This window comes from Hyla sarda, chromosome 1, assembly GCF_029499605.1.
Source record: "Hyla sarda isolate aHylSar1 chromosome 1, aHylSar1.hap1, whole genome shotgun sequence".
NCBI lineage: Eukaryota > Metazoa > Chordata > Amphibia > Anura > Hylidae > Hyla > Hyla sarda.
This window is the reverse complement of record NC_079189.1, coordinates 141,192,430-141,264,518: the sequence shown is the minus strand read 5'-3', so window position 1 is coordinate 141,264,518 and position 72,089 is coordinate 141,192,430. Positions and strand designations below refer to the sequence as shown.

Below are 72,089 nucleotides of genomic sequence, written 5' to 3'. Positions count from 1 at the left end.
AGTTTCCAAAATGGGGTCACATGTGGGGGAAGTCCACTGTTCTGGCACCACGGGGGGCTTTGTAAACGCACATGGCCCCTGACTACCATTCCAAACAAATTCTCTTTCCAAAAGCTCAATGGCGCTCCTCCTCTTCTGAGCATTGTAGTTCGCCAGCAGAGCATTTTACGTCCTAACATGGGGTATTTCCATACTCAGAAGAAATGGGGTTACAAATTTTGGGGGTCATTTTCTCCTATTACCCCTTGTAAAAATGTAAAATTTTGGGGGAAAACTGCATTTTTGTAAATAAATAAATAAATGTTTTCATTTACACATCCAACTTTAACGAAAAGTCGTCAAACACCTGTGGGGTGTTAAGCCTCAGCGGACCCCTCATTACGTTCCTTGAGGGGTGTAGTTTCCAAAATAGTATGCCATGTGGGTATTTTTTGCTGTTCTGACACCACAGGGGCTTCCTAAATGCGACATGCCACCAAAAAAAACATTTCAGCAAAAGTTGCTTTCAAAAAGCCAAATGTGACTCCTTCTCTTCTGAGCATTGTAGTTCGCCCGCAAAGCATTTTACGTCCTAACATGGGGTATTTCCATACTTAGAAGAGGTGGGGTTACAAATTTGGGGGGGGGGCATTTTCTCCCATTACCCTTTGTAAAAATGGTAAATTTGGGGGAAAAACTGCACTTTAGTGTGAATTTTTTTTTTCCATTTACACATCCGATTTTAACGAAAAGTTGTCAAACACCTGTGGGGTGTTAAGGCTAACTGGACCCCTTGTTACGTGCCTTGAGGGGTGTAGTTTCCAAAATGGTATGCCATGTGGTGTTTTCTGCTGTTCTTGCACCATAGGGGCTTTCTAAATGTGACATGCCCCCCAAAAAACATTTCAGAAAAATTCACTCTCCAAAATCCCATTGTCGTCCTTCCCTTCTGTGCCCTCTATTGCGCCCGCCGAACACTTGACATACACATATGAAGTATTTCCTTACTCGAGAGAAATTGGGTCACAAATTTTGGGGGGCTTTTTCTCCTATTACCACTTGTAAAAATTCAAAAACTGGGTCTACAAGAACATGCGAGTGTAAAAAATGAAGATTTTGAATTTTCTCCTTCACTTTGCTGCTATTCCTGTGAAACACCTAAAGGGTTAACACACTCACTGAATGTCATTTTGAATATTTTGATGGGTGCAGTTTTTATAATGGGGTCATTTGTGGGGTATTTCTAATATGAAGGCCCTTCAAATCCACTTCAAAACTGAACTGGTCCCTGAAAAATTCCGATTTAGAAAATGTTGTGAAAAATTAGAAAATTGATGCTGAACTTTGAAGCCCTCTAATGTCTTCCAAAAGTAAAAACATGTAAACTTTATGATGCAAACATAAAGTAGACATATTGTATATGTGAATCAACGTATAATTTATTTGGAATATCCATTTTCCTTATAAGCAGAGAGCTTCAAAGTTAAAAAAAAATGCAAAATTTTCCTATTTTTTCATAAAATTATCGACAACATTTTACCACTAACATAGAGTAGAATATGTCACGAAAAAACAATCTCGGAATCAGAATGAAAGGTAAAAGCATCCCAGAGTTATTAATGCTTGAAGTGACAGTGGGCAGATGTTCAAAAAATGGCCGGGTCCTTAAGGTATATTTGGGCTGGGTCCTTAAGGGGTTAAAGAGAATGTTATTACTTTAATGCTGCAGGCAGCATCAACAATAACATGTTCCCCAATTACAGTTATCTATGTTTTGCTTTACAATACTGTAGAATTTCATACAGATCATAATTTCAAAGCCAGCCGTGGGCAGAGCGTCAAGTCACTGGTGTGGTCCCCGCTTGCTTCTATCTACTCCACTTTGCTTAATTGATATGTATTCCACGTCATTTTCGAGCCAATCATAGCTGTGATACGGGAGCCTGTTGTCTATGACGTCTATGGTTAAGTTAGCAAAAAAAAAAAATGCTGAAATTTTGTCCAACATGTTTATTCTTTTAGCGGAGTCCTGCATTGGAATTTCCGCAGAAGAATTTTTCACCACGGAAATTTTTCTGTGTGCACTGTGCAATGAAATACTATTGAGGACAATGGAAGGCTGCTGCATTAACCCCTTAAGGACTTAGCGTTTTTCCGTTTTTGCATTTTCACTTTTTCCTCATCTCCTTCAAAAAATCATAACGCTTGCAATTTTGCACATAAAATTCCATATGATGGCTTATTTTTTGCGCCACCAATTCTACTTTGCAGTGACATTAGTCATTTTACCAAAAAATCCACGGCGAAATGGAAAAAAATATCATTGTGCAATAAAAATTTTTAATTTTGTAACTTTTGGGGGCTTCCGTTTCTACTCGTTTCTATACCTTCTCTTTATTCTGTAGGTCCATATGGTTAAAATGATACCCTACTTATATAGGTTTGATTTTGTCGTACTTCTGAAAAAATCATAACTACATGCAGGAAAATGTATATGTTTAAAATTGTCATCTTCTGACCCCTATAACTTTTATTTTTCTGCGTACGGGCCGGTATGAGGGCTCATTTTTTGCGCCGTGTTCTAAAGTTTTTAACGGTACCATTTTTGCATTGATCGGACTTTTTGATCGCTTTTTATTCCATTTTTTTATGATATAAAAAGTGACCAAAAATATGCTATTTTTGAATTTTGAATTTTTTTGCGCATACGCCATTGACTGTGCAGTTTAATTAACAATATATTTTTATAGTTCGGACATTTACGCACACGGCGATACCACATATGTTTATTTTTACGGGCACTGTTACGGGCCGGGCGCTCTCAGCGCCGGCTTGCTTTCACTTTGCCAGCAGCGCCTTATACACTTCAGCGCCGGCTTACTTTCACTTTCTCCGGCAGTCTCTGCCGACGTTTAGGCCGCCCGCTCGATTCCCCCGAGCGCATATGCGGCTGACGTGCGCTCGGGACAAGGAGCGGGCGCCATGACAGTTCTTCCCGGCCGGGCTGTAGCTCTGCCCACAGGGCTGGGAGCTCTCAGAGGCGTGAAGCAGCCTCCAATCAGCGCCGTGGGCACGATTTTCAGTGAGGAGTCAGTTAGTTAGTGCCTTGCTTCAGGCACGCGCCTCTCTTCCTATTGGCTGGCCTGTTCCTTCACTCTAGCTGCACGGAGAGAGTTCTCCTAACAGCAGCTGACAGGGGACACAGACTAGGGTGAGAAAGTTCCTGTCTCTTTCCACATTATGTCCGTACCCAGAGCTGTTCCTCCCTCTAAACAGAAACATGGAACTTCAGTGACTTATTATATCTATAAGCACTGTAATACCAAGATGTCTGGCTCTGCTGAGCCCACTTGCCCTGCCAGCTCCACTGCCCCCCCAGACCCCCTGGTACCCCCTGATGCCCCTTCGGTCCCGGTGAGTTCAGGCGCTCCACCAGCCTGGGTTTCTTCCCTGACCCAGTATATGGCTGACTTGACCCAAGTCTCCCGTTCGGTGGCTGAGGCCTCTCGGGAAGTGGTGTCCGCCTTGAAGGGGTCTTCCCTGCGCAGGACCTCTGAGAGGGCCCGCTCCTCGTCTCCACATACTTCACGCTCTCACAAGCGCACTAGGGGTTCCTCGTCTGACTCTTCCATTGAGTCTTCAGGTAGACGTGGGCGTTCCCCTGGTGGGTCCCGCCCCCTGTCATCTGGGCATAAACGTCGCTCCTCCAGAGGATGTTCTCGGAGTCGCCGCTCTGCCACACCAGAGCCACGTACCCGGTCATGGTCTCCCCTCCTCCAGGACTGCCTCTACTCATTTTCGGTCCCCTGGTGAACTGGTGGACGAGGCTTCCAAGCCAGCATCTGACTCAGAGGACCGCTTGGACTCTATTGCAACGGTGAACTCATTGGTGACAGCCATAAGAGACACTTTTCACTTAGAGGACCCAGGATCTTCGGATGTCACTCCAGGAGTGTCCTTTCATCGTGCTAAGCCAGCACCTCAAAGGTTCAGCTCTCACGCTGACTTTGATGACATTCTGGAATCTGCATGGAAACATCCAGACTAGAGGTTCCCGGGAATCAAGACAATTCAAGAACATTATCCATTTGACAAGGACTTTGTCGCTAAGGTGGTTTCCCCTCCCTCAGTGGATCCACCAATCTCCCGGATCTCTAAGGCGACTACACTGCCTCTGGCAGATGCCGCTGCCTTCAAGGATCCCACGGACAAGAAGGTAGAATCTTTAGCGAAGTTTGCTTCTGAAGCAGCTGGCTCTTCTCTTCTTCCCATCTTCGCCTCGACATGCTTCTCCAGGGGGTTATCGTTCTCGAAGGATCCATTGGGGGACACAGCTCTCGCCCTTTTTGGGATTTTCCTTTGGTTCTCTGTCCGAGGGTGTGTTCAGTTATGGTTTTTTTCTGGTTTTCGTTTTGGTCTCCTCCTATTGCTCTGGAACTTAAACTGATTAGCTCAGAGCCTGAAGGCGGGTATATCCTGCTGGGAGGAGCCGACTTTTTTTACTACCATAGTGTCACACCTCTTAGAGAGAGCAGCATACACCCCACGGTCTGTGTCCCCAATGGATCCTTCGAGAAAGAGATTTTACGGTAAGTGTTAAAAAAGTCTCCTTTTTATCGCGATAGTCCCGATCAGCCCGACTGAGCTGCCGGGAAGCTTTTACTTTCATTTTCGACACGGCGATCAACTTTGATCGCCGCGTCAGAAGGGTTAATAGCGCGTGGCACAACGATCTGTGCCGCGCGCTATTAGCCCAGGGTCCCAGCTATCAATAGCAGCTGGGACTGACCCGGTGTGATGCGGGGTCACTTTTTAAACACCGGGACCGGGCGCAGGGTGTACAGGTACACCCTTCGTCCTTAAGAGGTTAAAATTTCCTGAATTTTTCCACTCAGAAATTACAGCACCATGTTAATGGGCACCTTTAGAGGACATGTATATTGAGCTGAAGTACAACCTAGTCATTAGGGATGTAAGAAAAAATCGATTCTCGCGATAATCGCGATTTTTTCATTTGCCGATACAGAATCGATTCAAAATATTTTTGAATCGATTCTTTTAGGGATGTGGAATTTTTATCTGCGGACGCCTGGAACAGCATGTCCTGTCTTGGGCATCAGGAGATAAAAGTTCCACATTTGTGGAGCCGGGCAGGCCGGATCTGACACGGCGTCGCTCTGGGTGTATGGAGCGGGCTCCGACTCGTGCCCGCTCCGTACTATGCGACCCCCGGCTGATTTCAGTAGCCGGGGGCCGCCGCTAATAGCCAGCATGCGGCGATCGCCGCGGCTGGCTATTAAAGGAGTATCCGGTGCACACTTTTCTCATGTTATCCCGTCCGGGCTGCAAAATAAAATAAAACGCACTTTATCTTACCTGCCAACGAGCCCCCGGAGCTCCGGTACAGGTGTTGGGTCCCCGGGCTGTATTCTTCTTACTTCCTGTTAGTCCGGCACGTCACATGGAGCTTCAGCCTATCACTGGCCGCAGCGATGTCCCGCCTCCGCTGGTGATAGGCTGAAGCTCTGTGTGACGTGCCGGACTAACAGGAAGTAAGAAGAATACAGCCCGGGGACCGAACACCTGTACCGGAGCTCCGCGGGCTCGTTGGCAGGTAAGATAAAGTGCGTTTTATTTTATTTTGCAGCCCGGACGGGATAACATGAGAAAAGTGAGCACCGGAGTACTAGATCGCCGCTGTCAAAGCTGACAGCGGCGTCTATTGGGATCTATGAATGCTCCCAGGTGGGTGATGTATCGGGATATATCGCGATGTATCGTCACCTAGACGGTATCGCGATATATCGGGATATATCGAATCGCCACACTGGTATCGCGATTCGAATCGAATCGCCAAATTCTTGGCGATTCACACCCCTACTAGTCATCCAGGTAAATAGACTGATTGTTGGCTGGACTTAGCACTATGTCTATGGTGGCATGGTGCCTTGTTAAACTCATTCGAAAGCCATGATGTACTTTGGAATCAGGTGTTTGTGGGTACAATCATAGGAGGCTCACTTAGCCGATATTCTTTGTACCATAGGCTTGCATTAAATAAACTTTTGTCTGCTCATCACAAGCAGCAGCCAGTAGGGTGATGCTTATGATGCTCAACAGAGAGCGGGCCAGGCAGCTATCTACATGGTGAGGATCTGTGCCAGACCTTAAAAGATGTGCCTGGATCCAGTTTAGGTCTCACAAACAGCATTGCCAGAATTATGCAATATGCCACAACGGAGGAATTATTGTCTGCGGTCTTGGAGTGATGCAAAAGGGAGTGATTTACAGTTAGATGCTCTAGAAAGGGTGCTGCAAAGACTTTAGTCAATTGTTTATAAGCTTCTTCCTTCTTCTCGCCCAACTACCTGCATTAGTAATCCTTTTCTCTTACACCTTGTCCAGTCTCTCCTCGGCCATCATAACTAAACTAAAGTAACCATACTAAAATATTCTGGCATCATTCTTTTCTATTTAAAACAGGCTGTGATACCCTCATTACTGAAAGATCTATCTCTAGACCAGTTGTTCGCAGCAAACTACCGACCTGTCTATAAAATCCACTTCATCTTTAAACTCCTTGAGTACTTGGTCTACTGTCATCTAATCCACAATCTCTCTTTTAATTCTTCTTCTCGGCCCCTTACTATCTGATTTCTGTACTTTTTGGTATTCTTTTTACTTAACTAACCGCTTATTTCAGTGTTTCATCTTCTTAATTTTGGAATTTTTCAGGGATCAGTCCTGTCATCTCCCCTTCTTTCTCCACTCATTCTCTATTGGTCAAACACTCGGTATAGTTGGCTTACAGAGCAATCTCTATGCTAATGACACCCAGTGATATACCTCTTCCTGCAAAATCATTGCTCAAAATCTTCTCCATATTGGTGGGGATAAATGTGTGAACTCAATGACAAGAGACTAGTTTTTCTTTCTGGCAATATGGGTGTGGTTCACATGGTAAACAATCTATTTGTCAGGATCTGATTTGGTGGCTCAGCTCCTAAGAGAACTAGTTAGTTTTGGGAGGCTTCTGTTTTAAGCTTTACTATAATTATTGGCAGCAGGAAATGGGTATAACTAATAGCGCTATCCTCTTGCATGACTAGCGCTGATACATTATCAGATGGACTTCCTGATGTCACATAGTTAGTATGGTTGAAAAACAACATATATCCATCAAGTTCAACCAAGGAATTGAAGGGAAGTTATTTTATATTTCTGCATAAGCATTAATGTTATTTTGTTCTAGGAATGTATCTAACCCTGTTTTGAAGCCCACAACTGTTCCTGCTGTGACCAGTTCCTGAGGTAGACTGTTCTATAAATTCACAGTTCTTATGGGTAAAGAAGGCGGGTTGCCCCTTGAGACTAAACCTTTTCTTCTCTAGATGGAGGGAGTGCATCCTTGTCCTTTGAGGGGGGGTTTAATCTGGAACAGTTTTTCCCCATATTTTTGGTATGGGCTAAGATGTTTCATGCCCCTTATTAGTTTAGTTGCGAATCTCTGCACCTTCTCCAGCTCCACAGTGTCCCTTTTATGGACTTGTGAACAAACTGAACAGCATATTCCAGGTGAGGCCATACCAATGCTATATAAAGGGGTCATTTTACATCCCTGTCCCTTGAGTCCATGCCTCTTCTGATACAGGACAATATCCTGCTGGCCTTAGATGTGGCTGCCTGACATACTATTCTGTAGTCTATGATCTACAAGTACACCCAGATCCTTTTCTACCAGTGACTCTCCCAGTTTAAAACCCCACAAGACATATGTTGTATGCAGATTTTTAGAACCCAGATGCATAACTTTACATTTATCCACATTGAACCTCATTTGCCAAGTGGATGCCCAGACACTTAGTCTATCCAAGTCATCTTGTAACTTATGCACATCCTCTATAGACTGTACCGTACTACAAAGCTTGGTGTCCTCTGCAAAAATAGAAACAGAGCTGTTAATACCATCCTCTATATCATTGATAAATAAATTAAACAGGAGTGAGCCCAGTACTGAACCTTGGGGTACCCCACTAATAACCCAGGACCAATCAGAGTATGAATCATTGACCACCACTCTCTGGGTACGATCTTTAAGCCAGTTTTCAATCCAGTTACAAACTAAAATTTCATAACCCAAAGACCTTAACTTACCTATCAGACATCTATGAGGGACAGTATCAAACACTTTTGCAAAAACACTATGGGGGAGATTTATCAAAACCTGTCCAAAGGAAAAGTTGCCCAGTTGCCCACAGTAACCAATCAGATGGCTTCTTTCATTTTTATCAAGGCCTCTGCAAAATGAAAGAAGCGATCTGGTTGCTATGGGCAACTTGGCAACTTTTCCTCTGGACAGGTTTTGATAAATCTCCCCCTATATCCACAGCCATCCCCCTGTCAAGGCTTCTGCTCACCTCTTCCATCCCAGAAGCCCCTGTCAAGTCCAGTATCTGTTCTGTTCACTAGTATTGGTGCTGGCTTTGGGCAATAGTGTAGCGCCTTTAGTTTCACTCGTATCCTGCCGACCGGCCGACAAGATAATAGCTCTTTAAATTTAACATTCAGGGCTGAGTGCCCTATAGTATAAGTTTACATTGCCTTTTGTTTCCATTTAATATGTTTTTTATACACTTGAAAAAAAGAAAAAGTATAATGTTAACAGTTGCTAAAAACAGATACTCCTGCATGCTTTACCGCAGATTCCCTTTTCCAATTACTTGTTTTTTTTCTGTCATACACCATAGCGTAGTTGACTACTTATTTATATACATCAAAATTAAACGTACTATAGTGGAAACAGGGACCCAGAGGAAAAAAAACTGTGTAAAACCACCCTTAACCATCGGTGGTCCATGGACCCTCCATCATGTCAAAGCTGCTTCAGAAATAGTTTGTGCCTGCTACATGGCTAGCTTACAAGAGAGTTTCATGAAGCTAAAACCATTTGCTTGATTGAAGACAGCTGGGCTCCAATGTGGCCTTTTGGCTGATGTGGTAAGAGATGGTCCCAACATGGCATGAATGTATGCCTGGGACCCTACCATAGTGAGCCACTTCTGTGGTAAAGTGAAAAATAAGAGATGTTTTGCTTACCTCTGTAGTACGTGGCAGTATTGCACCATATTCAGGAAGGTGATGCTGTTGAGCTATTTAGGGAAGTTGAGGTGCAACTGACCAAAAAAGGTTGGGGTATTTTCATTGCTGGCCTTCAAACTGGCTTTGGATACTGTTGTTCATGCACAGCCGGCATGGAGAGTAATTGCTGCTTTGGTAGTTTAGCCAGTTTAGGAACTGTAAAATGGACAAAAGTGGGGTAGTCTGACCAGATTGATAACAGATGGGGCCTGATGTGGGGGGGGGGGGTGTTTACATTGTGGGGTTACCACTGTTTAAATAAATGGTTATTCATATCATTCTTACAGGCTGACAATTAGGGCACAAAATATTTATTTTTAACCTTAATTGCAATAATGAAATTCCTTGGTCTTACACATCCAACAAGTTGTGTTGTCTAAGTTTCTGGTGTCACGAAGACATGTCAAAAGTTTTGATCGGTTGGGGTCTTTGTGTTGAGATCCCATTAATCATTAGAATAAGTAAGGAGATGTCCGCGGTTGTGGGTTGTGTACTTCACTCCCCGGCTTCCTGAAATCTTCATCCAGTTGCAGTAGATGGGATCCATAATGTCAAAAGTTTTTCCAAAAGACAGGGACACTTTAAAGGGAAACTGACATTAAAATGAGATATAACCTACTCCTATCTGTGCTGCTTTTCTGAAGGGTCTCTTGCTAATATGTGAATGTCGTCCTTTGCAGCGGGTGGCAGTAGCTGGCATACAGTTTCCCTGCTCCCATATGCTTGCCCACAGTGCGCTCATGTGGGTGAAGAGTCTTCCATAAATATTTATGAGGTGGGCGGACATATGGAAGCAGAGGGGAAGGAGGCAGGGAAGCTCCTGCCTCCATTGCGAATGGCAGCTCCTGAAAAGCGGCCCTGATCGGAGTAAGTTATATCTCATTTTAATTCAGTTTATCTATACTATAACCCTGTGTAGGAAACACCTGTAAAGGAAACAAAGATGAATGCAACACTTGGCACTGCAAGCACACGATTTCCTTCAGCAAAATGCTAGGTACATGTAGTATAAGATATGTGCTGGTGCTTTAATAAATACTATAGGGAAGCAAGGTTTCTATATTCACTAGTTCTCAATATAAGATATCACTTAATTACAAAGGACTACAACTTTGTGACCTACTTTCTACCTGAAGGTGAAGAGTAGGATTACTGGTCTGTTTTGTTATGAGAACAAAGGATGGCTGCAAAGACACTGGCCTGTTGCCTGGTATTCAGTGCTGGCAGGTTTCCTGGTACTTGTTTTTGAACACCAGTATTTGTATTGCTGCATTTATAAAATTGAAGCTTGAATGCATGTCAAAGGTTAAGGATGTTTCCTTTTTGCTTCCTTACAAACAAGACTAAATAAGTAATATCTTAATTGGTAGATTTTATTTAATTGTGACTATCCTTTAGCTCTATAAGAAAAATTACCTTAGTAGTGCAATGAAGGAAAACAACACTGCACTTATTTAACTAGAATAAAACCATTTTTTAAATTATAAGTAAATTTTGGATATAATCATAAAGAATGATTCCACATATGATGATTCTGTAAATGAATTGTAGAACGGGGTCATATATCTGATCATTGATGTGGTTAATAGGTGAAGGATTGTACTCCTAATTAGTTGACGCATGCAGGAAGTCTTGAAGTTTTACATAACCTGGGTTTGAAGCATATAGCACTGTATAAAGATTTGTAGATTACTATTGCTCTATTGGAACATGATGAGCAGTGTTTGTGATCAAGAAAGCCCAGGCCGGACTGGTTATCGGGCACACTGGGCATCTGTCGGGTGGGCTGTGCCATCCAGTGGGACGCCCGCCTGTCTACCTTGACGCTTTTTTTCTTTTTTAAGTTTTTGGCTCCAGCCTCTCTGCCCCCTCTCCGGCCACGTGATGCCAGAGGGAGCATCGCTCTGGGCCGGTGATGTGAAGAAAACTGTGACCTTTACATCACCAGCCCCAGTCTAATGAGCCTGGGCAGGGACACTTCCACTATATATTTTCTATTGTGTACTGTAATATGCCCAATTATGATCTACATTTTGTCCTTCCCTTTGTGGCTCCACCTTCACATAGCCACACCCATGACCGAAATGGGCTGCTTAGTCTCAAATGCCTGGGCCTCTTTTTGGTCCCAGTCCCGCCCTGATGGAGACTTACATAGGCCATGAAATACTCTATTGGAAAAGAGTTTGCAAAGAAGCTCTGATAAAAGGAATGTAGCCATATATGTATTTAGTCCCTTTATTCTGCTCCTAGTCTGGTACCTTTGCTTCCACATACATCCCACTTATTTTGTATTATATATGATATAAACATATCCCAGTCCTTCATACACCACTGATCGCAGATATACATACACATATACACTGATACCACAGAGATGACAAAGCACTAAAGAACATGTCCACATACAGCTCGCTCCTTTCCTACCTCCCCTGGATGCCGAGCACATTGCCAATAATGTACATATACATACAGTATAATATAAATCCAGAAATTGATGTTACACTGTCTCCTCGATCTACACTTAAAGGGTTTATCCATCTGGGTCCAAAACTAGCTCTCTGAGCCCCACATATGCCCGGCAGTACTGGATATAAGACACCAAGCCAGCGAATTACGTTGGATGGTAATTGAAGAAGTGGAAGGGAGTTAAGAAGAGAGTATAAAAAGGAGATTGCTACAAAGAGAAGTCTTTTGGATTGAAACACTGAATTCATTGACCCCAGATGGGCTGAATGAAATCTGTAACTTTTCTGTATTCCTATTGCTGCGAAAGCAATTCATATAATATATGTTTTTAATTGTTAAGCGCTATGTGCTTTGGTTTTAATACGTAATCTCTCGTTTCAGAATTTAGTTCACGCGAGATGTGAAGTACTATGTAAATGGTGGTGGGAGGACGATAGGGTCACTTGAGAAAGGGGATGTGTCCTCCGAAACGTCGGAAGTGTCTGGCAACTACTCACCTGTCTACCCCTTCATGAGAGGAAGGAATGTCAGCAACAGGATGCCCGACGAAGGGCAAAGCTACTCTGGCTGCTGAATGAGGACTGTCGAGCATGTCTAGTGAGCACTTTGGGTGATGTTACTTTTGTATTCATTTATAAACGAGACTATGGAGGTCTGTGGATCTATTTTTGTATCATGAAAATTCTGAAGAAAGCGCATTAAGAAATCTGCCCTATGGTCAAGTGTGATTTTTTACTATTTGTGGTTGCCATTACATTCATTTCTGGACACCCGAACATTAAAGATGTCCTGATGTAGACTCGATTCTGAAGGGTACAATTGACTCCTATTGAGCCAATCAGCAGCACCCCAGCCTACACTGGACATATCAATGGTTAGGAGGAGTTATGGAAGACAAGCAAGATCTCTCCCCAGTTGTAATGTGTTTGGGATTAACCACCATTGGAGGTACATTAACCTGTCCAGACTCCAGGGATGATGGTTCCAGGACTGAAGAATATCGGCCTAGAGAGGCCTTATGTGGACTCTGGTCTACAGCCCTGCATCCAGAGAGAAGGTCATAAGGCCCAGAACGGACATTGATGATCTGATGGCGACTGTGTGACAATCCTGTATGGCAGATATCTCATTCTGGATCTTTTGGATTTTTCTCTTCTAAAAGGAAGATTCTCATCTGGAGTGAATCTATTGTGAGCCCTAGGAATCGGCATTGTGTTGCTGGAATCAGATGAGATTCTTGTGGTTGATGGATGAAACTGTGCATCTCCAGTACTGCAATAGTTAAAGGGGTACTCAGGTGGTCAACGTGTTTTTCCGTCTTTGACCTACCCTATTTGTTTTGTTTCATCTCTATTCTTGTTGTTTAGGTGACTCTATTTCCGTTCTTTGTTGTCTTTTTATCCCCCACTTTGTTTTCCTATCTTTGCTTCTATTACCTGTTTCTTTCTGTGCTGAAAACTACAAATCCCAGCATGCCATATGTCTTGCTGGTTTGGGGCGGCTCCTTTTTTTTTTTTTTTTGTTCTGCCCTTTACCCATCCTACTATTTCCCAGGTCGGCCCCCTTATACACAGCACACTAATAAAATCAGCCCTGGTTGGGATACACTGGCATACACACACAAAAGGGACTACAACTCCCAGCATGTGTCATTCAGGAGTCTTCAGTCTGTGGTATAACACCAGCATTCTGCCTCTGTAGTCTCCTGGGGGTTGTAGCTAACCACACCTCTATAGGGCATACACCAGTGGTGCCTCCAGGTGTTGCAAAACTACTGCCACCAGCATGCCCGGACAGTCAGAAGCTGTCTGGGCATGCTGGGAGTTGTAGTTTTGAAGACAGCTGAAGACACCCTGGTTGGGAAACAATGTACTTTGTTTGTAATATACTGAATTGGCTAGAACAGTGTTTCCCAACCAGTGTGCCTCCAGCTGTTGCAAAACTACAACTCCCAGCATGCCCAAAGGCTGTCAGGGCATGCTGGGAGTTGTAGTTTTACAACAGCTGGAGGCACACTGGTTTGGAAACACTGATGTAACATGATGTGTATGCTAAATAGTCTTGGATAGTGTTCCCAACCAGTGTGTCTCCAGCTGTTGCAAAACTACAACTCCCAGCATGCCCAAAGGCACTGGTTTGTAAACACTAGCATACACACACATAACAGGGACTACAACTCCCAGCATGTGTCATTCAGGAGTCCCCCCCCCCTTACACACAGAAATCATCCCCAGTCCAAGATTTATTCCCCTGCAGTCTATACATCCCCAGCCCGTGCACTTTGTTATCCTCCCCTTCCGATAACACTCTTAATCTTCTCTGTCTTCTTTCAGTGCAGACCTGCATCCTCAGAAGACAGAGCAGGGGGAGGGGAGATGAGGAGCTGTGTATGTCCTCTCTCTCGCCCTGCTCTGGCTTCTTTCTCTCATGCAGACCACTGTCCTCCGGGAGGGGGAGATGAGGGGCGTGGCTTCTTTCTCATGCAGACCTCCGTCCTCTGGGAGTGGGAGATGAGGGGGCGTGGCTTCCTTCTCTCATGCAGACCTGCATCCTCCGGGCTCTGAAAGAACAGAGAAAAAAAAAAGCCCTGACGCGTTGTCCACATCCTAATCCTAACATGGCTGACGCTGTGGACCACAGTAAGAGATCCAACACAGAGCTACATAACTTCCTGGCACTCAAACAGGTAAGAAAAAAAAGACACATGCTACACAAACATATAATACATGTCAATTGCAAAAAACATAAACATTAAAAGAAGATGAAATATAGCCAAAAATCTTAACCACCGGAGTACCCCTTTAAGGCTAGATGTTGATGAAGAATGTGGCTGGATACTGCCTTAATCAGGCAATCTTTCAAGTAAGTGATTAAGAAGACGTCTTGGGTTCTGAGATGGGCTGCCAAGGTTACCAGAACTTTTGTAAAAACATGAGGTGCAGAGGATAGTCCGAACAGCAGACCGTCGAACTGGAAGTGTTGTTGTTTCATTTCTGATCGGTTGGCTAGAAACCTGAAATGGGATAGCAGAACCGTAACATGAAGGTGAAGGTAAGCATCCTTCAAATTAACTGATGCCATCTAACCCCTTTACTGTAAAATAGTGATGACGGACCTGATTGTTTCCATCTTGAATGTCTTCTTTAACATGTACTGGTTCATGAGTGTGAGGTCGATAACCGTCCGTCAGTGATTGTCTTTTGTGGACACTTCAAAGATAAGTGAATACACTCCTCTACCTCTCTGATGATGAGGGACCAATTCTAGTGCCCCAGTCGCCACAAATTCTTTAATCAGCTCTATTAAGTAAAGCTTGCCTATGTTGAGATAGAAGTTGCTCGGAGGAATCTATGTCAGCTCCAGTGCAAAGCCTTTCTGATTTATCGACCGCACCCAAAAGTCTCATGTAGTTTTTAGCCAAGCTGACAAGAAGCGGCCCACTCTTTTGCCTACTAGGGACGCACTTTTGGCATCATTGGTTAGTATCTTTGGGCAACTTGAAGGGCTTCTTCATAAAGGACTAGGATGTAGCTCTATCTTTATTTCTTGATCTTTGTTGCTGTGCTCTACCTGTTTCCCAAACAGTCTTACCGTAGTCGATCTTCTTAAAGGGATGAAACCCGGGCTTTTTCTGAACATCCGGAAAACCTATTCTCTTTTTCACATTTAAAGATTCCATTATGGGACCCAGCTGAGAGCCTGTCTGGCTGAATAGGCTGATAAAATAATTTTTATAAGGAATGTCACCACCGCATTCCTTAATCCTTTGGGCCCTCCTGGCAGTGGTATTTAATGCCACACTCTTAGAATTAAGTCTAAGGATGTCCAATGGGAAATCTGAAAGAAATTCTGCTGCCAATTTTATTTCCTGAGGGGCCTTTAGTATTTCTTCCCTTGAGACACCCTTCTGCAGGTCATGCATTTGGCGATTAAAGGGGTGCTCCGGTGGAAATGTCTGGAACTGTCCAGAGCAGGAGAGGTTTGCTATGGGGATTTGCTCCAACTCTGGACAGTTCCTGACATGTACAGAGGTGTCAGCAGAGAGCACTGTGGTCAGACTGAAAAGAACAACTCAAATTCCTGTGGAGCATAAAATAGCTGATAAGTACTTGAAGAATTAAGATTATTATATAGAAGTCATTTACAAATCTGTTTAACTTTCTGGAACCAGTTCATTTGAAAAAAATAGATTTTCACTGGAGTACCTCTTTAACCTGTTGGGGACGGAGGACCTACTTAAGTACCTGGTACTTAAGGACGGAGGGCGTACCTGTACGCATGTGGGAATTCCGGTCCACGCCCAGCGGGGACCGGACCGGGATGTCTGCTGATATCTATCAGCAGGTATCCCGTGGCAATGCCTAGGGGGGTCCCCCCCCCCCCATGTCGGTGATCGCTGCAAATCGCCAGTCAATTCAGACCGGCGATTTGCAGCGATTCCAGGCTAATCGGGTCACTGGTGACCCGATCGCCCGGAATATAACAGTGAAAGTGCGGCGGAGGAGGCTGCAGTGAAGATCGCCGGTAAGTGATCTTCACTGTGGCCTTCTAAAAGTTGGCTGTCTGGGCATGCTAGGAGTTGTAGTTTTGAAACATCTGAAGTTGCATAGTTTGGAGACCACTATACAGTGGTCTCCAAACTGTAGCCCTCCAGATGTTGCAAAACTACCCCTCCCAGCATGCTCAGATAGTCAGGGATGCTGGGCGCTGTAGTTCTGCAATATCTGGCCATTCAGATGTTGCAGAACTACAACTCCCAGCCTGCCTGGAAAGTCTGGGCATGCTTGGAGTTGTAGTTTTGCAACATCTGGAGGGCAACAGTTTGGGGACCACTACTAAGTGGTCTCAAAACTGTTCTTCTCCAGTTTAAGCATAACTACAACTCCTAGCATGCCTTTCGGCTGTTAATGCATGCTGGAAGTTGTAGTTTTGCAACAGCTGTAGGCACACTGGTTGGGAAACACTGAGCTAGAGTCTCTATCCTAACTCAGTGATTCCAATCTGTGTGCCTCCAGCTGTTGCAAAACTACAACTCCCAGAATGCACAGTCTGTCAGTACATTCTGGGAGTTGTAAATTTTGCAACAGCTGAAGGTTTTGGGCACCCCCCCATGTGATTGTATATGTATACAAAATAAAAAGTAAAACACTGCATATACATATACCCCTACACAGTTACCCCCCCCCCCCAATAAAAATGAAAAATGTCCCATACGGCAGTGTTTCTAAAAACGGAGCCTTCAGCTGTTGCAAAACAACAACTCCCAGTATTGCTGGCAGCCATTGACTGTCCTGGCAGGCTGGGAGTTCTGCAACAGCTGGAGGCACCCTGTTTGGGAAACACTGCCGTAGGGTTTTGGTGGAGACCAGCCCCATCCTTGTATCCGGGTCCGCCCCTATTACAAAGTCCTAATTTAGTCCTCAAATGCAACAGTTTAGGGCCACATATGGGGTATTTCGGGAGAAATTGTGTTACAAATTTTGGGGGAATTTTTCTCCTTTTACCCCTTATGAAAAGGAAAAGTATGGGGCTACACCAGCATGTTAGTGTAAAAAATAAAAAAAAATTACACTAACATGCTGGTGTTGCCCCATACTTTTCATTTTCACAAGAGGTAAAAGGAGGAAAAGACCCCCAAAATCTGAAATGCAATTTCTCCTTAGTACGAAAATACCCCATATGTGGACGTAAAATGCTCTGCGGACGCACAAGGCTCAGGAGTGAGAGCGCACTATGTACATTTGACACCTAAATTGGTGATTTGCACGGGGGTAGTTGATAGTTACAGCATTTCTGAGATGAATGCAAAAAAAAAAACACCCATGTGTGACCCCATTTTGGAAACTACACCCCTCAAGGAATGTAACAAGGGATATAGTGAGCCTTAACACCCCACAGGTCTTTGACGAACTTTCGTTAAATTTGGACGTGAAAAGAAAAAAGAAAAAAAATTCCCTTGAAATGCTGGTTTTACCCAAAATTTTTCATTTTCACAAGGGGTAATAGGAAAAAAACTACCAAAATTTGTAACCCCATTTCTTCTGAGTATGGAAATACCCCATATGTGGAGGTAAAGTGCTCTGCTGGTGAACTACACGGTTCAGAAGAGAAGGAGCGCCATTGGGCTTTTGGAGAGAGAATTAGGCTGGAATTGAAGGCCCCCATGCTGCCAGAACAGTGGAACCCCCCCCCCATATGTGACCCCATTCTGGAAACTACACCCCTCACAGAATGTAATAAGGGGTACAGTGAGCATTTATACCCCACAGATGTCTAACAGATTTTTGGAACAGTGGTCCATGGAAATGAAAAATGTTATTTTTCATTTGCACAGCCCACTGTTCCAAAGATCTGTAGATCATGGAGATTTAGATTTTTTCCTCTATTTTGCTGCTATTCCTGTGAAACACCTAAAGGGTTAACAAACTTTCTGAATGTCATTTTGAATACTGTGAGGGGTGCAGTTTTCTTAATGGGGTCCATCATAGGGGATTTCCAACATAAAGAATTAAAAAAAATTCTGACTTTTTAATTTTCGTGAAAAATTTGAAAATTGCTGCTGAACTTTGAAGCCCTCTGATGTCTTCAAAAAGTAAAAACATGTCAACTTTATGGTGCAAACATAAAGTTAACTAATTAATTAACTGTAATTATTTTGTATGAAAACCCCATATAAATACATTTTTCACATCCTGGCAGCTCAGTCTGCCGGGCTGACTTCTGCCCTTCCTCCTCAATGCTGTGATCCCTCTGGGGAGCGTATAGAGCCTGTGAACACAGCACGGCCAGCAGCTCTGAGTCTCCTCCTCTCTGTTTACTACAGCACATGTCATACAGAGAGGAGGAAGATCGGGGTACAGAGCTGCCGTGCCACTGCTGGACATAAAGACAATGGTGGGATCATAAATATAACTATAGTTTTATATATATATATATATATATATATATATATATATATGTATGGATGTTACGAGCACAGTGCTCGCTCCCGCCTGTTTTAGGGGTACAGTGAGCATTTACACACCACAGGTGTCTGACAGATTTTTGGAACAGTGGTCCATGAAAATGAAAAATTTTATTTAATCATTTAACCCCTTCCCTAATAAAAGTCTGAATCACCCCCCTTTTCCATTAAAAAAAAAAAAAAAACTGTGTAAATAAAAATAAACATATGTGGTATCTCCGCATGCGGAAATGTCCATATTATAAAAAATATATCGTTAACCCCTTAAGGACTCAGGGTTTTTCCGTTTTTGCACTTTCGTTTTTTCCTCCTTACATTTTAAAAATCATAACCCTTTCAATTTTCCACCTAAAAATCCATATTATGGCTTATTTTTTGCGTCGCCAATTCTACTTTGCAGTGACATTAGTCATTTTACCCAAAAATGCACGGTGAAACGGAAAAAAAATCATTGTGCGACAAAATCGAAGAAACAACGCCATTTTGTAACTTTTGGGGGCTTCCGTTTCTACGCAGTGCATATTTCGGTAAAAATTACACCTTATCATTATTCTGTAGGTCCATACAGTTAAAATGATACCCTACTTATATAGGTTTGATTTTGTCGCACTTCTGGAAAAAATCATAACTACATGCAGGAAAATTTATACGTTTAAAAATGTCATCTTCTGACCCCTATAACTTTTTAATTTTTCCACGTACAGGGCATTATGAGGACTCATTTTTTGCGCCGTGATCTGAAGTTTTTATCGGTATGATTTTTGTTTTGACCGGACTTTTTGATCACTTTTTATTCATTTTTTAATGGTATAAAAAGTGACCAAAAATGCGCTTTTTTGACTTTGGATTTTTTTTGCGCATACGCCATTGACCGTGCGGTTTAATTAATGATATATTTTTACGCATGCGGTGATACCACATATGTTTATTTTAATTTTTTTTTACACTGATTTATTTTTTTTTATGGGAAAAGGGGGGTGATTCAAACTTTTATTAGGGAATGGGTTAATTGACCTTTATTAACCCTTTTTTTAAACTTTTTTTTGCAGTGTTCTAGGTCCCATAGGGACCTATAACACTGCACACACTGATCTTTTACACAGATCACAGGCGTGTATTAACACGCCTGTGATCAGTGTTATCGGCGCTTGACTGCTCCTTCCTGGATCTCAGGCACGTAGCAGTCATTCGCCGATCGAACACCGAGGAGGCAGGTAAGGGCCCTCCCGGTGTCCTGTAAGCTGTTCGGGATGCCGCGATTTCACCGTGGCGGTCCCGAACAGCCCGACAGAGCCGGGTCACTTTCACTTTCACTTTAGAAGCGGGCTCAGCTTTGACCGCCGCTTCTAAAGGGTTAATACCGCACATCGCCGCGATCGGCGATGTGTGGTATTAACCCCGGGTCCCGGCCGTTGATGAGCGCCGGGACCAACGCGATATGATGCGGAATCGCGGCGCAAAATATATGTCCTACGTCGTTAAGGGGTTAATTAAACCGCACGGTCAATGGTGCATGCAAAAAAAAAATTCCAATGTCCAAAATAGCGTATTTTTGGTCACTTTTAATATCATGAAAAAATTAATAAAAAGCGATCAAAAAGTCCAATCAATACAAAAATTTTACCGCTAAAAACTTCAGATCACGGATACAAAAATGTTACTGCTAAAAATTTCAGATCACGGCGCAAAAACTGAGCCCTCATACTGCCACCTACATGGAAAAATAAAAAAGTTATAGGAGTCAGAATATGACAGTTTTAAACATATAAATTTTCCTGCATGTAGTTATGATTTTTTCCAGAAGTACGACAAAATCAAACCTAAATAATTAGGGTATCATTTTCATTGTATGGACCTACAGAATAAATATAAGGTGTCATTTTTACCGAAAAATTTACTGCATAGAAACGGAAGCCTCCAAAATTACAAAATGGTATTTTTTCTTCAATTTTGTCACACAATGATTTTTTTTTTCCATTTCGTCGTAGATTTTTGGGTAAAATGACTGATGTCATTACAAGGTAGAATTGGTGTGCAAAAAATAAGTAATCATATGGATTTTTAGGTGCAAAATTGAAAGAGTTATGATTTTTTAAAGGTAAGGAGGAAAAAACGAAAGTGCAAAAATGGAAAAACCCCGGGTCGTGAAGGGGTTAAGTGTCTAATTATACTGATTAGCTAATCAGGCATTGGATGATGATCCTTTCGTGTTCTGCTATAGGGACAACATGGAAAGTTGGCTTTTTACAGTGGTTTAACTGTGACTATTTTAACCCCTTAACGGCGCAGGACGTAAATGTACGTCCTGGTGACGTGGTACTTAGCGCACCAAGACGTACATTTACGTCCTGAGCATAACCGCGGGCATCAGAGCGATGCCGGCATCATGCGCGGAAGGTCCCAGCTGTGGATCGCAGCCAGGGACCCGCCGGTAATGGCGGACACCCGCGATCCCGCAGATGTCCGCCATTAACCCCTCAGATGCCGTGATCAATACCGATCACGGCATCTGCAGCATCGCGGTCACTTAACAGGATGATCGGATCGCCCTCAGCGCTGCCGCGGCGATCCGATCATCCTGCACGGCAGACGGAGGTCCCCTCACCTACCTCCGCTGTCTTTCGGGAGTCTTCTGCTCTGATCTGCCTTCCCACAGACCAGAGCAGAAGATCACCAATAACCCTGAACAGTGCGATGTCCTATACATAGCACTGAACAGGATTAGCAATCGAGTGATTGCTTTAAATAAAATTTTAATAAAATAAAAATAAAAGTAAAAATAAAAAAAACCCTGGTATCGCTGCGTGCGTAAATATCCGAACTATTAAAATAAAATGTAAATGATCCCGTACGGTGAACGGCGTGAACGTAAAAAAAAAAAAGTCCAAAATAGCTGCTTTTTTTATAACATTTTATTCCAAAAAAAATTTATAAAAAATGTAATAAAAGTTTTGTATAAGCAAATATGGTATTAATAAAAATTAAAGATCACGGAGCAAAAAATGAGCCCTCATACCACCACTTATACGGAAAAATGAAAAAGTTATAGGTCTTCAAAATAGGGGGTTTTTAAACGTACTAATTTGGTTTAAAAGTTTGCAATTTTTTTTAAGCGCAACAGTAATAGAAAAGTGTATAATCATGGGTATCATTTTAATCGTATTGGCCCAGAGAATAAAAAACACATGTCATTTGTACCATAAATTGTACGGCGTGAAAACAAAACCTTGCAAAATTTGCAAAATTGCGGTTTTCTTTTTAATTTCCCCACACAAATAGTATTTTTTTTGGTTACGCCATACATTTTATGATAAAGTGAGTGATGGCATTATAACAGACAACTGGTGGTGCAAAAAACAAGCCCTAATACTAGTCTGTGGATGAAAATATAAAAGAGTTATGATTTTTTGAAGGGGAGGAGGCAAAAAACGAAAACGTAAAAATAAAATTGTCTGAGTCCTTAAGGGGTTAAGTCTTTGAAAAAATTTTGGGCAATCTCATGTTAGCCTGTACAACATGTACACAATTGTCTATATCTAAGCTATTTTGCTATTTTTGAGTAGAGATGCTGTATGAATTACTGCTCACACACAATTACTACTGGTCCAGTCAATCTGAGTGGTGAGAGTCCTCTTTTCCTTGCTCCTGTACACACTTTTTATGGCATGCTGGGCCAATAGCTCAGCAGGCCACAGAAATAGTGTTGATGTGGGGGGCGTGGCCGGAATGGAGAGCTTCTGTGCTCCCGCTAGCCCAGCTCCAAACATCCTGTAACCCTTACCCTGTTTGGGACCCGACTCACCTGGAGGCCTGTGGGGAGTTGCTGTGACCCTGCTGAATCCTCCGATGCTGCTCTCGGGCGCCGGAGGTGAAGGTGAGCAGAGTGAAGTACGGAGGGGTGCCAACGCTGTGGGAGTTAAGGCGGTCGTCGGGAACTGCGGGACGGGAAGCTTTGAGGAGCTGCGAGACCCTGTAAGTGAGAGCGGAGACGGGCGGAGGGCTGCAGCCGAGGTGGCCATCGGGTCTCATGTAAGGGAAGATCAGCAGGAGCAGCCGCCATTGTAGAGACGTTCGTGGGCTGGGCTTCTGGTTGCCCCCCTTCCTCCGGCTCTCCTGGAACTGCTGCTGCTGCACTGTGACTGGGGTGAAATTTGAAATTGTGTTACCCTTGCTCTTAGGGATATTCCTTATCCCCACCCCCCTCCCCTGACCCCCTTCACATTGCTATCCTGCTATAACATTGCTATCCTGATATCCTGCTGGTGCTTACAGCATTGCTAAATATGGGGAGTCCGAAGGGATGCAACAAGAAATCTATACCTGCGGCTGAGGCTGCGAGACAATATACAGAGGATGAGGCCAGTTGGTGCTCAAGCTAGACGTGACTCCTGTGCACCTAACCCGCTGGCCTCTAAATTCTCAGCGCAGGCCGCTAAGGCTCTCAGCCGATTTGCTAGGCCTGTGGAAGCTATGGATGGATCATCTCCGGTTCCTTCCCCTCCAATGTTCTCTGGATCTCCGGGTTCTGAGGGATGTGGCTCTCTTCATTCCTCCTGTCCAACGGACTCGGTGGATCAGAAGTTTACTCAGCTGCTGGCGGCGTTCACCTCTTGCCAAACCCTGCTGGTTTCCAAAGTTGATGAACTCAGACAAGACTTTGTTATACTTCGCCATGAGACTCAAAAACTCAAAAAAAGTGAATGCACTGGAGAGGTGGAACACCAGGTCTCTACTATTGAGGATACTCTACAACCTATTCCTGCACAGTTGTCCTCTATGCAACAGCAAATTAAGACGGTGCTGGATAGAATTGATGATCTTGAAAATTCTTTTCTTTTTGAAACACAGAACTGTCTGCTGACATCACGAGCACAGTGCTCTCTGATGACATCTCTGCCCATTTTATGAACTGTCCAAAACAGCATATGTTTGCTATGGGGATTTCCTTTTACCCTGGACAGTTCCTAAAAATGCACATATTACTCGGCAGTACATAAGTTGTTCTCCAGGATAGATTTGGCTTTTGCCTCTTCTGATCTTCCACTAATGGTAAGCAACACTAGTGATGAGCGGCATTGCCCATATTCGAATTCGCGATATTTCACGAATACCGTATTTATCGGGGTATACCACGCACCGGCCTATAACACGCACCCTCATTTTACCAAGCATATTTGGGTAAAAAAAAGTTTTTTACCCAAATATCCATGGTAAAATGAGGGTGCGTGTGTGCGCGTGTATACCCCGATACACCCCCAGGAAAGGCAGGGGGAGAGAGGCCGTCGCTGCCCGCTTCTCTCCCCCTGCCTTTCCTGGGGTCTAGAGCGCTGCTGTCGGCCCTTCTCACCCCCTGGCTATCGGCGCCGCTGCCCATTCTGTCCCCCTGACTATCGGTGCCGGCGCCGATAGCCAGGGGGAGAGAAGCGGCGCCGACAGCCAGGGGGAGAGAAGGGGCAGCGGCACCCATTGCCGGCGCCGCTGCCCCGTTGCCTCCCCCCATCCCCGGTGGCATAACTACCTGAGTCGGGTCCGCGCTGCTGCAGGCCTCCGGCGTGCATCCCCTGACGTCATGCGCCGCGCCGTTCAGCGCATAGCAACGACGCCGGGGACGCACGCCGGAGGCCTGCAGCAGCGCGGACCCGACTCAGGTAATTATGCCACCGGGGATGGGGGGAGGCAACGGGGCAGCGGCACCGATAGTCAGGGGGACAGAACGGGCAGCGGCGCCGATAGCCAGGGGGTGAGAAGGGCCGACAGCAGCGCTCTAGACCCCAGGAAAGGCAGGGGGAGAGAAGCGGGCAGCGACGGCCTCTCTCCCCCTACCTTTCCTGGGGGTGTATTGGCGTATTTGTCCTATATTTTCGTGAATTTCGCGTATTTGTTATATTCGCATGTTCGAGGAAGAAAACAGTGAGGGGATGGGCAACTTCACTATTGGTTGCTAGGGATCTTGTTGATAATCTCTGACAAGTGTATTTGCATCATTCTAATTGGCCCACAAGTGAAAAGAAGGAATATGCGAATATTCACATATGCAAATATTCGCATATGCGCATATGTGGAAAAAGTTAATATTCGTAATTTCGAATATATAGCTAAATTTGCGATAAAAATTCTAAATGCGAATATTCGCGCCCAACAATATACACCACTAGGGGATCTCTGACCACTCAGCGCTCATAATTTCCCTGTGCCTGGGCCCTCATCCCTCCTCCAAGGTAGGGCAGATACACACCGGCTGGTTACAGGAGGAGGTGGTGACGGCTTCCTTGCTAGAAGCCCATAACTGTTTCTGGGAACATTATAGGTCACACCCTGACATATTGGTGCAATGGGATGCATATAAAGCTCACGTTCGAGGAGCCTTTGTGGTGGAGGTGGCTGGTCAGAGACGAGCGTATGCAATTAGAGAGAGGGCATTGCAGGTTGAGATTGGGGTATTGGAGGCGGAGGTGGTGAGGGACCCGTCCCCTGCTGTTGAACGTGAATGGTTGAAGGCCCAGAGAGCTCTCATGATCCTTCAGAAGGAGAGGGTTCAGAAGCGATTGGTGGATAGGGAGGCGGCCATATTTGAATTTGGGGATAAGAATGGTAGATTGTTGTTGTATCTGGCTAGAGAGAGTAGGCCAGTAGCTGCTATTCCATGTATTAGAGGGGTTAATGGGGGTACTTGAAACTGACCCGGCTGCCACTAATAAAGTGTTTCGGGACTTTTATAGCGACCTCTATACCTTCCATTTACCAGCTATTCCTGAAGGCCTAGTTTCTTTTCTGAGGAATCTGCCCCTTACGCCCTTGACTGTGGCCCAGGCAGACGCTCTTGATGAAGAGATCTCTGTGGCTATTGCTTCCCTGCAGCCGGGAAAGACCCCTGGGTTAGATGGCATGATTGAGGACTGGTACAGGATAAATGAGGAGAGGCTGATTCCTATTTTACATAACCTCTTTCATGCGGTCTTGGAGACTGGGACACTCCCTGACTCAATGAGGGAAGCCCTGATTGTGGTCCTTCCCAAGCCGGGCAAGGATTTTTATAGACCGATTTCCCTCATTAATGTTGATATTAAACTGTTGGCTAAAGTGTTGGCTAATCATCTTGGTTAGGTTATAGCCGCTGTCATTCATCCTGACCAGGCGGGCTTTATGCCGGGGAGAGCTACAGATATTATTGTCCAGAGATTACATCTAAATATAGCTGCAGCGGACGGGGAGGCCTCCGGGGGGTAAGTGGTTAGCTTATAAAGCCTTTGATTCCGTGGAATGGCTGTATCTGAGGGGTGTTTTGGGAGTCCTTAGGTTCGTCCCCCGGTTCCAGGCGTGGGTGAGGCTGTTGTATGATAGCCCTAGGGCCCGGGTGAGAACAAATCTGGAGGTTTATGAGTCCTTTAGGTGGGGTAGGGGAGCGAAGCAGGGTTGTCCTCTGTCTCCTTTTCTGTTTGCCCTAGCGGTAGAGCCCCTAGCTGCGGCCATCCAAGCATCCACTGTTATTCATGGAGTCTGTAGTGGTTCCTTGGAGGAAGAAGTGTCTATGTATGCGGATGACACGTTGGTTTATTTGGCAGATGTTCAGGGTTCCCTTGGGGCCTCCATTTTATCTGACTTTGGTTATTTCTCAGGCCTCAGGTTTAATTGAGGAAAGTCTTCCTTGATGGCCCTGTCTAGGATGGCGGACCCTGTACCGCCTCTTCCCCATGGGCTGCAAGTTGTCACTCAGTTCAGATACTTGGGAGTAGAGGTTTCTCCCTGTGAGTATGTACGGTTAAATTTGGCACCGGTGTCGTCGTCGGTGACTGATAAATTGCAGGCTTGGTCTTCCTTACCCCTCTCTCTGGCTGGCAGGATTAATATTTTTTAAGATGATTTACTTATCTAAGTTTCTGTATCTCTTTCATATTTCTCTGGTGATTCCCCCTAAAAAGTTTTTCAACCCCTTAAGGACCAGACCCATTTTGGCCTTAAAGGGGTACTCCACCCCTAGACATCTTATCCCCTATCCAAAGGATAGGGGATAAGATGTCTGATCGCGGGCGTCCCGCCGCTGGGGACCCCTGCAGTATAGCATCCGGAAGCGCTGAAGGGTCTGGGTCACGACCACGGGAACAGAAGTCCGTGACATAATGACTCCGCCCCCGTGTGACGTCACGCCCCGTCCCCTCAATGCAAGTCTATGGGAGGGGCGTGCATAGACTTGCGTTGAGGGGACGGGGCGTGACGCCGTTCACTGTACGGGATAATTAACAATATATTTAAATAGTTCAAACTTTAATGCACGTGGCGATACCAGATATGTGTATTCATTTTTTTTTAACGCTTTTTTGGGGGTAAAATGGGAAAAACTGACGTTTTACTTTTTTATTGGGGAGGGGATTTTTCAAATTTTTTCACACTGTTTATGTCCCCATAGGGGACTATTCATAGCAATCATTTCATTGCTAATACTGTTCAGTGCTATGTATAGGACATAGCACTGATCAGTATTATCGGTGATCTTCTGCTCTGGTCTGCTCGATCTTGGACCAGAGCAGAAGACCCGGGAGATGGCCGGAGCCATGCTGGATTATCAGATGAGCGCAGCAGTGCTGCGGGCGATCCGATCTTCCATTCAAAGTACCGCACTGCCGCGGATGCCGTGATCTGTATTGATCACGGCATCTGAGGGGTTAATGGCGGACATCCGAGAGATCGCTGATGTCCGCCATTGCCGGCGGGTCCCTGGCTGCTGATAGCAGCCTTGACCTGCCGCGCATGACATTTACGTCCATTGTGGTTAAGGGATTAAAAGGCTGAGTGGCGTTTTGAGTTTCTGGAGCGATCATGGAGTCAAGTTCGCCATGCATCTGTTTGGGGAGTTTTCCTCCTTCCCCTCCTTCCAGGAGATGTGTGACCGCTTTCATCTCCCTTGGAGTGCCCAGTTTCGGTCCTTTCAGCTGAGACATGCAGTGATGGCGCAATTTGGCTCTCTTGATGTGACCCAGCCTTTTCTGATGTGGAGCTGCTTCTGGGTGCCAAAGACCTCGCTAAGCCTCTGACTCGGGCATATGCTTTGCTGCAATTGGTGGGTCCTGATCCGTTTGGGTTGGCTTTTGTGAAGTAGGTAGAGGTTATCCCTGAAGATAATTGGCGAGAAGTCACTAAGACATTTTACTCTACGCAATGCGGATGTGGGTTCTCTTCTACATGCAATGTGGAGTTGCCCTTGTGTGGAACCCTTCTGGAGAGAGGTGATTCAGTTTATGGCTGATCACTTTGACTTCCCCTATGTGTTTTCCCCTGTTGTTTGTCTATTGGGTGTTATTAATGATCTGGCCACAGGCTCCCATAGGCACCTTTTTATTAGGTTCTTATTGTTTTGTGCTAGGAAAGTAGTGATAATGGCCTGGAAGAATACCTCTCCTCCCCCTATAACAAGATGGTTCAATTTGGTTAATAAATATTTACTGTTATATAGGACGCTGTACACTTGTCGTAAATGCCCCAAGAAATTTGATAGGGTCTGGCTGTTCATAGGTGAGTTGGTGGTCCCCCCTGAGAGGGTCGATTCTCCAGGATAGTCTGGTTGTCTAGGTTTGGGCGTGGGAATTGGAGGAGTTCTCCAGGAGTGTGATCATTTTTATGTTTGTCACGCTCCTGCTGTCTCTTCTCCACACAACAGCTCACACTGAGGTCTGCACTCCACACACACTGAACTCTCTACTTAATCTACACACTCTATTCTGGATAACTTCCCCCCCCTTATACTATATATGGCCTAGCTAGGGGGCCTCCCATTGGGCAACCAGAGTCACATGGGTACTCTGCATGATGCCTCCTAACAGATAGCCTGTACATTTCTTAAAGGTACATTGCAAAACAACAAAAATTAACAGGCAAAGATCATAACATCGCCTGAGCAGCAGGGCCTATGGTGGCATCTGAAGCAATGTTTACGTGATAGGACGCACTCCGGTACTGGGATACCACACACATTTAATACCTCCATGGGAAAAGCTGAACAGCCCCATAGATTGACATTAGCACTGTATTATGATACACAAAATATGAATGTAATATAGATGCAGCATACACTTGGAAACACATATGCAGTTTTTCATGTATTTTTTTTTTTACTTCTTCTCAATCCATTTCTGTACCAAATACAGTTATTTAGATCAAATTAACAGCACTTTGTTCTCATCCATATGAAGTACTACTATTGTTCTGATATGAAAGTGCAAATGTGAACCTCTGGGTTGTCCGAAATACAGATTATAGACAAACTAAAAAAATGCATGTAAATCTAGATTTATTTGGCTAAGTTTCCACTTGTTTATTTTTTGGGAAAACCGCTAATTCTGCCGCATGGCGTTTTTTCGGCCAAAAAATGCTGTGGCCAGATGTTAGCTGTAAATCAATGAGAAATCGCTAAGTTCTTTTTCCACTTTGCGTTTTTCAGTTTGGCGTCTTTTTAATCCTTTTGGCGGTTTTCCCCCCTTTTTTTTTAGCGTTTTTCAGCTCCTTGGCGGTCTTGCAAAGTTGCAGATGAGCCTATGGCATTTTTTTCCCTGAAATCATGGCGTTTTTCTCCCATAGAGGTCTATGGGAGTAAAAAAAATGGCAAGAAAAACCACATGTGGGTTTTAACTTTTGCAGGAGTTTTTTTTTTTTTTTTATTCTTTTTCCAAAAAAAGTGATGGAGATACCTTTTTTAATAAAATTTAATAGGGTACCATTAAAAAAAATATTAAAAAAGATACTGTAGTGATGGAAAAAATTGTATTTAACAAAATCTCTCTTTATTATAACAACATTTTTTATTAATTTTTAAACAGGGATCAATTTATGTGGGCAGGCAGGGCAATAAAAATGTAGCCAACAATAATAAAAATGAAGTGTGTGTTTGTTTTTCACGTACCTGTACTAATTGACAGATCGCCCGTGTCACTTCTGACACCCATTGCGATCCTTCTGTATAATATATAGATACGGCGGCCGCTCTTCTATGGTCCCCTGCGCTGCCGTATATATACACCTATTCATATTTCCCGCAGAGAGCTGTGATTGGCTAGATGGTTCCAGCCAATCACAACTCTTTGTGGGAATTATGAATAGGTGTATATATACGTCAGTGCAGAGGACAGAGAAGAGCAGCCGGCCACATCTATAAATTATACAGGAGGATCACAGCAGACACTCGCTGCGATCTGTCTATTAATGCAGGTACTACAGCTCCCAGTATGGAGCAGAGTGTGCTCCATGTTGGGAGTAGTAGTCCTGCAGTTAAGGACAGATCACAGCAGGTGTCACTCCTGACACCCGCTGCTATCATCCTTCATCCCTGAGATGCGGAGTGGCTTTCTCCTGCGCTCGCATTTCTGCTCTGTACTCCGGCTGGCTTGCATCTCACCATCATATTTCCCGTTGAGAACGGGGATTGATTGCCACCATCCGGCCAATCCCCACTCTGGGCGGAACATATGAATGAGTGATGTGAATTTCTATTCACATCACTGGCTGGCCCGCGCTTTATAGAGCCGCTCCACATCTCTGCTATATTATGGATGATCGCATCGGCTGTCAGGAGTAACACCCGGGGCAATCTATTAGTACAGGAACTATTATTCCCATTATGGAACAATGTGATCGATGCGGGGAGTAGTAGTACTAACTAAAAAATGTAGAAAAAAAAGTGAAAACACACACACTACATTTTTATTATTGCCCGACCTGCCCACATAAATTGATCCCTGTTTAAAAAGTAATTAACATTTCGTTATAAAAAAATATAAATTTTGACAAATAAATTTTTTTTCCATCACTACTGCATCCTTTATTTATTTATTTTTTGGTACCCAACAAATTTTGAAAAAAACGCCTAAGGGGCCAAAAATGCAATTTCCACTCAAATGCAAAAACACCAGAAAAAATGTGAGATGTAAGAAATTGCACTGGTGTTTTTTCTGGCATTTTGTCACACAAATAAACACAGGAGAAAAAAAACTCGTGGAAACTTAGCCTTGGAGATATTTATCAAGCACTGGAAGACAATTTAAACATTTCTCAGAGATGGCTCAGCATTGAAACCAAGAGCCTGTGTCACTGAGCGTTACACCCTTCTTCCTCCTGTAACAGAGCAGCACTCTGTGAGACTGGGATTTCCCAGCAATATGTAGAAATCAGTGCAGCTTCCTCCCCCTCTATAGTATGGGCTGTGCCTTTCTGCTACTCCACACAAAGCAAAACACTGACACAATGTGTAGCTGCTGCCACAGAGACATGGGACACATCCGGGCAAAACTCTGCACCTGACACTGGTCTGCAGGTAAGTGAAATGTTACTATATTGTTATCAATGTGAAGGGAGACCTGGATCTGTCCTCTATACGTACAGTGTCTCAGTATTTTGTGTAGGTGGCAGATCATGTCAACACATCTCGCATAGTTTACATCACAAGATTTGAGTCTTCGCATGACTCTAGTGAGCCTCCTGTTCCTGCACAACATCCACTTCATTTAGGAGAGATAGCTCTGTTCTCAGTAGACTCTGTTCTCAGTAGAGACTCTGTTCTCAGTAGACTTTGTTCTCAGTAGAGACTCTGTTCTCAGTAGACTCTGTTCTCAGTAGACTCTGTTCTCAGTAGACTCTGTTCTCAGTAGAGACTCTGTTCTCAGTAGACTTTGTTCTCAGTAGAGACTCTGTTCTCAGTAGAGACTCTGTTCTCAGTAGACTCTGTTCTCAACTAGACTCTGTTTTCAGTAGACTCTGTTCTCAGTAGAGACTGTTCTCAGTAGACTCTGTTCTCAGTAGACTCTGTTCTCAGTAGAGACTCTGTTCTCAGTAGACTCTGTTCTCAGTAGACTCTGTTCTCAGTAGAGACTCTGTTCTCAGTAGACTCTGTTCTCAGTAGAGACTCTGTTCTCAGTAGACTCTGTTCTCAGTAGAGACTCTGTTCTCAGTTCCCTGTTCTGGAGATGGCAGGGATTCCCAGCAGTCTGACCCCCTATGATCAGATAGTTATCCCCTATCCTGAGGATTTCATCCTGTCCTAAAGGATCCCTCTCCCCCTCACAAAGTAGATAAAAATAAATAAACTATGTGCACCAGTATGAAAAGAATGCTGAATTAAAACTGGTGTATAATAGTTCAGAAAAAAGTTCTTGTTTTGAGCACAGAACTGCAATATAGTGAGGACTTTCACAAGACCAGAAGACTGTACAGACTTGAGAAGTAGGAACTGTCGCACTCACCATTGCTGAGAAACTTCTTCTTTATTTACATAGACATACAGCGGGGTATACAAGTGCAGAGAGAACCAGTTATAAGAAGTAAAAGTGATAGCAGCAGATTTTAGCTTCTGTGCCTTGTTAAAAGACCAGAAAATGTTACTGCATGCAGGAACATTAACAATTTGTAACATTATTTTATTTAATTGTCTATTTTCTCTATAGGACCCTGCAGTAAATATAACTGGATATACTGAAATAATCCTGACCATTTACTAACTAGACTTGTATCTCCATGGGATTGGAGACTTGTACTGCATGTGTACTTTACAAGGTAAGGCACCTAAAATACATTATTATTCCTTTGCTTTTGGCTGAACGTTTGTTACAAGTTGTTTTTTTTTATTGTACATTTTTGTTTAAAGGGAACTAATCAGCAGATTTGAGCATATATAACACTTGATTTATATATACTAAAATATTTATCCTCACCATCCCTGGGGGACTTTTTTGCCCCCAAAGATGTGGAAGATATGAAGTTATAAATTCCCCCTCCCCGGCCGCCCCATAATAGTCCCCTGGGTGGGGACTTAAACTTACTCAGTCCCGTCGCTGTAGCCGTGGTCCCGCCTCCTTTCAACACCCACATGGGGCTTATGGGCCATATGGGGCTCGTTTTTTTTTTTTGTTTTTTTTTGCAACCAATAGTTTTTTGTAATGAGATCTTTCGTTTTACCATAACATCTATGGTTCAACTAAAAAATATTGTTTCTGGGGCGAAAAAAAAGGACCTTTTTGCCCCCCCCCCCCACCCCAAAAAAAAGGTCAATTTTTTTTAAAATTTCTCCCCAGGAATAATATTTTTACACAGTGCACTTTTACGCTGTAAAAATGACATGTTATCTTTATTTTGTAGGTCAGAGTTTCCCAACCAGTGTGCCTCCAGCTTTTGCAAAACTAGAACTCCCTGCATGCCCAGACAGCCTGGGGGTTGTAGTTCTGCAAATACTGGAGGCACACTGGTTGGGAAACAATGCTGTAGGTGAATATGATTACAACAATACCCACTTTATATAGGTTTTGTTTCATTTTTTCCAGCAAATAAGTATGCTTGAAATTTCCCTATTCTGACCCCTACAACTTTCTTATTTTTCTGTATATGGGGCTTTATAAGCCCCTCATAGCCCCTCAGACTCTTGACAAGGCCGCAGCAATGGTGAAATGTAGAGGTGGGCTGAGGTGTGCAGTAGCATTATATCCCCACACATCCAATGTAGACTACTAGCCCTCTGTTGCTCAATATACAGCTACAGTTCTCACTTTTACCAAATGTGTCAGTGCAATAGGGGATTTTAGTGCTCTGTGTTTTTAAAGGAAATCTGTCATCAGAATCACCTGCACTAAACCTGTTACACAGGCTTGTAGTGCGGGTGATCCTGATTAAAACGCTTCTCACCTGGTTAAAAATGGTTCAGCGGTTCTTCAGATATCTATATTTTTAGTTTTCTGTTATTCCCTGGCTTGGGACTCAGTGGGAGGTGTTATCATCTGGGACTCGGCCACACGTCATTCTAGCTGGGCGGAGCTGCAGCCCGGCTCATGAATATTCATGAACTTATCCTCCTGGTCTAATTCTTCTTTCTCGGTCTGTTTGTGAATAAATACACCCTCCGTCCCTCCCTTCCTCCCACCCCCAGCTTTTCACTTATGCAGCCCGTCTTCTTACTTGTATAGGGCCGCAGCTTGAGTGAAGCCAGGGGGGGGGGGGGGGGGGAGAACGCCGCTTCTGGGTGTACGGAACGCGGCGCATGCACGGCCCTCCACACCAGACCAAGAAAGAAGAATTAGACCAGGAGGATAAGTTCATGAATATTCATGAGCCGGGTGGCAGCTCCGCCCAGCTAGAATGACATGTGGCCGAGTCCCAGATGATAACACCTCCCACTGAGTCCCAAGCCAGGGAATAACAGAAAACTAAAAATATAGATATCTTAAGAACCGCTGAACCATTTTTAACCAGGTAACAGGTTTAGTGCGGGTGTTTCTGATGACAGATTTCCTTTAAATGTGTGTCCCTTTTCAATAAAGAGAATATATATTGTACCCTTATAGACAGTTAGAAAAATAGGGTTCCATCTAGTTGGTTTATTTGTAAGAATTGGGGCTGTATAAGGACTCGCTTTTTTTCGCTGTCGTCGTTTAGTTTATACCAGTACCGTCTATGTTTTGATGGAACTTTTTGATCACCTTTTTTGATATAGGATGTGACTAAAAATCAGTAAGTCTGGCATTTGTTATCTTTTTAAATGTTTACGTCATTCACCATGTGGGATCATAAACTTTACATTTTAGTAGTTCAGACAGCTGTGTCTGCATGCTGCGATACAAAATATGTTTATTTTTTGGTTTACATTTTTTTATTTGTAAAATGAGAAAAGATGGGTTATTAAAAAAAAATAATAATAATATATTTTTGTATAAAACATTTCTATTTTATTTAACCCCTTATCCCCTTAAGGACCACGGGTTTTTCCGTTTTTGCACTTTCGTTTTTTCCTCCTCACCTTTTAAAAATCATAACCCTTTCAATTTTGCACCTAAAAATCCATATGATGACTTATTTTTTGCGCCACCAATTCTACTTTGCAGTGACATCAGTCATTTTACCCAAAAATCTACGGCGAAACGGAAAAAAAAATCATTGTGCGACAAAATAGAAGAAAAAACGCCATTTTGTAACTTTTGGGGGCTTCCGTTTCTACGCAGTAAATTTTTTGGTAAAAATGACACCTTATCTTTATTCTGTTGAAACGGTTAAAATGATACCCTACTTATATAGGTTTGATTTTGTCGCACTTCTGTAAAAAATCATAACTACATGCAGAAAAATGTATACGTTTAAAATTGTCATCTTCTGACCCCTATAACTTTTTTATTTTTCCGTGTATGGGCCGGTATGAGGGCTCATTTTTTGCGCCGTGATCTGTAGTTTTTAGCGGTACCATTTTTGTATTGATCGGACTTGTTGATCACTTTTTATTCATTTTTTCATGATATAAAAAGTGACCAAAAATACACTATTTTGGACTTTGGAATTTTTTTTTGCGCGCACGCCATTGACCGTGCGGTTTAATTAATTATATATTTTTATAATTCGGACATTTCCGCACGCGACGATACCACATATGTTTATTTTTATTTTTATTTACACTGGGTTTTTTTTTAAATGGGAAAAGGGGGATGATTCAAACTTTTATTAGGGAAGGTGTTAAATGATCTTTTTTCACTTTTTTTTTCACTTTTTTTTTGCAGTGTTATAGCTCCCATAGGGGGCTATAACACTGCACACACTGATCTTTTTCATTGATCACTAGTTTCTCATAGGAAACCAGTGATCGATGATTCTGCCGCTTGACTGCTCATGCCTGGATCTCAGGCACTGAGCAGTCATTCGACGATCGGACACCAGGAGGCAAGGTAGGAGACCCTCCTCGTGTCTATCAGCTGTTCGGGATGCCGCGATTTCGCCGCAGCGATCCTGAACAGCTCCGTGAGCTAACCGGCATGGTTTCACTTTCACTTTAGACGCAGCGTTCAACTTTGAACGCCGCGTCTAAAGGGTTAATAGCGCGTGGCACCGCGATCACTGTCGCGCGCTATTAGTCACGTCGTGGCCCCGCGTTATAGTAAGGGAAAGGACTCAGGACGTACCAGTACGTTCTTGGTCCTTAAGGGGTTAATACTTTTAAAATCTCCATGGGGGACTATTAAAAGCAATCATTTGATTGCTTCTACTGTACAATGCTATGCCATAGCATAGCATTGTACAGTGATATTGGCACTCTACTAGTTCAGTCTGTCTGAGGAAGACTGTATAAGAAGAGAGACAATCAGAAGCATAAAGTTAAGGAAAAATCCATTCGGCCGCTATTTTAACTCATTGGACCCCCGCCATTGACTATAGGGGTATTATGAGATCCCCAAAGCCCTTGACAACTGTCACTTAAAGGGTTATTCCAGGAAAAAACTATTTTTTTTTATATATCAACTGGCTACAGAAAGTTAAACAGATTTGTAAATTACTTCTATTAAAAAACCTTAATCCTTCCAATAATTATCAGCTGCTGAAGTTGAGTTGTTATTTTCTGTCTGGCAACTCTCTGCTGACATCTCTGCTTGTCTCGGGAACTGCACAGAGTAGAAGAGGTTTGCTATGGGGATTTCTATAGACGGCATTCAGTTATCGGCTATCAGCCCGATAGCCGATAACTTATACCGATATTTTAGTATAAGTTATCGGCTATTTCTCCCCCCTCCCCCCCTCAGAATCCACTGCAGATTATTGATTTAAAGCGGGCGCTTTAAAGCAATGAACTGCAGGGGCTTTAGTGGGGCCAGAGACCACCGCCACTGCCGCCCGCTTCTCTCCCCCTGCCTGTCCTGGGGTTCTCCCTAGTCCAACCACCACTGATGCCGCTGCCCCTGCCCCATTGCCTCCCCCATCCCCGGTTTTATAATTACCTGTTCCCGGGGTCCGCGCTACTTCTCACTGGGCGCAATAATGGTGATGTCGCATTGAGGACGTCACTCGTCATTGCGCAGAGCGCAGGACGTCACAGGAGCCAGAAGTAGGGTGGGCCCCGGGAACAGGTAATTATGAAACCGGGGATGGGGGAAGCAATGGGGCAGCGTCGGTGTCGGCATCAGAGGCAGCGGTGAAGATCATCACTAATCTTCGCTGCTTGCCTTTGGCTGTCTGGACATGCTGGGAGTTGTAGTTTTGCAACATCTGGATGGCTACAGTTTGGAGACCACTGTGCAGTGGTCTCCAATCTGTGCTCTTCCAGATGTTGCAAAACTACAACTCTCAGCATGCCCAGCCAGGCATGCTGGGAGTTGTAGTTCTGTAACATGTGGCCCTTCAGATGTTGCCAAACTACAACTCCCAGCATGCCTAGGCAGTCTGGGCATGTTTGGAGTTGAAGTTTTGCAATATCTGGAGGGACACAGTTTCGGCTGTCTTGGCATGCTGGGAGTTGTAGTTTTGCAACAACTGGAGGCACACTGTCTGGGAAACATTATCTGTTTTCTAACTCAGTGTTTCCCAACCCGTGTGCCTCCAGCTGTTGCAAAACTATAACTCCCAGACCATGCATGTTGGGAGTTTTAGTTTTGCAACAGTTGGAGGCACATGGGTTGGGAAACACTGAGTTATGTAACAAACTCTGTGTTTTGCAACCAGTGTGGCTCCAGCTGTTGCATAACTACAACCCCCAGCATGCATGGACAGCCAAAGGGCATGCTGGAAGTTATAGTAGTGTGCCTCCAGCTGTTGCATAACTACAAGTCCCAGCATGCCCTTCTGTCACAGCATGCTGACAATTGTAGTTTTGCAACAGCTAGAGGTTTGCCCGGCTATACGCTGACAAGTACTTGCCAGTACATGGCCAGTATTTGTCAGTGCTTTCGCATACCAACGCTCAAACCGTGGCGTACCCCTATGGGTACGTGTACCACGGGTTGAGAACCCAGGCCTCTGGTTGTTGGTCTGACTCTTTTTTAGAAAAGGTGTACGTTAGACAACTTTTCACACTTAAGGAGAGCTGCGCCTTATTAATCAGTATACTGCACATTATTGATGAATAAGGCGCACGCTAGTCAAAGTATAGACAAAAATAAATTGTGGAAATTTGATCTAACATAGACATTTCTTGATAAATCTCCCCCAAAGAATTTCAGTATAAGGACTTTGCACATAGCAAACCTTTTATGGGGGCACAATGGGTACCCATGGTTCTATATTATAGAGCTACAGACACTCTGTTCCACTATATGCTTCCTAATGCCTTATTGGTAGAACTGTTAGATCTCAGAATCTGATCTGAATCTGAAAATGTACAGATGTCTAATGATTCATAGTTTAAAGGGGTTATCAGGAATCGAAAAACAGACCTATTTTCTTTCAAAGACTGCTCCCTGTCTGTCTCCACTTTTTGTGTGGTATTACAACTTGGCTCCATTCACTTTAATAGAATTGAGCTGCAGAACCACACCCAACCTGGAGAAAGACAGGGAGCAGTCTTTGAAAGAAATTATCTATGTTTTTCGATTCCTGGATAACCCCGTTAATATGTTTGCTCATATATCTGTGACTAGAAAGGTGCTAATAATTGAAATTATTTTTCTATTATCTTTAGTATTTCCAAATCCAAAATGGTGCATTACCTACTGAATTTCTGCTTGATCTTCTCGTTGGTGAAGACAACATTTTCAAGAGATGAAGCCGACTGTCACTGTGACTATATGGACTTCTGTGACTGCTCTTCAATACATTTACATTCTATTCCTTCCATGCTGCCAAGATATATAAAGGGTTTGGACTTATCTAACAATCTAATTCAGACTATATCAGATGATGAGCTGAAGCCATATGAAAACCTCAGAGTACTTCGGCTATATCACAACGAAATTCATACTATCAGCAATAATGCTTTTCAAACGCTAAGGAACCTTGAGGAATTGGATCTCTCAAATAATAACTTATCCAACTTGACACCCACTTGGTTTGCCGGTTTGCCCAAGCTGACACATCTGAACTTGCTGGGTAATCACTACACATCACTTGGTAAAACGCCTATGTTCTCCTCTTTGCATTCACTGCGGAATTTAAGAATTGGTAATTCAGACTTTGTGGCCCTTGATGAAAAAGACTTTGATGGTGTGCTGAGCTTGGACGAACTCTACTTAAATATGTCACACCTCATAAGTTATACAAAAGGCGCTATACAATCTATACAGCATACAGGGCATGTTACTGTTGCTGTAAATTTAACTTTACTGCCAGAAATAATAAGTGATCTTACACATTCGGCTACCTGGTTAGAAATTAGGGACACATCGTTCTACAAAAAAGAGGATTCAGAAGCCTTGGTGCTGCTTAATGATACAACAGTGAAAACGTTAATGTATAAAGACTGTTTATTGACTGATCTTAGTACAGCAAGGCTAGTCGAAATTGTACATACCTACAAAAATGTTACCACTCTTGCCTTAGAGGACAGCGAGCTTTTGGGAACAGGAAAAGGTCTTCCTCATCTGAAAGATGAGAACTCCTCAATATCAACAATTATTATTAAGAACCTGTACATTCCTAATTTTTATCTCTTTACAGACTTCCATTTTATCTATCAGATGGTGCGTTCAATTAAAAGTGTCACTTGCATAAACAGCAAAGTTTTTTTAATGCCATGTAATTTTTCCCGATCCTTTAAGAAGATGGAATACCTTGATCTGAGTGAGAACGTGCTCACTGACTTGTTTTTGGGAAGCTCGGCCTGTTATTTTGAAGGCTATGGAGCTTGGCCTTCCCTGCAAACCTTAAATATCAGCAAAAATCTCTTAACTTCATTAACCAAGGTTTCGAATGCACTTGCAACGATTACAACATTGACATATATTGATGTAAGTCATAATATGTTCGATGACACCACTGGGTCATCCTGCAGATGGCCCAAGAATCTGGCATACTTAAATATTTCAAATTGTAAGTTAAAACTAATTGACAATTGCCTTCCAGTCACCTTGGAGGTTTTGGATGTAAGTGGAAATCATCTGGAAGAATTTGCTTCTTATTTACCAAGTTTGAAGGAACTCTATATGTCAGATAATCGATTGGCCATGTTACCCGTAAGAGCTTATCTGCCAAGCCTAACATTACTGGTAATGAGGAAAAACAGACTCAATGACTTTTTCACATCAGATTTAAGACACTTCCCAAATATGACTTCATTGGATGGAAGTGACAACAATTATTTCTGCTCCTGTCAGTTTGTGGATTTTGCTAAGCACCATAGCAAAATTCTCCTAGGTTGGCCGGAAAATTATATTTGTGATTCTCCTTCTTCAGTACGAGGAAATCAGATTAAACATGCACATCTTCCTATATTAATGTGCCATAAAACATTAGTTGTTACATTGTCCTGCATTGTTTCATTATTAGTTATAGCCATTGTTGTGTGGCTTTGCCACTGCCTTCATTGTATATGGTATGCAAACATGACCTGGGCCTGGTTAAAAGCCAAAAGGAAGCCTTTAAAAGTAACAGAAAGAGAGATTTCTTTTGATGCATTCATATCTTACAGTGAACGAGACTCTGAATGGGTTGAGAATATGATGGTACCACAGCTAGAAAATGGAAATCCCCCACTCAGAGTATGTTTTCATAAGCGAGATTTTGTGCCTGGCAAATGGATAATCGATAATATCATTGATGCCATGGACAGAAGCTACAAAACCCTGTTTATCTTGTCAGAGCATTTTGTTCAAAGTGAGTGGTGCAAATATGAGCTAGAGTTCTCTCACTTTCGTCTTTTTGATGAAAACAATGATACTGCCATTTTGGTTCTACTGGAACCCATTGAGAAGTCAACCATTCCAAAAAGATTCTGTAAACTGAGGAAACTCATGAACACAAAAACCTACATTGAGTGGCCAACAGAAGAAGAACAACAACATGTATTCTGGGATAATCTAAAAGCAGCAGTGCAGCCAGAGGAGCAACCTGAGGAATATCCAGAGACATGACCAACTCCTTAAAGGGGTACTCCGCTGCTCAGCATTTGGAACAAACTCTTCCGAATGCTGGAGCTGACGATGGGAGCTCGTGATGTCATAGCTGTTGCCCCCTCATGATATCACACCCCACCCCCTCAATGCAAGTCTATGGGAGGGGGCGCGACGGCTATGACGTCATGAGCTCCCGATGTCGGCTCCAGCGTAGAAAAATGACAAGTTATCTGTACTCACCATGTAAAGGAGAAGAGAAATATATATTTTGTTTAAAGTTAGTTTTGATAGGAAATGTCTTGTACATGAAACACTTCCAAGAACACGATTAAAAACACGATTGTGTCATACTGGGTGTCTATCTAGTTCAGCCGGAGAAGGGAAAAGATGTGGCAGAATGCTAAAGGGGTGGATAAAAGGGAAGAAAAATAAAATTTCTTTCTGACCCAGCTGGTGATAAGAATTCACATTTACTATTAGCGAATAAAAGTATTGACTTTACTTGTGTGTATTATAGACAAAATGTGTAATATGTGAACATTTATAAATTCTGTGATGATTTCACTGTGTAACAACAAAAATGAATGTAATATAATTTGCTGATGTACTAACACTATAGGCAAAGCTGTATGTGCCACTACCACCCAATGGCAAGGTTTTTTTTTGTTTAATAACTTTAATGCAACTGCTGTTTCAGCTGCACTAGAACTTTAGGGGGGGAAATTGTCCCCCTTGATCTAGCAGATAATGACCCATGCAGGATTGCCCGTTACTAAGAAGTATCTATGCCATGGAACAAGACAGACAGTAATGTGTATCATATACTGTACTGGGTGGGGATTCCACAGCTTGTACCGGAGCAGCTCATGTACCTGAGAGGACAGTACACTAGGTCCCATACTGTACACTAAGTCCTGGGAAGCCTCTACAGACCACTATATTGGGCCAGGAGGAAAAGATGGATTGGGAATTCCCTTAATCAAAGATGCAAAGTAGAACTGTAGCATTGTCTATAGGTGACAGCAGTGGGTGCTGATGGACACCTATACATTATATGACACCTGGTCACAACCTACGTAATACTAAGCAGGGTGACCTAGGTGATGAGGTATAACAGAGCATCAGAAAAAAAGGTATTTGGTTCAGCACACATATTCCATAAAATATTCAATCTTTGTTTCTTTAATGGAGTGACATAGGGTGATAGGACACATAGAGGATGACAAGAAGTGTAGGGTAAAACAGGCGAGCAATAGGGTCATTGGGATGACAGGGTGATGGAGGGTGGCATTGGCTGAGAGGGTATAATATATAGTGACCTATCATGGGGAGGGTGGCAGAGGAAAGTGATGGAGCAGAACCAGCTGCCAAAACCATTGGACCTGGGTACTGCACTGCAAATACGCAGCAATTCTGCTATGTTTGGACAGAGCATTGAGTGAATCCACACAGGTCAACATTTTGTAGACTTTACTTGTAGACGTGCAGATACAGCATTGTCATTCTGTTATGGATTTGATTTAGATTTCCCCACCTTCAAGACATGGATGAGAAATCTATGGAGAATCTGCACCTCAATCCACTTCTGACAAGATCCACATGGGTAGCTCCTAATTGTTGAGTCAATGAAAACTGCATGAAAATCCTAATAAAGATCTCAGCAGAGAAAGCCACTAGGATTCATCCTACATGTTGGGAACATGGGATTGTCAGAGCATTATATGTTAATCAGATTAAAACTATCATTTGTCATATATAGTGTATGCAGTGATCCCTCAACTTACAATGGCCTCAACATACAATATTTTCATCATATAATGGTCTTTTCTTGACATTGTAACTTGAAACCAGACTCAACATACAATGCTACAGACAGTCCAGATCTGTGAAACGTGTCAATGGCTGAAAGAACTGACCAATCAGAATGGACATTGACTGATAAAACACCTGTATTACTGAAGTGCATGCACTGACTGGCTGTCTGGTAGCGCCCCCTACAGTACAGGGAGGTATTACATTTTCTGTATTACTCTTTACCTGTGTCAGGGTTAGCTGCTCCTTTGGACACCAGGCGAGGATGGCTTCATTTTACTTTTTTAGGACTTTGCGTGTACTGTACAGGACCCTGAAGAAGTTCCTGTCCTCTACATACACAGTGATTTACAGCTCCCAGCAGCTTTTGCTTATGTTTATATGTAAGGACTTACTTTATCTGTATTAGCTATCTACTTATTTTTCTTTAATAGTGTTGAGCGGCATAGGCCATATTCGAATTCGCGAATATTCGCGAATATATGGACGAATATTCGTCATATATTCGCGAATATTCGCATATTCGAAAAATTGGCATTTTATTTTCGCATATGTAAAAATTCGCGTATGCGAAAAGTTATATATGCGAAAATTAGCACATGCGAAAATTAGCATATGCAAATTTTCGTATATGCGAAAATTCGCACACCAGTCTCACACAGTAGTATTAGAGCCTTCTTTACACCACACAAGCTGGAAGCAGAGAGGGATGATCACTGTGATGTGTACTGTGAAAAAAAAAAAAAAACGAATATTCGTAATTACGAATATATAGTGCTATATTCGCGAATATTCGCGAATATGCGATATTCGCGAATAAAATTCGCATTGCGAATATTTATGAGCAACACTATTCTTTAATCCTCACTTTTTCCTATTTTTGGATGACATTTTGGTGGCTTCAGAACCAATTACCAGATTTCCATAGAGTTATCAACATACATGTCTCAACATACAATGGTTTCAACATACAATGGTCATCCTCAAACCAATTAATATTTTAACTTGAGGGACCACTGAATATATATTTATATTGTGTGTGACACACCCCTCCCTAAGCAGTGGATTTCAGAATGAGTGAGCATCAGAACAGAGGGATTAGTGAGCCAAATAGCTAGACATAAAAAAGATACAGTATGTAAAGCATCTGCATGACATAGTGAGTAACATATATAAGCATTATTTTTTTTCTGTGATATGACATGTACACTTTAAAGCACATGGAGACATGATTAGAAGACTTTGGCTTTGCTAGAATCTCTGATAATGTTTAATATCTCTTTGTTAAGTCAGACATTGATTTACAGGGTAGGTGTAGTAGGCAGAGAATTGAGTAAGTGTGGACTACTGGGTTAAGGATACTCAGCTGGCTGGTGGTAAGTTCATGACGCCAGAAGTGTGGTATTCACAGGTATGTGTGGTGAGGATGGTGGTGGTAGTCCTGCAGACACAGTTCACTTACCACAACTCCAACTGAAGCAGTCAGCGGTATCCAAGTTTCCAATTAAATGGCAGGGTCATAATACAGAGGTGACAGTTCAGTTAATGGAGACAAGGTTACCGTAATCTGGTTACACAGGTGCAGATCAAACTTAGTGGAAAGCCACAGTTGCAGTTTACTGGAATTTGTGGAACTTGTAGTACTAGTGCATACAATCTAGACAGACTTTACACTGAATGGTGACACCTACGATTTATTGGGTGTAAGCCTTGATGCCGCTTCTTGAGAGCATTAGATAGAGGGGCCCAAGGCACAAGTCTGTCATAAAGATGGATACCCACACCCTGATCCAATTTGTTAAAGGGCCCATCAGATGTATGCTATTGTCCCTAAAGAGCCTCTTGATGACTTGACTTTACCTTGGCGGCGGGATTCGTGTGAAAGAAGTCCAGCTACTCTGGAACAAGTGGACAACAATTGACGCCTACTTTCATTGGGTATTCGAACAGGAGACTGCAGCTGGCGGTGTTTCTTTACCTTTGGCTAAAGCCAGACTGAACTAACTAAACTGGACCCCTCCCTGTCCAAGGAGACTAGGGTAGAGGCAGGGCTGAGGATTGAGGACTGCTACCATGGCTATTCACTAGTTCTTAAAGTGGAAAACAATTAACTCTTACACAGCAGTTAAAGGAACAGGAGCAGAAAATGCTGAAAAACACAATAATTTAGACATTTTTTTTATCTCAGAAGAAACTAAAACTCAGATTAGGATGTAAGACAGGCACCTCGGGGGTAACAACCACCCAAAAAGAGCTCGGGTAGTAAAGGTGTTCCTGGTCTGGGACACCACATAGGTACTCATGGTTGGCACTAGAGAGACTTTAGATTTCCCGTAGCAGAAATTTTGTGCTGATTAATTTCATTCATTTCTTTGTAGAAGATAGTACTCCGTTTTCATGGTATGGTTCAAATCCCCCAATGCCCTTCACACAGCTATAATGTTAAAAAATAAAATGAGCTGATAGGCACAACTAGGGGATCCAGGTTGGGGAGTGACTCTACAGAAAAATGGAATACTTGACGTCTGGTTTTTCTAAGGATTACAGTTGGTCACTGGTGGCTCCACACCCTGTGATCGGTTTATAGAGTAACTTTTCTAACAATGTATCTCCAGCATCAGAAGGTAATTTTGACTGGATTTCCCCTTTTTATAATGTTTTATAATGCTACAGGCACATTCAGTGTTTAGCAACCATGCAAACAAGAGTTCCTATGTTTATATATGGTATGACGCAACCTGTTCTAATCCGGATAAATATAATTTGCACTTATGTGTGTTATCTTGTTATTTAAATTAAAGAAAGGATTAAATTATAATGCTCATCTGTATTCAATAACTTGTCAGAATCTACACAGGTGGGGCTTGCTTGGGAATGGCACTTCATATGCTTTATGGGTTTGGAAATCTAAACTTGGCTTTATTTATTCCAATATAAACAGTGGCAGGCATGTTGTTCAGACAGGTTCCAGCAAATCACACATGCAAAAAAAATCCTGTCCCTCTGGGCTGTAACTAAACATAAGCAGGTTTCCTCACCTGTGCATAAACAACATCCAAATGATCAGACTTCCCATTCTATGCTCATGTGTTTTTCTTGCTTCTCGGACCCAGTCTGCTTCATAGACAGATCATAAATAGCCGAGGGGTAAAATGTGCTTGTGGGAGAGAGGGGGACATGTTCACTTCTAACCGTTCCACATTCAATAAAAGTCTAGGACTTAAAAAGATGCTTATTAAAGACTCAATCAGCTTTTCATGACTTTTTTCATGTTGCCCAACCTACAAACCTGAGTGTGAGGCCCCTTCCATATGCCCCGGATTGGAGCTAAGTCCTTGAAATGTAGATCTTTTACAGATCTTAGAGACACCTGCTACTTTCATAATTTGCATAATTCACAGCTTTCCTTCTTCGGATTGCAATTTTAATGTTGAGAAATGTATCTTTTATTGCTTCATGGGTACAAAAAATTGGAAGTGCTTAAAGGGGTATTCCAGGATTTTTTTTTTATTTGACAATACTACTGGGGCTGTAAAGTTAGTGTAGATCATAATATAGTGTCTGTACCTGTGTGTGATCGTTTTCTCACAATTCTGTGATTATCGCCCCAAAATCCAACAGGAAATACCCAGTTGTGGCAGGTATGTACTAAAATTCCCTATGGTTGATAACCCCTTTAAGGACTCTAATAAGGGTTGTGCTAACTAGACTGTTGCTTCTCCAAATGGGGACCAGCCAAAGCTTAAAGGGTTACTCCAGTGAAGTATATATCTCCAAAGCCACCACACTTCATGGATATGTTCCCATCCTGCCTGATATGCATGGCTTCTGTGGCCTCCCCTTGGCCTCCCCTTGAGCAGCACAGAGAAGTTCAGTGTGTGATTGGATAAGGCTGCACACACCTTACTAGTTCTCAGCATTAAAAAGACCTAGACTCATCAGTGCAGGGCAGAGACCACATGGTCTGTGTCTCTCAGGGTGGGGGCTGTTTTCAGAGAGGGATTTGGACAGAGACACAGTGAATGGCTTAATTATGTCATTCCCTCACTCCCTTCATTTAAGTTACATCCAAAGAGGGGAAACTGCTCTATATAACTAATGAATGATATTTAGCCAATTCATTAGATTGATGAGAGGGAAAGAATGGGGTATGGGTTTAATTCCCTGGAGTACCCCTTTAATGCTTGTCCAGCATCTGAAATCCCTGTCGATTAGGCAAGAGGGGAGGATGTCATCTGCAGTAGAAAAGTGTTATTACACTGCATCCAAACAAATGAATGGTATACTATGTTACTATGCTTCTCTTTGCAGCAGCTCTCACCTGTACCTCTATGATCTCCTCATGTTCTTATATGAAGACCTCATACATTATTTTCCCTTTCATGCTCATAGTCTGATTTCCTGTAACTTCACCTATATAGTGGCCATTACTGAATTTAGTTAGATACTGGAGATGAATGGAAGCAATTTCAAAAATGCAAAATAGCGGTCAGCAATACATGCAAATAATATCTAAAAGGTACCTGGTGCAATGGAAATCTGCTATGAGTTACACTATCATATACTTCAATGGGTCTGCTGAAAGTCCGCAATAGTCACAGATTTGCATATTGCCTTAGGGCTAGTTGAAGTCAATGGTAGCGTAACTTACATTGAGTTACTATTGTGTGACCGCACCCTTATTCTCCTAGCCAGTAAGTTTTCCAGCAGTTGGTACCCTATAGTTTAGGAAGTATTAACATATCCTAGTGCTATGCCACTGCTCTCTGCAATGTATATACATACATGCATATAGATAAGCTGCTTTATAAAACTTGAATTTGGACCATGTCAAGTATATGCTTTATATTTCCTTTTCAGGAAATTCAGGTTCAGCATGCAAATAGCATTTTAGTTGCATGACATGTTCTTTAATAGCTTACCCAAGTTTCTGCAAACAGGCTTTAGTAACATATTAACCTATAGTATGTTTGTTTAATATCCATGCAAAATATGTGCTTCAGTGAAAGACAGACATTTATCTTTTTGCTTTATCAAAGAGATTTTTGTAGGTCGCAATAAAACCTAGAGATAAAATGTGAGATAAAAATACCTTTTATCAGAATGCCTGAATAGCAATCTTTACTAAAGTGAAACAATGGATGAAGCCTGTCTGCCACCATCTTCAAGATCTACACTGCTTACCCATTAGCCAACCACCCACCAGGCTCATGTTAAAGGGAAGTTGTTAGCTCTATATCATGGTCAGAGCTTACAGTGCCTTGCAAAAGTATTCACCCCCCCCCCCTTACCTCTTTGTATTTTGGTGCCTCACAACCTAGAATTTTATGTCCGACAGGAGGCTCACAATATGTTCATATTCTTTCTTTACTAACTCACACAGCAGTGAAGCAGTTACTGAAAGATTACAGACAAGAAAACTTTAAGGTGAAATAAAACATTACAGGTAACTGCCAGTAGTCAATCATGTTAGAGGACAGGTGATAAATGGTCTGTTTGGTGTAGCTCCTTCCTCTTTCTTCGCTGCTCACTCAAGAGATACGTATTGTCTATTGTTTTCTCTCACAGTATAATTCATTGTATTGTAATTACATATATATATATATATATATATATACACACACATATACGCCACACAAAAAAGGTACTGCAGCACTCCAACAGGTAAAGGTGAATGGAATTTATTGACCTGACATCAAAGCGACGTTTCAGCTGCCCGATTGCAGCCTCTCTTAAGCTCCTATTTCAGTATATTCCTCATATTATTCATGCTTTAGTTTACACTCTTCCCTTATCTGTTAATTGCCCCTCATTCACTTTTCACTACTCCCTGCCCCTCACCTTTCTTTACCCCCTCCCCACACAACATATTAATACTCCATTTTCCTTCTCATATATATCGCTTGCCTGCTGTTTCGTTTCTTTCCCGCAGGCTTGCTGCGCTTACATCACTCTCTCTTCTCTTCAGCCTGGTGGTAATCTCGCATCTCGAGAGACCTGTATCCTTTTACCTCATACCTCACGGCTGCAGTGCTGAGATTCTCCTTCAAGCCTGCCTTTTACCTATTGACATTTTGTGACAGACATTGGTATTCCCACAGGAAAGTTGTTTTCTCTTATATCTATACAAAAGATTATATATTATAGCAGTTATTATATTTTCCAGGCTATCTTTGTTTTCTCACAGGAATTAGTCATCATCATTATCTTTACTATACTTCACTATACTGCTATTATGTCCTCTGAAAATATTCATACTAAAATAACTAGAGAGGAAAATTCCTCTAATATATCTGAGGGAGATCGACCAATCAATATACATCCCTCAACCCCATCCGATAATTTTTGGTCGGCAGAAGAATCTACAACTAATCTGGCCAAAGGTCATAAGTAGAGAGGAGCAAACTTACAGTAATTCGATTCGTCGCGAGCTTCTCAGCTCGGCGTTTGCTGACTTTAGCCTGCATAAATTAGTTCAGCTTTCAGGTACTCCGGTGGGCTGGAAAAGGTGGATACAGTCCTAGGAGAGAGTCTCCTGCCGAGCCGAGAAGTTTGTGACAAATCGAATTACTGGAAGTTTGCTCATCTCTAGTTGTAAGCATGCGGGTTAATGCATACAAAAAGAACAATTTTTGCAATAATGACGACCATAAAACCCCACCTATGCAACTTTCTTGCACTGAGTTAGGTCAAGACATTTCAGAAAGACCAGCTCCAGCTAATCAATTGACTGATGCTAAATCCACGCATCCCAGACCCTCTGCCCGAGAGGAAGATAAACACATTAGAGTTTAAAAAAAAGATCAAAAGAGAGCCAAACCTAACTCCTATGTGGTCTCTTCCTCATCAGACTCATACTCTGATATATTCGATCACTCCAAAGAGGAGATAGATTATGAAGAGGGTGAAGTCTCTGACAATTATGATGATGCAGACACTAATGAGACCTCAGAATCTGCTATGTTAGACAGCCAAGGCACTCCTTATTTTAATCCAGACCTCATTAAGCACCCGAGGTCATCTGAATGGCTACCTAATCCTCATCTGGCTAAATATTTGTCTACCAGAGTAAGGAAAGCGCTAGATAAATCCACACGTAACAAATTGAGATCAGAGTGCCCAAGACCTACCCTGAATGCTAAGGCAGAATATACCCCCGAACTTGATCCATATTGATCAAATATTTGAACAAATCGGGGAAGAACCCCAAAAAAGGCCTTGTCAAGATAAGCTTTTGGATGTCTTATGTCCTTTGATCAAAATTTTAGAGCTGTCTGAATTATCTCTATCCTCTTGGGAAAATACTGACAACTCTGTCCTATGTGGCTGGGCCCAAAGAGCCCTCTGTCTCCTAGGCAACGCTAATGCTGCCATATCAGCAGAAAGACGTCGCACAATATTAATGAGGCTAGATCCTCAATTGGCTAACCTTGCCACAACAGAATTAGAACAATCTTCTGAAGGTCTCCTATTCGGAGTCACATTCATTAAGGAAATTGGGAAATTTGTTGGTATTTTAGCATAATTGGATAAGGCCCAATCTTTGTTACGAAAAGTCTTCCCACAAAATTTTTTTGGGAAAGGAAGGGGCCTCTTTCTCAGCAGAGCCTCTTCCTCCAGGCAATCTTCTAGACGCCCCTCCCAGGACCGGAGTAACTTGCAAACATTGTCCTTCACTCCAGTACCATGCAGGACGCCCATGGAGAGCCAGAGGAAATTGCGGTTATCCCAGAACCAGACCATCCTCAGGTAAGTCCGATTCCCCTATCTTCTACTCTTCTTTTTATCATTATATATATCATTTTATCCACACTTAGGCTTCCATAACATAAGATCATTGGATACTAACACAGTGTCAGGTTCTCTGATAGAATTCATATCTCCTCCAATACAACACACTTTCCCTCATCCGATTCAAGTTTCTCACACGGATCAAAATCTCATAGATTTAGAGATCAAAGATCTTGTTTCCAAAGGAGCGATTATTCCAATTTCAAATCAGACTCCTGGTTTCCTCAGAAATCTTTTTCTAGTAAAGAAAAAATACGGAGGTCACAGACCAGTCATCAATTTACGTCTCCTAAATAAATTTATTCTATATATACATTTCAAAATGGAAGGGATTCACTTTCTCAGAGACATTTTAATCCAAGGAGATTGGTTAGTGAAGGTGGATCAAAAAGATGCCTACCTCACAGTTCCCATTCATCCTTCTCATCAACATTACCTACAATTTCTATGGAAAGAACAGAAATGGCAGTTTACATGCCTTCCGTTCGTCCTATCATCAGCTCCGTGGTGTTTTACAAAACTGATGAAACCAATAGTATCCATCCTACAGAGCAGAGGTGTTCACCTAATGATATATTTAGACGACATTCTAATCATGGCTCAATCTCATCTCAACCCTAATACTTCGTCAACTTCAATAGACATTATCCCTTCTCATTTCACTAGGTTTTTCCATAAATTACAAAAAATCTATTTTGACCCCTTCAAGGGAAGTAGAATTTTTGGGATTCATGATAGATACCCAAAAGACTTTTCTGAGATTGCCTTTCAAAAAACTATGAATTATCCGCATCCGGTAAATTTTAAACAAACAAGTGATTTCCTTATGCACTATTGCTCGCATAATAGGACTATTGTCTGCATCAATTCAAGCCATCTTCCCAGCTCCATTGCATTATTGAGCTCTACAACGTCTCAAGATTTGAGACAGGGTATGGACTATTCAGACATGATAGCTCTTTCTCAAGAAGCCAAAGAAGAACGTCTATGGTGGCTTTATCATATCCAAGCTTGGAATGGTGAGACCATTTTCCACTATACTCCGGATATCATCATAGAATCAGATGCCAGCCTCCTAGGCTGGGGAGCCCGTTGCGGACAACTTACCACAGGAGGGAAGTGGTCAGAGAAAGAGAGACCAGTCTCCATATCAATTGTCTGGAACTCATAGCAGGTTCTTTTGATTTGAAGCGTTTCACAAAATACAGATCGCATTGCTGTATTTTGCTTCGTATGGACAATATCTTAGCAGTTCAATACATCAACCGCTTGGGAGGTACAACATACAAAATCTTGTCAGAAATTGCAAAAGAATTCTTGCATTTCTGCTTGAAGAAGAATATCATCTTAAAAGCAGAGTATCTTCCTGGTTTAGCCAATTCAATAGCAGACTGGATCTTCCCTTTTTCTTACAGATTCCAGCGATGGGAAGCTAGATTCTTCCATTTTCTCTTCACTCAACATCCTCTGGGGTCCCCTCTCTATAGATTAATTTGCCTCCCTTTTGAACAGTAAACTTCCTCTGTTCTTCAGATGGTGTCCGGACCCAGAGGCTCTCGGAATAGACGCTTTTCTAAAAATATGGCCCTCAGGAAATCCTACACGCTTTTCCCCCCTTTGCAAAGATTCCAAGAGTTCTTACTCAGATGATAACTCAATGGTCAACTGCGGAACTGATAACTCCATAGTGGCCGCCCCAGACTTGGTTTCCCCAAGTCCTCAGTTTATCAGTGGACATCCCAAGGATCTTATCTGTGTTTCCTCTTCTCCTTCAGGTTCCCTCAGGTAACCCTCATCCTCTAATTCAGTTGGGCTCTCTGTCACTTATCGCATGGATGATCACAGATCACGCTCAGTTGATTGCAAACTTTCATAGCTGTAAGCTAGAAAAATTATCTCCGAAGCGTGGGCTCCAGGCACCCATAAGGCTTACAGATTGGCTTGGAGATTTTGGGTACATTGGTGCTCTGAATGATCTCTGGATTCCGTTTGAGCACCTATCCCTCATATCCTGAATTTTCTCTCAGCCTCCTTTGATTCAGGAAAAGCTTATAGAAATATAAACCTCTATCGTTCTGCCATTTCTGAACATAACATATTGAACATGAACATATTGATTCCCTTCCAATTGGCAAACATCCTCTAGTATGCCTTTTACTTAAAGGAATTCACTTTAGAAGACCTCCTCGTCCAAAATTCGAATCCACCTGGGGTGTTTCCTTGATTCTTAACCTTTTTTTCCTCTTTCCTTAAAGCTCCTATCTATTAAACTTACCGTTCTTTTCTGCCTTGTCTCGATCAAGAGAGTTTCCGATGTGAAAGCTTTAGATGTTTCACGCAGATCTTTTTCTCCACATGGAGTTCATTTTACAATTTCTCGTCATTATCGGGGTGGGCTGCAATATAAGCCCTACCCCGAAAATAACACCTCGGGCCAGGGGTACTCAACTGGCAGACCGCGGCTGCCAGTAATGCGATGCGGACACCCCCCCCCCCCTTTGGCTGGTCTCATGGCAAGTTAAATGAGCCGGGGCAGGGACGCTGTCGCTTTAAAACGTCTGCGCGTATGCACGCCCGACGTCACGGACGTGTCCCTGCCCCGGCTGCTACCGGTAAGCAGTAGAAGGAGATCCTGCCGTCACGTGCTGCACTTTCAGTTGCGGACGCTATGAAGGTGGGGAAGTGCTGGTTTATTATGGCAGAGCGGTGGGGGGCAATGTAGGAGTGTGAAGGATGACGGGGGAAGGGAAGGATGGGGGGCTGTAGCAGTGTGGAGGATGGGGGGGCTGCAGGAGTGTGGAGGATGGGGGGCTGTAGAGCAGTGTGGAGGATGGGGGGCTGTGGGAGGATGGGGGCTGTGGCAGTGTGGAAGATGGGGGGTGAGGCATCCTCCACACTGCTACAGCCCCCCATCATCCACACTACTACAGCACCCCATCCCCCACAGCCCCCATCCTCCACACTCCTGCAGCCCCCATAAATAAGCCCTGCCCTGAAAATAAGCCCTAGTGTGTTTTTTGTGACTGAAATTAATATAAGACCCGGTCTCATTTTCGGAGAAACACGGTACCAAAACCAACATTCATTCAGTTTTCTATCCATCTTTAACACATCATCTAAAATGATGTGTAGTTAGATGTTTAAAGACAACTTCCCTTCGCAACAATTCCTTTTCTCAACTTCTTATTTATTTCTGCAAACCTCATCTCCCTGGTACATCTGCTACTTTAGCAAGATGGGTCAGACAAGCCATGAGTATGGCCAGAATTGACATTTGCAAATTTGGTGTCCATTTCACTCAAGGAGCAATGTCCACTAAGACTATTCAAGCAGGAGGCTCACTTTTCAATCTCCTCAAGGTGACAGATTGGTCATCTGAATCCACATTTAAAACTTTCTATTTCAGACCAGACACTCACGTTTCTATGTCTATTTTAACATATGTATACTATTATACTTTGTAATTATTATTTTATAGCTTTAAATTTGCACATATTGTGAGCCTCCTCTCAGACATAAAATTGATGATTTTCCTAGTTTTAATGACGGAAAATATAAATTTTATTAACGACAGGAGGCGAGCAATATCCCTCCCTATAAACGTATCCCTCCCTTATTATGTTCTCTTTATATTTTTCAGCTTTTTAGACGCTCTCATCTACACCCCAGTTGGTTGATTTCTGTAGAAGTTTTTTCTTCTTGCAAGTTTCAAGTCTACTTTCATCCCTCAACTGAGACTTCATCTGGATCTACAGAATTCCATCCTTGGATCGTTATTTTCATTCCAAAAACCAATGGACCATAGATGTTGATTCCATATATCGTGGATCCTCGCATCTCAGAAAAAGGGAGGAGCTACACCTAACAGAACATTTATCACCTGTCCTCTAACATGATTGGCTACTGACAGTTAGTAGTGTTTGGTTTCACCTTAAAGTTTTCTTGCCTGTAATCTTTCATTCACTACTTCGCTGCTGTGTGAGTCAGTAAAGACAGAATATGCACATATTGCTCGCCTCCTGTCCTTAATAAAATCTATATTTTCCATAATTAAAACTAGGAAAATCTTCAATTAACATGGATTGTTTGAGGATTTTGTTCATTTAATTTACAGAACATACCCACAACTTTGAAGATGTTTTTTATTTATTTATTGTGAAGCAAACAAATAAGACAAAATAACAGAAAAAGTAAATAACTATATAATATAACTATGCACCCTCCTACAGTCAATACTTTGTAGAGCCCCCTATTGCAGCAATCACAGCTCCAAGTTGCTTTGGATAAGTCTCTATGAGCTTGCCACATCTTACCACTGCGATTTTTGCCCATTTCTCCTTGCAAAACTGCTCGAGTTTCTTCAAGTTGGATGGTTTGCGCTTGTGAACAGCAATCTTAAGTCTGACCACAGATTTTCGATTGGATTGAGATCTGAGTTTTGACTAGGCCATTCTAACACATTTACATGTTTCCCCTTAAACCACTAAAGTGTTTCTTTAGCAGTGTGTTTGGGGTCATTGTCCTGCTGGAAGGTGAACCTCCATCCTAGCCTCAAGTCATGCAGAGTGGTACAAGTTTTGCTCAAGAATATCCCTGTATTTAGCACCGTCTCCCACATGCCTTTTCATAAACTCAAAACTCTTTGCCTTTTTGTTTTTAGCTGAAAGTAATGGCTTTCTTCTGGCCGCTCCGTGCTCTCCGTGCCTGGTCCACGAGTTTTGGTGGGCGGCCGTCTCTTGGCGGGTTTGCGGTTTTGCCATGTTCTTTACATTTGGTTATGATACACTTGATGGTGCTCCTGGGGATCATCAAAGATTTGGATATTTTTTTTATAACCTAAACCTGACTTGTACTTCTCAAAAACATTGTCCCTTACTTGTTTGGAGAGATCCTTGGTCTTCATGGCAGTGTTTGGTTACTGATGCCTCTTGCTTAGGTGTTGCAGCCTCTGGGGCCTTTCAAAAAAGGTGTGTATATGTAATGACAGATCATATGATGCACAGGTGGACATCATTTCACTAATTATGTGACTTCTGAAGGTAATTGGTTGCACCAGAGCTTCCTTACAAAGGGGGTGAATACATACGCACATGCCAATTTTCTGTTTTCTATTTCTAAACAATAGTTTTATTCATATATTTTCACATTTAACTCCAACAACTTAGACTATAGTGTTCTGATCCATCACATAAAATTCAGATTCACAAAACATTGAACTTAAGGCTGTAATGTACCAAAATATGAAAAAAGAGGGGCGAATACTTTTGCAAGGCACTGTACATTACATAGCTTCTCCTGTACTGATTCTGAATTACAGCAGTCTGCCACAATTTGCCCCAAATTGCTATGTCTTGCCACGATTTTACCGTGATTTTCTGCAAATTGCAGCAAAATACAGTAATGTGCCTGTGGTCCTATAGCTGCTCAGGGGCACCCCTTGGGGATGGGAGCCTAGGCAATTGACCAGGTAGACCCTTCCCCATGTTGGCCCTGAATCTAAAGGAGTAGTCTAGTGAAAAGTATCTTCAGTCCCTTGTGCCCGGGCTGCAAAAAAACCCCCAAACAAACAAACTCACCTTTCTCCATTCCCCGGTAGTGCCGCTACAGCTGCTCGGTCCTCCGGTCTGGTCTTCTTCCTTCTTCCGTGTGCACAGATCGTCACACTGTGGTCAGCGTATCACCCTCCACAGCGATGTCCCGCTTCGGCCGGTGATAGGCTGAGCACAGTGTGCCGATCCATGCACACGGAAGAAGTCCAGACTGGGAGACCGAACAGCTGTAGCGGCGCTATGGGGGAACGGAGGAAGGTGAGTTTGTTTTCTTATTTCTTTTTGCTGCCATGGCACAACGGGCTGAAGATACTTTTCACTAGACTACTCCTTAGTGCTCAATCCTGTTCCTGACAACATGCAAATATTCCTCTCCTTTGCTAGTGCAACATTTATGCATTTTCCTTTTGTACACTAGATTAAGGCTAGTTTTGCCTTAGGTAGTCATTGTTAAATTCCTACATTAATACATTGAATCTAGAAATTCTACTCCAGATATTGTAATTTGCTGAAAACTTAAAGGACAAGTATCAGGAACAAAAACGTATCCCCTGTCCTTCGGATAGGGGATAAGTTTTAGATCGTGGGGGGTCCGAGCACTGGGGCCCCCCGCGATCTCCTGTTTAGAGCCCCTGTTCTCTAGTACAGGGGCACGTCATGACCCCTGCCTGAAGCGGAGGCTGCAAGGCCCCCACGATAAAGCTCTATGGGAGAGCCGAAGATTGCAGATTGGCCCTTTGCTAGAGAACAGGGGCTCCAAATAGGAGATCATGGGCTCAGAACCCCAGCAGCGCTCGGAACCCCAGCAATCTAAAACTTATCCCCTATCATTCGGATAGGGGATACGTTTTTGTTCCTGATACTTGTCATTTAAGGATAATTTGGTATCGGACAAGACTAAAAGCAGAAGACTTCGAAGATGTGGGCTGTTTTCCTGAAGGTTCTCTACACAGAAAACTATTATCTATGTTTTAGAAAGAGGTACTTGTGTGTTGATCATTTGCAAGCGGTTTTTCATTAAACTGAATGAATGCAGTGCTATAGCTCCCTCTTCTGGCATTGGAAAAGAATACAAGCACTCAATTTGTAGGAAAACAAAGATGTGTAAACCATGCACATGAATTTTTACTTTCTGTTAAACTTAACATTAATGGCATATAAGTGCACTGGTAATAAAGTCTGCCAGGTTGAAGAATGGAGAAGGATCCCTGCAATGAGTTACAATGTTCTGCTTTAAAGATGATATTTAGGTGACATTTCTTTTTTTTGGGCATAAGAACAGGCTCAAGTACTGATCACTTCTTCCTTACAACCCCCAAAAACACCACCAGGCAGATGTTGCTCCCATAAAAAAATGACTATTCTTACAGCAGTGTTTACCAAGCAGGGTGCCTCCAGCTGTTGCAAAACTATAACTTCCAGCATGCCCGTACAGCCAAAGGCTGTATGGGCATGCTGGGAGTTGTAGTTTTGCAACAGCTGGAGGCACCCTACTTACAAAACACTGTCCTAGAGGGTCCCTTTGGAATGGGTAATAATATTAGATAATATAATATAAGGAGATTATATAATATAAGATGATATGGTATGATAAGATTACATGTGGAATTCGATTATGTAACAAAATTAAAAGTACAACTAGAAGAACTAAGCCCATATAGCTAAGGCCCCTTAACATTATGTTTGAGGGCTCAGTGGCTGGGATATGTCACAATACCATCAACAAGGTATTCTGACCTAAACCATGGTATGCCAGCAGCAAACCAAATGTAATCTATATGTGACTATGTTTGGTCTTGTGGTGATTGAGTGATGAGGGCAGATGGAATTGCCCTAGGGGCAGATGGCATTAACCCCTTGTGTTTATGACGCTGGGGCGTGGTTTATCCTCTACACCATCCAAAGGAATACTGCTGGATCCTGGGCTAGGCACGGGGGCAAATAATGACTCCGACACCAAGTTACGGTACAACGGCAGCTTTACTGAGTCAGACAGATGTAACAGTCTATACAGCTTGGCTAGGCCCACAGAGGTGACCAGTGACTTCCGAGACCACAGGGCTTGCTGGGACTTATGGTGGACTGGGACAATTTGATGCAGGCCACGCTGACTACAGGCAGGTTGACTTGGACTGACTTGACTGAGATTGACTATACCCATACGCTTGTCGTCTACCAGGTTTTGACTTGGACCTGGGGGGTAGTGGACTTGTGGATCCGTGGCTGCGTGGTAGACTTTGGGCCTCTTCTGGACTCCAGGACTTGACCTCACTGCAACTCAGCTAAGCAGAAAAAGAGAGACCTAGCTCCACCCAGGGGAGACTTGGGGGAGACTTGGAGGGGTCCCATAGGTCACCCTGTAGGTCACATGGTCACTGGCACCTCTTTGGGTTACAATCACATGACAACGGGTCTTAAAGGCATAACACATTTTATGTACAATATACTATATAACAAGCATATAAGCAGATATACAAAGGAACAGGTGAAGGGGGGGGGGGGGGCAGGGGTCACTGTATGGAGGCTGCCTGACAGTGCAGCAAGGGTGCAGGGGTTTGACTCCTGTACTGGGCCACCACAGTCTGCTTCATGACAATGGCCCAGATTTATCAAACTATGTGGGAGTACAAATAGAGTGATTTTCCCATAGCAAGCAATCACAGCTCAGGTTTCACTTTACCAGAGCTCGTTAGCTGAGCTGTGATTGGTTGCTGGAGGAAAATAACAAACATTTTTCTCTCACACAGTTTGATAAATCTGGGCCAATATGTTTCATTTCCAGGACACAAAAGAGTGATATACTTTGCTTTTGTGTCCCGCAAATACAGCATATGCTGCCATGTGGCAAACCAAATGTAGTCACAAATAGACTACATTTGATCTTTTGAACCCTATGGCTATGGAGCAGTCACAACCCGGTATATGCTGGAATACCTTTGCTGACAATTTCTTAATGTCTATAGAAGCATCTGTAATTTTGGGCGACATCAAAATGTTGTTATAAAGTCATCTGGCTCCAATTTACAGGCAACAACCTCAGCCTAAAATGCCTATAAAACATTTGGTTGTCAAACAACAGATGCAGATAAAAAGCTATTTCATGCCCTTAAAAAGACTGATGATAGTGGTGACTGGACCAAAGAAGAGAAATTGATGGATCTTCATGAATGTTATTAAAACATGAAAAATCAGAGTCATTTTGTTATTTTCCTTGTTGAGACAAATCTCAAATAATTTAATCTGATAAATTGTATAATTAAACTTACCCTTTCCTTTTGACAAAACTGTTAAATTTTTTCATCTTCTTTGGTACATTGATAATATGAAGTTTTTATAAGGCCTCAAATTATATTAGATGTTTATTGTTAAAGCGGAACTCTTCATATTCCCTTTACACAGGTCTATCCATAGGTGTCAGGTCGTGGGACCCGTAATCTCCTTCCCAGTGCCCCGGTGTTCTGAAGATTTGTGTTCATCCTGTATCCTCATGCATGGAGCATGTACATGCACTGCCTATGGGAGAGCTGGTGATACACAAGTACAGCTCTCGTGTATCTCCAGCTCTCCCATAGAGAATGCATGTGTACCTGCACTTGGGTGCTAGGAAGGAGATTGCAGGGGGTCCCAGTGGATGGATCCTCACAATCAGACACTTTTCCCCTATCCTGTAAATAAGGGATAAGAAGAAAAGTACTGAAGTTCCCCTTTAAAATTAGGTTTACAGAGACGAGTAGTCAAATCCTGAATTACCTCAATTAAGAGTTTTTTGACATTTACAAATAAAATGACAGCTACCCAAATACCATATTATTATTTATATCCATTAGTGCACTAATTCTCCCGGTTCTTTGTTCCTCTGTCTAAACCATATTTCTTTACTAGGCTCAAACAACAAAAGTGTCACAGTCTTCATCTTCATTACTCATGCCTGCCATTGCTTTAGCTGTAGTTTTACCTGTGCTACCCTGAGAAAAAAGGAGTGCTGGTCTGAGGCTCTTCACTGTGCTGATCAGAGGTGGTTCCAAGGTATTAGCCTAGCACTGCTCGAATACTGATGGCCAATCCTAGGGATTGGCCATTAAGGTTTAAGGGAGTATTCAAGCAATAAAAACATATTCACTATACACAGTATTGGGGATAAGTGTCTGAATGTGGAGGGCCCAACTTCTGGGACTCATTAGACATGACCAGGTTTACATCACGATTAGTGCCTTGGACATGAATACTTTGTCATGAACTAAAAATTGCCTTGGATCGCCACGCACCCCATTTCAAACCAATAAATGACATTTTCCGAGTGTATCCAAGTTGTCTCCAATTGAAAATGCAGCAGACCACGTTTTTCAGTCTGAGCCAAAGCTTGGATATTTTCTGAAAATTACCCAAACTTAGTCACTAATGGAGACATTTATCATTGTTGCTTTGGTAAGCAAGTTCTGTAGGCATTTTATTTTTTGCTTTAATTTTGCTTAAATATGACACGTTTATTATACTATCACAGGGGGTTGATAAATTTGGCTTACATAAGCAAAAGCCAATAAATTACTTTTGAATACCATTTTGTTTAGCACACATAAGCAAAAATCAATAAATTACTTCTCAACTCATTTTTTTTTTTACTTCTCATTTCAGATCCATGTTATCTGTGGATAACTTTAGATTTGGAGGAGCATGGTTCCCCCTATTTTTATTTTTAACCAAATACCAACCAAGCAGCAACATCCTGATGTTACCAGGGTGGGCAAGAACTATTGTTACTGGCCCTCTCCAGCCTAAATAACGCCAGCCTGTTACTGCCTTGGCCCAGGAGAACCATTTTTTATGCTCCGGGCCTGTTGGTACCGGCTCTTCCCGACAACCCTGTGGCAGTGGGTACCAGGGTAATAATTGTGGGTTAGCACTAGCTGGTTTTGGGGCTAACTATAAGCCCTGGCTTAGTAATGGACTCCGCCTATAAGACAGCTCTCACTACTAAGCCTGTCAAGTAAAAAAAAAAAAAAACACTCCCCCACAAGCCCTCATTAACATTAAACAGAAAAAAAAAATGCTGGTCAAGAAAAATAGGTTAATACATTTATTGTACCATGAGCCACACCAGAGAAGCAGTAGGAGATCAGGGAGGTAAACAAGTGTCTCAGAAGCTGGTGTAGGAAGGAGGGGTTTGTGTTCATGGAGAACTGGGCCGACTTCACTGTCGGATAAGGGCTCTACCATAGGGATGGGCTGCACCTCAATGGGGAGGGTGCAGCTGTGCTTGGGGAGAAGATAAAAAACGAAATAGACAAATCACCAGGTCCAGATGGTATTCACTCCCGTGTTCTAAAGGAATTAAGTAATGTAATAGACAGACCACTATTTTTTATATTCAGGGACTCTGTAGTGACAGGGATTGTTCCCCAGGACTGGTGCATGGCAAATGTGGTGCCAATATTTAAAAAGGGGTCAAAAGGTGACACCGGGAATTATAGACCTGTTAGTATAATGACTGTTGTATGTAAATTGTTTGAGGGTTTTCTAAGAGATGCTATTTTGGAGTATCTTGATAAAAATAAATGTATGACTCTATATCGGCATGGCTTTTTGAGGGATCAGTCCTGTCAAACTAACCTGATCAGCTTTTATGAGGAGGTGAGCTCCAGACTGGACCAAGGGGAATCGCTGGATGTCGCATACCTGTATTTTTCCAAAGCATTTGATACAGTGCTAAATAAACAGTTGGGCTGGGGGAGAATGTGTGTAAGTGGGTAAGTAACTGGCTCAGTGATAGGAAACAGAGGGTGGTTATTAATGGTATTTATTCTGATTGGGTGACTGTTACTAGTGGGGTACCACAGGGGTCCGTCTTGGGTCCTGTCCTATTTAATATATTAATTAATGACTTTGTAGAGGGGTTAAATAGTAAAGTAGCAATCTTTGCAGATGATACTAAACTCTGTAAAGTGGTAAACACTATAGAGGAAAGTGCACTGTTACAAATGGATCTGGATAGGTTGGAGTTTTTGGCTGAGAAGTGGCAGATGAGGTTCAACACTGATAAATGGAAAGTTATGCACATGGGGAAGAATAATCAGGGCTGAGATTATGTATAAAATGGGAGCACACTTGGGACAACTGACGTGGAAAAGGACTTAGGAGTCTTAGTTATTAGTAAATTAAGCTGTAGTGACCAGTGTCGAGCAGCTGCTGCCAAGGCAAATAAAATCATGGGGTGCCTCAATAGCTGCATAGATGCCCATGACAAGGAAATCATTCTACCACTGTACAAATCACTAGTCAGACCAAACATAGAATACTGTGTACAGTATTGGGCACCAGTGTACAAGAATATATAAGATAATAAGAATATATAAGATAATATATAAGAAATATTGGAGCTGAAGAGGGTTCAAAGATGGACAACCAGAGTAATATTGGGAATGGGAGGACTACAGTACCCAGAAAGATTATCAGCATTAGGGTTATTTAGTTTAGAAAAAAGAAGGCTTAGGGGAGACCTAATAACTATATATAAGTATATCAGGGGACCTTACAGAGATCTCTCTCATGATCTATTTATACCCAGGACTGTATCTATAACAAGGGGGCATCTTCTACGTCTTGAGGAAAGAATGTGGTGATCATGGTGAACTCTGTAAAAGAGTTCAAAAGGGGTCTGGATGCATTTTTTGAGAATAACATCGCTGGTTATGTATAATAGATTTATAGGGACAGAACGTTGATCCAGGGATTTATTCTGACTGCCATATTTGGAGTCGGGAAATAATTTTTGCCTCCGGTATGAGGGTTTTTTGTCTTCCTCTGGATCAACTCAGTAGGGACTCATTAGGGTTATAGGTTGAACTTGATGGACTCTGGTCTTTTTTCAAGCTTATGAACTATGTTACTATGTTACTATTGTCACCCGTCCACGTATCTCCCGTGCCACACGACCACAACTCCCAGCATGTCTCTAGAGTAAGGACATGCTGGGAGTTGTAGTCACGTGGTGCGGGAGATGTGCAGGCGAGTGACAAGCTTGTTGTTACGTTATGCACTCCGGCTGCACATGCAGCTTCTGGTGCTTCTCCTGCCCCAGCCTCTACCTCTCTGCTCCAGCGCGTGTGTCTCCGTCCCCTAGGGCGAGTATTTGCCGAAGCTTTAAGATTTAAAGGACCAGTGCGCTCATTAGTATAATTCACCTGTGGCTCATTGCTAAATTCCTCCACCCTCCTCACTTCCCTGCCCGATCTTTGTTGCCTTGTGCCTGAGAGAAAGCATTCATTAGTATTGTCTTGCCGTGTATCTGATCCTTTGCTCTGTGACTTGACCTTGCTCTTCTGCCGCCTGCCTACTGACCTCCTGCTACGTCCTGACTACACTACTGTGCCGCCTGCCTTGACCTTCTGCAATCCTGACTACGAGCTGCCTTATCCCACCTGTGCCTCGCATTTCCTCCTCAGCCACCTGTGTAGTCGAGCCGTGCCAGGGGTAGCGACCTTGGTGCCGCTTGCCGCAGCAAGTCCATCCCACTTTGCGGTGGGCTCTGGTGAAAACCAGCGGAACCTCTTAGACTCCGCTCCCTGGTATGGTCCGAGTCATCTGTCACACAGGTCCAGCGGATCCACATCCACCGGAGTTTCTGTCTTCTGAAAAGTGAATGTTACAGTAAGATTCGTCCATGAATCCCGCTGAGATACCCCTGCCTGAAGTTGGCCTTGCAACAGCAGCAGCACCCGCAACCTGTCCGACTCCCTTCTCCAGCTCCTGCAGTGTCTTCTGGCTCCCAGTTATGTCTACCATTACCCTCTAAATATGACAGTGATTCCAAGTTATGCAGAGGTTTCGTTACACAGTGCTCCATGCATTTGGAGCTCATGTCTGAACTGTTTCTGACAGAACATGCTAAGGTGGCCTTTGTTATTAGCCTACTGTCCGGAAAAGCCCTGGCCTGGGCTACACCCCTTTGGGACCGCAGTGATCCGGTAGCTTCCAACTTGACGGCTTTTTTGGCAGAATTTCGCCGTGTCTTTGAGGAACCCGCACATGCCTCTTCTGTTCAGACGGCTTTGCTGAACCTATATCAAGGGAATTCTTCCATTGGTGATATTTAGAGATTCACTGGTGTCTGGTATTCTGCCAAGGGACTGGCGCAAGGCGAATGTGGTGCCAATCTTCAAAAAGGGCTCTAGGTCTTTGCCAGGCAATTATAGACCGCAAGTTTAACGTGCATTGTGGGTAAATTGTTTGAAGGACTTATAAGGGATTACATACAGGAATACATAGGGGATAATAGTATTATAAGTGATAGCCAGCATGGGTTTACTAAGGATAGAAGTTGTCAAACCAATCTAATTTGCTTTTATGAAGAGGTGAGTAGAAGCCTTGACAGAGGAATGGCTGTGGATATAGTGTTTCTGGATTTTGCCAAAGCGTTTGATACTGTCCCTCACAGACGTCTGACAGGTAAGTTAAGGTCTTTGGGCTTGGAAACTTTAGTTTGTAACTGGATTGAACACTGGCTCATGGATCGTACCCAGAGAGTGGTGGTCAATGATTCGTACTCTGATTGGTCCCCGGTTATTAGTGGTGTACCCCAAGGTTCAGTACTGGGCCCGCTGTTGCTTAATTTATTTATCAATGATATAGAGGATGGCATTAACAGCTCTGTTTCTATCTTTGCAGATGACACCAAGCTTTGTAGCACAGTACAGTCTATAGAGGATGTGCATAAGTTACAAGATGACTTGAATAGACTAAGTGTCTGGGCATCCACTTGGCAAATGAGGTTCAATTTGGATAAATGTAAAGTTATTCATCTGGGTACTAATAACATGCATGTGTCGTATGTCTTAGGGGGGATTAAACTGGCAGAGTCACTGGTAGAGAAGGATCTGGGTGTACTTGTAGATCACAGACTACAGAATAGCATGCAATGTCAGGCTGCTGCTTCCAAAGCCAGCAGGATATTGTCATGTATAAAAAGAGGCATGGACTCAAGGGACAAGGACATAATACTCCCCCTTTATAAAGCATTGGTACGGCCTCACCTGGAATATGCTGTTCAGTTTTGGTCGCCTGTTCATACAAGGGACACTGCGGAGTTGGAAAGGGTGCAGAGACGCGCGACTAAAATAATATGGGGCATGGAACATCTTAGCTATGAGGAGCGATTAAAGGAGTTACAATTGTTTAGTCTTGAGAAGAGACATTTAAGGGGGGATATGATAAATGTATATAAGTATATAAATGGCCCATACAAAAAATATGGAGAAAAACTGTTCCAGGTTAAACCCCCCCCCCAAAGGACGAGGGGGCACTCCCTCCGTCTGGAGAAGAAAAGGTTTCGTCTAAAGGGGCGACACGCCTTCTTTACCGTGAGGACTGTGAATTTATGGAACGGTCTACCTCAGGAACTGGTCACAGCAGGAACAATTAACAGCTTTAAAACAGGGTTAGATACATTCCTGGAACAAAATAACATTAATGCTTATGCAGAATTATAAAACTACATCCCTTCCCCTTATTCCCTTACACCCTTCCCTTCAATTCCCTTGTTGGACTTGATGGACGTATGTCTTTTTTCAACCATACTAACTATGTAACTATGTGACTACGAGGTTCAATTCTGCACTCTTGTCTCAGAACTAGCATGGAATGATGAGGCCTTGTGTGCCACATTCAAAAATGGACTGTCTAGCAGGATTAAAGATGCCCTGGCTGCATGTGATCCTCCTTCTTCTCTGACTGAACTTGTCCTCCCATCTTACGCAACAGGAGAGATCATGACAACGCAGTGAGAATTAGTGTTTGTATTGTGCTAGCCTGGAGCACTTCCTCAAAGACTGTTCTGTTTGTCCACAGTATCAGGGAAAACGCTTGCACCTAGGGCACGTAGGAGAGGCGTCCCTAGGTGTGAATACCACCTCTTCTCGCTTGACCATTTCTGTACAAGTCTTTGCTTCTGCAAAGTCTTCCTTTAGCGGTACAGCATTTTTGGATTCTGGATCTGCAGGTGACTTTATTGATGCTTCTTTCCTCCACAAATATGATCTTCCTGTTATTCGGGTTGCCAAGCCTTCGTTTCTCTCCTCTGTTAATGGACAAAATTGGACTGTAAGGTGTTATTCCGTACTGAGCCTCTTGTCATGCAAGTGGGTGCCTTGCATGAAGAAAAGATTGAATTCTGTGTACTGCCTCACTGTACTTCAGAGATTCTTCTTGGCCTTCCTTGGCTCCAACGTCCCTCTCTGCAACGAGATTGGAGAACTGGAGAAATTATTCGCTGGGGACAGGTCTGTAAAAATCTTTGTCTCAGTCCAGTCCAGCCTAAAATTGTTTCTCGTCCTCCTCCTTTGCCTGGTCTGCTTCCACCTTACCAAGATTTCTCTGACGTATTCTGCAAGAAACAGGCTGAGTCTCTGCCTCCACATCGTCCTTACGCCCTATTGATCTTCTGCCTGGTACCACTTCTCCTAATGGAAGGATATACCCTTTATCAGTTCCTGAGACCAAAGCCATGGCTGAGTATATTCAGGAGAATCTCCAAAAGGGATTTATCCATAAGTCCTCTTATCCTGCTAGACCTGCTTTCTTATTTTTAGGAAAGAAAGATGGCTCGCTTCGTCCATGCATTGACTACAGGGGACTTAACAAAATCACGGTCAAGAACCGTTACCCTCTACTTCTTATCTCAGAACTTTTTGACCGTCTACGTGGTGCCAAGGTCTTCTCCAAGTTGGACTTACATGGAGCGTATAACCTCATTCGTATCTGCAAGGGAGATGAATGGAAAATGGCCTTCAATACTCATGACGGACATTTTGAGTATCTTGTAATGCCTTTTGGTCTCTGCAATGCTTCAGCCGTTTTTAAAGAGTTTGTCAATGATATCTTCCTTGATCTTCTATACACCTGTGTTGTCGTATAAATAGATGACATCCTGATCTTCTCTTACAACTTAGAGGACCATCGTACTCATGTTCGTCTGGTTCTTCAGCGACTACGGAAGAATCATCTCTACGCCAAATTGGAGAAATCTCTGTTCGAGAAGTCTAGTCTTCCGTTTCTTGGCTACATTGTCTCTCATCAGGGCCTGCAGATAAATTGTCTGCAGTGCTGGATTGGCCTCGTCCTTCGGGCCTACCTGCTATTCAATGCTTTCTGGGATTCTCTAACTATTATCGTCAATTTATCCCACATTTTTTGTCCTTGGTTGCTCCAATTGTGGCTCTCACTAAGAAGACTTCTAAAGTCTTGGCCTTCAGATGCTGAAGAGGCCTTTTCCCATTTAAAGTCTGCGTTTGCCTCTGCTTCCGTGCTTACAAGACTTGATCCGGAGAAGCCCTTTGCTTTGGAGGCTGATGCTTCATCTATTGGAGTGGGTGCTGTTTTTACACAGAAAAACGCCAAGGGCAAGACTGTAACTTGTGGGTTCTTTTCCAAGACATTATCTCTTGCTGAGAGGAATGACTCCATTGGAGATTGTGAACACCTCGCTATCAAGCTAGCTTTGGAGGAATGGCAACATTTATTGGAAGGTTCTTCTCCGGTCTCACCTTCTGCTATCCTGACTACAAGCTGCCTTATTTCTCCTGTGCCTCGCATCTCCTCAGCCACCTATGTGGTCGAGCCGTGCCAGGGGTAGCTACCTGGGTGCCGTTTGCCGCAGCAAGTCCATCCCGCTTTGTGGCGGGCTCTGGTGAAAACCAGCGGCACCTTAGACTCCACTCCCTGGTGTGGTCCGAGTCATCTGCCACACAGGTCCAGCGGATCCGCATCCACCTGTCCTGTCTTCTGAAATGTGACTTTTACACTTGTCACCTACCCCCCGCTGCACAACTACAACTCCAAGCATGCCCTTACAGTAAGGACATGCTGGGAGTTGAAGTCGTGCAAGCTAGGGAAGCGGGTGGTAATTCGCTCTGCTCCCTGGCCGGCGGTGATCAGAAAATCACTATAATTGCATATTTCCTACAGGTCTCGTGACACGGGACCTGGCGGGAAATTTGTGATTACAGTAAACTCCGCAAGGGCAAAGGGAGCCCGGGCTGACATAGCATCCTGCAGCCGGGCCGGGAGATGTGCAGGAGCTGTCCCTGCCATCTCTCAGCATGTACTGCAGTGCTGAGGGATGACAGGGATGGCTCCTGCACATCTCCCAACCTGTTTGCAGGAGTCCCGGGCAGCTGCAGAATGATGCCACCCCGGGATCCTTTTAACATATAACGTAGCTGCAGAGTTTTATTCCCTACTGTAAGATCAAATTTCCTGCTGGGGTCTGTGATTGGCCGGGACCGAGCAGCATATCACGGGACCCAGCGGGAAATGGGAAATTACATTAGGGACTCCAAAAGCTCTGCGGCGCTGAGGTATGTTAAAAGGAGCTCGGGATGGCATCACTCTTCAGCCGCTCGGGCTCTGTCTGATTCTAACCTCACTACTCCATCTAACTTAATGAGGGGACAAGGACACAGCTTTACATCCCCCTTGTCTCCCACCCACTGGCGCTGCACATCTCCCGCTCACAACAAGACTACAAGTTCCAGCATGCCCTCACTGTAAGGGCATGTTGGGAGTTGTAGTCTTGTAGCGGGCGGGAGATGTGCGGCGCAGGCAGGTGGGACACAAGGGGTGGGGGGTGTAAAGCAATGTCCCCGTCCCCTCATTAAGTTAGCTAGAGTAGCGGGGTTAGAATCAGATGGAGCCCGCTACTCTATAAAGGAGCAGCGGAGTTCTAGTCCCAAATATAAGATCAAATTTCCTGCCGGGTCCAGTGATTGGTTGCTCGGTCCTGTAAAATCAGGGGACACAGCGGGAAATATGAAATACAGTAGGGACTAGAATAACTCGGCGACGCCGAGGTATGTTAAAAGTAGCCAGGGCTGTCATCACTCTGCAGCCAATCGGGTTTCACCTGATTCTATCCCAGCTACTCTAACTTAATGATGGGGACACTGCTTTACATCCCCCCTTGTCTCTCACCCGCTCACGCCGCACATCTCCTGCCCGCTACCTGCTACAAGACTACAACTCCCAGCATGCCCTCACTGTAAGGGCATGCTGGCAGTTGTAGTCTTGCAACAGGTAGCAAACAGATGGGAGATGTGCAGTGTAGGCGGGTGGGACACAATGGGGGATGTAAATCAGTGTTCACTTATTAAGTTAGGGTAGTGGGGATAGAATCAGACGGAGCCCGGGTGGCTGCAGAGTGATGCCAGCCGGGGCTCCTTTGTACAGTTGTTATATCATATTTCCCGCTGGAGCCGTGATCACAGCTGCCAGAGGGGAAATATAAAATCTGCTCTCCCGTTATGTAAGCCAGGTCCGGGCTGGCTTACATTTATGCTGTTTTGGAGGGGTTGCGATTTTTGTGCAACTTTCACACTTGATAAATCCCTGACCACTGCAAAGTGAAAAATATAATTTACTTTCGTAAGCTCTTTTGTAGCTTTTTGCTTACAGCCAAAAGTCACACAAAAAATTTGCTTAAGTGCTAATGCAACTTTTTGTGAAACTTTTGTAAGCAAAAAAAGGGCTCTAAAATACATATTATATATAATCAGTCTTTCCTAACCAGTGCTTTCAGCTGTTGCAAAACTACAACTCCCAGCATGGCCATGAAACCAGAGGCTGTCTGGGCATGCTGGGAGTTATAGTTTTGGAACAGCTGGAGGCACCCTGGTTGGGAGTTACATCGCAAAGGAGGACTGGCTTACCAGAGAGATGCTGCAGTAAGCCAGATCCCAGAGCACGTTGCAGGCTCTGAGGTAGTGCTGGGCAATATACCGGTTCATACTGAATACAGTTTTTTAAATTCTGTACGATATGAATTTTTCCTATACCGCAATACTGGTCGGGCCCCTCCCCCCCTTCGAATGATTGAATTATCAGCCGCAGCGGCTGCTCCCACATTTGGGAACTAATCATATGTGACCCGGGGGTGCTGCTCCCCCCCGTCCTCCTATGATTAATAAAGGACATCTGTACTGATTGATTTTACATATTCCTGTGCCCGGGCTGCAAAAATAAACAAAATAAACATTGACTCACCTTCCTACGTTCCCCCGTTGCTCTGGTCTCTGCCTCGCTGTTCTCCATGCTGCTTCCTGGGGACGGGAATGTCACAGAACTGTCAGCATATCACCGGCCGCAGCGATGTCCCGCCTCGGCTGGTGATAGGCTGAGCGCACTGTCATGTAAGGAGCCGGCCGACACCAAAGTAAATAATGAACAAAGGATTAAATCATGATAGCAAACCACAGACGGAGGAGCAGCTGGGTAAAAGTGCAGGACAGGACAGCCAGGACCCCACACGTTCCGTCACTCCATGGTGACTTCCTCAGGGGTGTTGTGCTAGATCTGTCTCAAGTCTCACTATATATTATATCAGCTAAATCATAATACCTGACAGGTGGAGTGTTGGAACGCTAATCCCAAGTGGTGCTGGGCGCACGCCATGTCCTGGCGTGTATTTCCGCCCTCCATACTACTTCTGGGCATTTCTGCCCCTAATGTATTGGCATGCATATAGTGCGCATGCGCTAACTACATACACGCGAGACTACGATTTATGTTTGTACTGCGCATGCGCTGACAGCGCTGATAACATTAGTAAAGTTTGTTCTATAGAGTAACAATGCACGTGACTCGATAGTGAGTCACGTGAGTTGATCATGTGATCACATGAATAATTCATAGCATAGAACGTAATCCTACATGCGCAAATAAGTACTGGTGAGTAAATCGCAAAATAGACAGTTTCATTATAAGTATATCATAGGTATATATATATATATATATATATATATATATTTATATTTAATAATAGAGATGAAAAAGCCTCTAAAAACGGCCTAAAATATAAGCGACGCATGCCCAGTTAGGTACCAACACATAAGTATGGATACATGACAGGTGAGACCATATTTAGGTAACGTGGTATACGTGGATATGGATGGGCTATTAATTATCTAAAATGGGCTATTAATTATCAAAAATAATAATAAAAAAGCATATAATATCAAATGAAATAAATTAAATTAAAAAATTATAATAAGTGCAAAATGGAGGTCGGGATGCAGACCCCCAAAAAGGTGCCCCCACATAACCCTGAATATGCAGCCAAGAAGGAATATTTTTATAGAAGATACGCAAACATGACTCCTACTGGTAAAAGTGTATAGAAAATTAATGAATTAATTAAATATTACATAATCTAGAGATATGGAGTAAAAGTTTGTAAAAATTGTGATAATGAATAATACAGAAAAAATAATATAAGTGAATGGTGAAATAGATAACGTGCATATATATATATATATATATATATATATATAAAATTATAAATATATATATGAAAATAAATATATAAAGATATATATATATGTAGGAATACGTTGGTGTGCACAAATAGGAGCATATAATATATGCATTATTGGTAACGTGCATAGGTAGTCATGAAAATACCATGTTACCTAAATCTGGTCTCACATGTCATATAGCCATACTTACCTAACTGCGCATGCGCCGCTTATATTTTTGGCCGTTTTTATAGGCTTTTTTCATCTCTATTATTAAATTTATATGTATATATCTATCCCTATGATATACTTATAATGAAACTGTCTATTGTGCGATTTACTTATTTGAGCATGTAGGATTACGTTCTATGCTATGAAATTATTCATGTGATCACATGATCAACTCACGTGACTCGCTATCGAGTCACGTGCATTGTTACTCTATAGAACGAACTTTACTAATGTTATCAGCGCTTTCAGCGTATGCGCAGTGCAAATATAACTCGCAGTCTCGCGTGTTTGGATAGATAGAAAGCCGGTACGTAGTTAGCGCATGCGCACTATATGCATGCCAATACATTAGGGTTCGGAAATGCCCAAAAGTAGGATGGAGGGCAGAAGTACACACCAGGACATGGCGTGCGCCCAGCGCCACTTGGGATGAGCATTCCAGCCCTCCACCTGGCAGGTATTATGATTTAGCTGATATGATATATAAAGAGAGACTCGAGACAGATCTAGCACAACACCCCTGAGGAAGTCACCATTGAGTGACGGAACACGTGTGGTCCTGGCTGTCCTGTCCTGCACTTTTACCCAACTGCTCCTCCGTCTGTGGTTTGCTATTATGATTTAATCCTTTGTTCATTATTCTTTCATGCATTTGGGATATATACAGTGGGGATCAAAAGTTTGGGCACCCCAGGTAAAACATTTTATTAAAGGACAACTGCAGCGCTAGCAAATTAGGGCCCAAATGTAATAATAACACAAGCTATATAAGTTTCTAGGTGGCTCATTACCTGGCTGGTTCCGTTTCTCCGCTATGCCGCCACCGGAAGTCATCTCCTGGTCCCCTAACGCACGTAGTGTCGACCTATTATTCTCTATGGAGCCGCCATCTTGGTCGACGCTATGTCACAAATGTCCATAATGAGCCGGGGGATTGCTTCACTCCTCCTGCGAAGTTTTCCGAAGCTACAGCGGGGAGGAGCGGGGAGGAGCGAGGGCAGAGGCCGAGAACGCACGTCTGCAGGACATAAGCCACGCCCCTTCGGTTCGGAAATCTCCCTTCACACCCCTCGCTCTTACATTACACAAGAAGCAGGGGGAGAGCGAGAATGTATAC

General features: G+C 43.1%; 1 protein-coding gene across 3 annotated transcripts; it reads left to right on the top strand.

The window, feature by feature from the left end:
- Positions 1-14,384: 14,384 nt before the first annotated feature.
- TLR2 (toll like receptor 2) lies at positions 14,385-44,912 on the top strand. Of its 3 annotated transcripts, none has more exons than XM_056562474.1 (3): positions 14,385-14,634; positions 31,972-32,080; positions 37,944-44,912. In XM_056562474.1, exon 3 carries the CDS (start codon positions 37,960-37,962, stop codon positions 40,327-40,329), a length of 2,370 nt encoding a protein of 789 aa, XP_056418449.1. In that variant the 5' UTR covers positions 14,385-14,634; positions 31,972-32,080; positions 37,944-37,959; the 3' UTR covers positions 40,330-44,912. The 3 variants fall into 3 exon arrangements, with proteins under 3 accessions (XP_056418449.1, XP_056418431.1, XP_056418442.1); XM_056562456.1 differs by lacking the exon at positions 14,385-14,634 and adding an exon at positions 30,651-30,845; XM_056562467.1 differs by lacking the exon at positions 14,385-14,634 and adding an exon at positions 31,648-31,750.
- The last annotated feature ends 27,177 nt before the right edge of the window (positions 44,913-72,089 follow it).

Bases quoted from the DNA above. Each gene is read 5' to 3' on its own strand.
- TLR2 (XM_056562474.1), top strand. From the start codon at position 37,960: ATGGTGCATTACCTACTGAATTTCTGCTTGATCTTCTCGTTGGTGAAG.